The sequence below is a fragment of the Gossypium arboreum genome, chromosome 5 (assembly GCF_025698485.1).
Source record: "Gossypium arboreum isolate Shixiya-1 chromosome 5, ASM2569848v2, whole genome shotgun sequence".
Taxonomy (NCBI): domain Eukaryota; kingdom Viridiplantae; phylum Streptophyta; class Magnoliopsida; order Malvales; family Malvaceae; genus Gossypium; species Gossypium arboreum.
In genome coordinates this window covers 14451973-14514577 of record NC_069074.1, presented here as the reverse complement: position 1 = coordinate 14514577, position 62605 = coordinate 14451973, and the positions used below count along the sequence as shown (strand labels likewise).

The 62605-nt window shown below is 34.2% G+C and overlaps 3 protein-coding genes and 1 long non-coding RNA gene across 4 annotated transcripts; 2 read left to right on the top strand and 2 right to left on the bottom strand.

The window, feature by feature from the left end:
• The first annotated feature begins 23263 nt into the window (after positions 1-23263).
• On the top strand, positions 23264-26709 carry LOC108450329 (vesicle-associated protein 4-2-like). Its single transcript, XM_017747894.2, has 7 exons — positions 23264-23848; positions 24299-24369; positions 24574-24655; positions 24808-24926; positions 25793-25870; positions 26098-26217; positions 26318-26709. Exons 1-7 carry the CDS (start codon positions 23587-23589, stop codon positions 26375-26377), a joined length of 792 nt encoding a protein of 263 aa, XP_017603383.1. The 5' UTR covers positions 23264-23586; the 3' UTR covers positions 26378-26709.
• Positions 26710-30071: 3362 nt separating this feature from the next.
• On the bottom strand, positions 30072-33149 carry LOC108449956 (sugar carrier protein C). Its single transcript, XM_017747354.2, has 4 exons — positions 32817-33149; positions 32394-32716; positions 30777-31406; positions 30072-30690 (listed from the first exon to the last, which is right to left on the bottom strand). The coding sequence occupies exons 1-4, from the start codon at positions 32956-32958 to the stop codon at positions 30211-30213; spliced, it is 1575 nt and encodes a 524-aa protein (XP_017602843.2). The 5' UTR covers positions 32959-33149; the 3' UTR covers positions 30072-30210.
• Positions 33150-37765: 4616 nt separating this feature from the next.
• Positions 37766-38767, top strand: LOC128292965 (uncharacterized). The gene is made up of 2 exons (XR_008282965.1): positions 37766-37907; positions 38601-38767. It is a non-coding gene; the product is annotated as an uncharacterized LOC128292965 (long non-coding RNA).
• Positions 38768-56865: 18098 nt separating this feature from the next.
• LOC108453700 (vacuolar protein 8) lies at positions 56866-59165 on the bottom strand. The gene has a single exon (XM_017751967.2). The coding sequence runs from the start codon at positions 58813-58815 to the stop codon at positions 57088-57090; it is 1728 nt and encodes a 575-aa protein (XP_017607456.1). The 5' UTR covers positions 58816-59165; the 3' UTR covers positions 56866-57087.
• Positions 59166-62605: the final 3440 nt, after the last annotated feature.

The following is a 62605-nucleotide window of genomic DNA, read 5'->3' as shown; positions in this document are numbered from 1 at the left end:
GTGTAAATGAAATTGAAATTAGAAAAAGTAAAATAATACCCTATTAACTTGTCGGACTAGATTCGATACAAATGGCATGCCATTGGATTTGTCTTTGTGATGAAGAGATTGTAGTTCGCCGAGAAGATGTTTCTGTTATTATATACTTCGGTTTATCTGAATAGGCATTTAATGCCTTATTGGTGTGTTTGGGAGGATATATTATACCGGTGTGTTATGGAGGATTTACAATATTCCGGGTGTGTTTGGGTTGGATATTCTGGTGTGTTTGGGTGGAAATCCGCGTATCTGTCATAGTCCGAGCTTTGTTAATAGGGTAAATAATTGAAATGAAATTTTGAAAATGAGATTATTTGTTTTAGTACTATTGAAAAGTACGAGAAAAAAGCATGAACTAAATTATGAATTGAGTTAGTATGAGAAAAATAAATTATGAATTTAAGATTTATGAAGTAAAATAATTTTATATAAAAGTAGTTTAAATAATTATAAAATTTATGGTTGATGTTTGTAATTTATTAATGTTAAATAGTCTTGATTTATAGTAATACCATTGAGTATATCCATACTCAATGCAGATTGTTGATTCCGCATGAGTTAGTAGAAGTCAAGTGTCTCGCTCAAAGATCCGAACAATCTCGACTCCAACACAAACTTGGTGATGTATATTTTCTTTTGGGTAAAGGTGGCATGTACATAGGTGTTATTTAGTCACTTGAATATGTATATTGTTTTGAGTAGTGAAGGATGAATTATAAGATTTAGATGGTTAAAATGAAATGGTAAGGAAAGTACATGATATTTTGATACATGAATATTAAGTTGTTAAATGAATGAAGTTTATAATCAATTTTGAATGATGCTATGATAGTTATTAAGTTAAAATTATGTTAATGATATAAATATTAGTTATATGAATGTGAAATATTGGTGTTGGCTGTTTTGGTTTGAATTTGCGGAGGTTTAGGTAAAAATAAGCGAAATCTTGAAATTTTTATAAAAAAAATTGGAATACTCGAACAAGTCCCGTTCTACTTTTAATCGTGTTTGAACTTCGAGAGTTCAAGATAGGGACTTAATTATTATATTATACTATGAAAGTTATATTAATTGTAAATTATTCGTAAGTTGTCCGATATGTCGGTAATGCCTTATAACCTCGTTCGAGTAGAACGGTTTGGGGTTAGGGGTGTTACAATTTTGGTATCGAGCTATCGAGTTTAGCCGATTCTCGGGCTAAATTGGGCTCGAAGTGAGTTTAGAAGTACATGCCACCGTCGAGTCGAAATTGAGTCGGGATTTTGGATGCTAATGTATTTATTTGATTTTGTTTTATAGATAAAATGTCGATGAAAGAATGGATAATGTTGAACAGAAATGTATCTTCGAAGTCGAGAATTAGAAGAAGCGAATCTGTTACACCGGTGTGAATCTGTTAAATAATCAATCTCCTAACGTAGGAGAGAAAGAAATACCTCACAAGTGTTAAGAGATATAGCTGATGCATTACAAAGATATAGTGAGAGCTATACCGCTACTACATCTATACCCACCGTCGATGTGCCCTAATTAAAGAGCTACGAAAATATGGTGCCACGGAATTTCAGGGATTAAAAGGAGCTGATCCATCCGTTGCTGAAAATTGGATAGAAACAACAAAAAGAGTTTTGCAACAATTAGACTGCACCCCCCGAGAGAGTCTGATATGTGCTGTATCACTGTTACAAGGAGAAGCTTATCTCTGGTGGGAATCTGTGGTGATCAGGTAACTTGGGACTTGTTTCAAAAAGAATTTCAGAAGAAGTATATTGGGGAATTGTACATCGAAGAGAAAAAGCAAGAGTTTTTAGTGTTGAAACAGGGAATATGTCAAGATCTTGGATTATGAGCGAGAGTTCTCTAGATTGAGCGGTATGCTTTAGAATATGTTCCAATCGAGGTGATAGTTGTAAACGATTTCTACGGGATGCGAGATGAAATCAAGATTCAATTGGTAAGTCTCAGAATTACTGAACTTGTTGATCTGGTTGAGCGAGCAAAAATGATAGAACAAGTACTGGGTCTGGATAAAAAATTAGAAATTGGTAAATCAGCTGGGAAACGTATGGGAACTACTAGTTTTAATCCATTACCGAAAAGATTCAAAGAATCAAGAAGTGACTGGAGATCCAGTTTTAGTTCAGATAGAGGTGGTAGAAGTAGAGGTAAACAGATGACAGTATCTACTAGTAGTGTGAGAGGTCCATCCCGAAGTATAGAAATTCCAGACTGTGAGCACTGCGGAAAGAAACATTTAGGTGAATGTTGGAGGATAACTCGACGATGTTTTCGATGTGGGGCTACAGATCATTTTATTCGAGATTGTCCGAAAGGTGAAAGTGCCACACCTGCAACATCTCAAAGATCAGTACCTACTGTTCGTGGCAGAGGATCTAGTAGGGGTGGTTCGGGTTCTGTGTCTAGAGGTGGAGGTGTCAGAAGAAATAGCGATATAGTTACACAACAGTCAGAGGCCAGAGCGCCAACCAGAGCGTACGTAGTCCGGACCCGTGAGGAGGGCGATGCACATGATGTTGTTACAGGTATATTTCTATTGTATTCTGAGCCTATTTATGCTTTAATTGATCCGGGTTCGTCACACTCTTATATAAATTCAAAACTAGTCGAATTGGGAAAATTAGAATCTGAAATGTCTAAAGTTTCTATAGAAGTGTCTAGCCCTTTGGGACAAACGGTGTTAGTAGATAGAGTATGTCGGAGGTGCCCGTTAATAATACATGATAAAATGTTTCTTGTGGACTTGTTGATCATGCATTTTGGTGATTTTGATATCATTTTGGGTATGGACTGGCTATATGAACATGGGGTAGTTTTGGATTGCTACAAAAAGAGGTTTAGTATTCAGACAGAAAATGGGAATAGAATTGAAGTGAATGGCATTCGTACCAGTGGTTCGACACGCATTATTTTAGCGATGAAGGCTAATAAATTACTGCGCAGAGGTTGTCCAAAGATACTTGGCATATGTTATTAATTCGATTCGGTTGGGAGTCAGTGCAGTCAGATTAGGATCATGTACGTGAGTTTCTAGATGTATTCCCAGAAGAATTACCGGGCTTACCACCTGACAGAGAGGTTGAATTTGCTATTGAGGTGTATCCAGGTACAACACCAATTTCTATACCTCCGTATCGAATGTCGCCTAATCGAGTTGAAAGAGTTGAAGGTGCGATTACAAGATTTACTAGATCATGGATTTATTAGACCAAGCATTTCACCCGGGAGCTCCAAGATTGTTTGTTAAAAAGAAAGATGGCTCTATGCGACTTTGTATTGATTACCGACAGTTGAACAAGGTAACAATTAAAAATAAGTACCCGTTGCCTCGCATTGATGATTTATTTGATCAGTTGAGAGGAGCTTCTGTGTTTTCGAAGATTGACTTAAGGTCGGGTTACTATCAGTTGAAGGTAAAAGAAAGTGATGTACCGAAAACAGCTTTTCGTACGAGGTATGGCCATCATGAGTTCTTGGTAATGCCATTTGGGTTAACAAATGCCCCACCGCTTTATGGATCTCATGAATCGTATCTTTCAGCCGTATTTAGATCAGTTTGTAGTGGTTTTCATTAATGATATATTGGTATATTCAAGACGAGGCGAACATGATCAGCATCTTCGAATAGTTCTACAAATTTTACGAGAGAAATAGCTATATGGAAAGCTCAGTAAATGTGAGTTCTGGTTATCAGAAGTGGTATTTCTGGGACATGTAGTATCTGCAGATGGAATCCGAGTTGATCCGAAAAAGATCGAAGCAACTATTCAGTGGAAGACGCCAAAGAATGTATCGGAGGTACGCAGTTTTCTTGGTTTAGCTGGGTATTACAGGAGGTTTGTAAATGGATTCTCGAAGATAGCACTACCAATGACTAAACTACTACAAAAGAATGTTCCTTTTATTTGGGATGATCAGTGTCAGAAAAGTTTTGAAACATTGAAGCGAATGTTAACCGAGGCACCAGTTTTGACATTGCCAGAATCGGGTAAAGATTTTGTACTGTATAGTGATGCTTCTTTGAGTGGTTTGGGTTGTGTATTAATGCAGGATGGGAAGGTAATAGCCTATGCATCTCGTCAATTGAAACCACATGAAATGAATTATCCCACTCATGATCTTGAGTTAGCAGCTGTGATTTTTGCATTGAAGATTTGGAGACATTATCTTTATGGTGAAAAATGCTACATCTATACTGATCATAAGAGTTTGAAGTATCTTCTTTCTCAGAAGGAATTGAATTTGAGACAAAGGCGTTGGATCGAGCTTCTAAAAGATTACAATTGTGTTATAGACTATCATCCGGGAAAAGCTAATGTTGTAGCTGATGCATTAAGCAGAAAAGTTGTAATTGAATTAAGAGCAATGTTTGTACGACTTAGTATCACTGATGATGGGAGTCTTTTGGCCGAATTGAGAGTAAAACCGGTAATGTTTGACCAGATTAGATCAGCTCAGTTGGAATATGACAAATTATTAAAGAAAAGAGAGATGGTACAGAATGGCACAGCAGAAAATTTTAGTATTGATGATTGTGGATGCTTGAGGTTTCGAAATCGGATTTGTATTCCAAATACTTCTGAGCTCAAAGAGTTAATTCTACGTGAAGCTCATGATAGTTCGTTTGCTATGCACCCCGGAGACACGAAAATGTATCGAGATTTAAGAGAATTATACTGGTGGCCAGGGATGAAAAGAGACATAGTAGAATTTGTAAGTAAATGTTTGACTTGCCAACGAGTAAAGGCAAAACATCAGGTTCCTACTGGATTGCTTCAGCCTATTAATATTCCTGAATGGAAATGGGATCGCATCACGATGGATTTTATTACGGGATTACCGTTGTCAGCAAGCAAAAAGAATGTTATTTGGGTGATAGTTGATAGACTTACCAAGTCAGCACATTTTATAGCAGCCAGGACTGATTGGTCGTTGCAGAAGCTTGCAGACGTGTATATTCGAGAAATTTTTAGACTACATGGCATTCTGATATCAATAATTTCAGATCGAGATCCTCGGTTCACATCGAGATTTTGGAGACAGTTACATGAGTCGTTGGGTACTAGACTTAGTTTCAGTACAGCTTTTCATCCCCAAACTGACGGACAGTCCGAACGGGTAATTCAGGTACGAGAAGATATGCTTCGAGCTTGTATTATTGAGTTTGAAGCAGGTTGGGAGCGATGTTTGCCACTAGCTGAGTTTGTCTATAATAATAGTTTCCAATCTAGTATTCAGATGGCTCCGTATGAAGCGTTATATGGTCGAAAATGTAGATCACCAGTATGTTGGACGGAGTTGAATGAAAGAAAAGTAATGGGCCGGAATTGATTCGTGAAACAGAAGAAACAGTTAAGAAAATTCAACAGAGATTAAAAGCAGCTTTTGACTGACAAAAATCTTATGCTGATCTCAAACGTCGGGACATTGAATATTCAGTTGGAGACAAAGTATTTCTAAAGGTTTCTCCTTGGAAAAAAGTTTTGAGATTTGGTCGGAAAGGTAAATTGACCCCACGTTTTATTGGACCGTATAAAATAGTGGAAAGAATTGGACCAGTTGCATATCGATTAGCTTTACCTTCTGAATTACAAAGGATTCATGATGTTTTTCATGTTTCGATGCTACGGAAATATAGATCGATCCTTCTCATATAATTTCTACAGAAGATATTGAAGTTCGATTCGATCTATCATATGAAGAAGAGCGGTTCAAATTTTAGCACGAGAAGTGAAAGAATTAAGAAATAAAAGGTTCCTTTAATGAAAGTCCTATGGAGAAATCATAATGTTGAAGAAGCGACTTGGGAACCAGAGGAAACTATGAGAGTACAATATCCTCATCTCTTCTCAGGTAAATTTCGAGGACGAAATTTATTAAGGGGGGGAGAAATGTAATGACCTGAAATTCACGGGCACCGGAAAAGTGAGTTATAGGGCCTCCGTCTTAGTGAAATAAGTTCGAAAATAATTATTAAAAATATTTATGAGCCTAGTGGTGTGTCTAATTAGGATCTAATTAAGTGAATTTAGCTTAATTTAGAGTAAGTAATAAAAAGGATTAAATTGAATAAAGGGTAAAAGTTTAATTATAAAGCAATAGAAAATAAAAAGGATTAAAATGGCAATTAAGCCATTGACTACAAATGAGGTGGAAAATTGGTGAAATAAAATCAAAGATTTTTTAGGTTTTATATGTTATAATGATTATTATTATGGTTTTATATTAAATTGTTATGATTATTTAATTGATAATATATTATAAATAAATTATATAGAAGACAATTGTATGGTAATAAAATATACATGTGTAAGAATTGTATGGGTACATTTGTAATTTAAATATTTAATTACTTATAATTTAAGTATAAAGATATTTGTTAATTAAATAATTAAATTATAAGATTTTTGGTATGAAAAACAAATTAAATAATGACATTTGTAATAATATGAATATATACATTTGTATTATAATTATGTATTTACTTAAATTTTAAGTTAAAGATATTTATTAATTAAATATTAATATTATAAGATTTTTATTTGTTAAATAAATAAAAGAAAGACAAATGGATGGTAATAATAGTGTACAAATGTACAAAGATACATGTATACAAATGTATTAATTATATTGTTATTAAATTAATAATAATAATATATATTAGTTAAATGATAAAATAAATAAGTAAAATAAATGAAATAATAAAAGAATAAAAGAAAGACAAAAGAAACAAAGAAGAAATAGAACAGAAGCATTTCGAAACAGGGAAAGAAAAAGAAAGAAAGAAAAGGGAAAGGAAAAACTAGGGTTTTAAGGTTTGAAGCTTTAAAAGGTAAGTCAATTAAGTCATTTTCTCTTAATTTTGATATTTTAGAAGCTTTGAAACAAGATTTTGATGAAATTAAGTTGATAGTTCAAGAGTTCATATGTTTCCAAGTAGGGTTCATGTTGGAAAAATTATGGAATTAGGGATTTAATTGAATGAATTCTAAGTTAGAATTGATTAAGGGATTAAACTGTAAACTAGGCTATAAGTTTTATGTTGTAGGGACTAAATTGAAGAAATTTCGAAATTAGGGAAATATGCTGGAAATTTTATAGTTAAATATAAGTTTAGAAAAATTTGAATAGAAAAGAGAGTGAATTGGATTAAGAAAATAATTAAGTTTAGTTAGGATTAAATTGGGAATAAGGTAGGAGTTGTTTAGAAATTTAATTATTTATTATAATTAGTGCTGTAAATAATAATGTAAATTACTATTATTTTCAGTAGCCAACAAAGAACCTCAAGCATCAAGATCGAAAGGAAAGGAGAAAGTCATCGAGGACTAAAACAGGAGAATTACGATGTGTATTACTATAATTCAAATTTTAATTATTATTGATTGCTGAAATTTTAATTGTTATGTATGGTAAATAAGACTTGAGGTAAGTATGTGAAATTGATATGAATATTGAGTGAAAATGAAAGTGATGTAAATTTGAATCAAATTGAATTGAATAAGTGAATTATGGAATGTGTGATTATTTGAAAAGTGTATTGATTGAAAATAAATAAATTGTGACAAATGTATGGTGTTGATGGTATACACTTGTGTGAAAATTAATTTGTATATGAATTAAGATAATAGATATTTGAATTTGAATGAGTATTGAAAAATTTTGTGTAAATTAAATTGAAATTAGAAAAAGTAAAATAATACCCTATTAACTTGTCGGACTAGATTCGATACAAATGGCATGCCATTGGATTTGTGCTGTGATGAAGAGATTGTAGTTCGGCCGAGAAGATGTTTCTGTTATTATATACTTCGGTTTATCTGAATAGGCATTTAATGCCTTATTGGTGTGTTTGGGAGGATATATTATACCGGTGTGTTATGGAGGATTTACAATATTCCGGGTGTGTTTGGGTTGGATATTCTGGTGTGTTTGGGTGGAAATCCGCGTATCTGTCATAGTCTGAGCTTTGTTAATAGGGTAAATAATTGAAATGAAATTTTGAAAATGAGATTATTTGTTTTAGTACTATTGAAAAGTATGAGAAAGAATGTATGAACTAAATTATGAATTGAGTTAGTATGAGAAAAATAAATTATGAATTTAAGATTTATGAAGTAAAATAATTTTATATAAAAGTAGTTTAAATAATTATAAAATTTATGGTTGATGTTTGTAATTTATTAATGTTAAATAGTCTTGATTTATAGTAATACCACTGAGTATATCCATACTCAGCGTACGGTTGATTCCGATGCGAGTTAGTAGAAGTCAAGTGTCCTACTCAAAGATCCGAACAATCGACTCCAACACAAACTTGGTGATGTATATTTTTCTTTTGGGTAAAGGTGGCATGTACATAGGTGTTATTTAGTCACTTGAATATGTATATTGTTTTGAGTAGTGAAGGATGAATTATAAGATTTAGATGGTTAAAATGAAATGGTAAGGAAAGTACATGATATTTTGATACATGAATATTAAGTTGTTAAATGAATGAGGTTTATAATCAATTTTGAATGATGCTATGATAGTTATTAAGTTAAAATTATGTTAATGATATAAATATTAGTTATATGAATGTGAAATATTGGTGTTGGCTGTTTTGGTTTGAATTTGCAGGAGGTTTAGGTAAAAATAAGCAGAAATGTTGCCGAAATTTTTATAAAAAAAAAAATTGGAATACTCGAACAAGTCCCGTTCTACTTTTAATACGTGTTTGAACTTCGAGAGTTCAAGATAGGGACTTAATTATTATATTATACTATGAAAGTTATATTAATTGTAAATTATTCGTAAGTTGTCTGATATGTTCGGTAATGCCTCATAACCTCGTTCCGATAACGGTTTGGGGTTAGGGGGTGTTACATTAAATACTTACCGATTCAATGTATCATATAAATAAATATATTACCATTCAATCAACAGTTTGACACTTGTATAAGCATCAAACAGCAACATTGTTAGTATGCTTGCACATATCTCATATAAATTCAACATTGATATATCTATTTTCTCGACATATCGCACTTGAGTTTAATAATAGTCTTAACTTACATAATTTCCTTGTATCAACATATCAAAGATAATCATATATGTACATGTCATGAAACATATCATGCTCTTACCGTTTCTTCATAAGCATATATCATTCATTTTATTATATCAATATTTCATGCTCCATCATTTCCATATATTTTATGTATATGTAGCACCCCAAACCCGGCTCAAAAGTTATGGCCGGATCCAGCATGCCACATCAAAAACGTTAAAAAAAAATTCCATTCTAAGTCCAGAAAATCGTACTTAATGTTCAAAAGATTAATTCATTAAGGGTTAAAGTGAATGGAAGCTGTGCACCAGGTAGGAAATCGGAAAAGAGGTGGTGAGTCCATCGGATTGCTTAATACCAAGCTCCTTCGGATCCAATCCTAGACATGCATACCGCCATTGCCACACCTTAACGTCATGGATATTTCTAGGAAACCGATTTGATTAAGTCATTTTTAGGAAAAGTGATTAATTGTGGAAAATACTTTCATTGTACATAATTCAAAATATGTTCTCGTTTATTTCATTTGAAACTAGACTCAACAAGCTTTAATTACATAATTTATTCACCTTCTAACTCATCTCCCACAATTTATGGTGATTTTCCAAAGTCACGTTATCTTTGTTGTCCCAAGCAGATTTATTACCAAATCACTCTTTCACACATAACTTGCATGCATGTTATTTAAACATGTATATCACCAATCAATCATCACATATCTATGATTTTACTTAAGTATAATCTCCATTTCATCATTTTAAAGCACAACATGTTAGCTGATTTTTCCCTTTAACATCTAAGGCACATGCATGTTCATTTGTTTGGCTCAACTTCACCTATCTTCCATTTTTCATCAAAAGAACATGAAACAACAACCATTTCCTTCATTTTAATTCATGACTAAATGCTCACAACACAACTAAAAATCAAAATATACTTCAAGAGTTAAGGTAGAGTCAAGAAGAACTCATGAACCTCAAAATAGAAGCAAGGTACCAAGAACTTACCTTCAATTTTTCTCCTCCTAATGACCGAATACTCAAGAGCTTTCTCCTCTCCTTTCTCTTCTCTAATTTTTAGCTATGATGAACAAAGATGGACAAAACTTTGTTCTTTTCACCCCTTTTTCTTTTAATAAAACTTCATATTTCATCCATTTAACTATTTAATACAAAAGACATGAAATTCTTATCATGAAACATTTACCTAACCCATTATCACGAAACATTTACCTAACCCATTATCATGGAACATTTACCTAACCTATTATCATGGAACATTTACCTAACCTATTATCAATTTGTATCAATTTGTACCATAAATTATGGATATCAAGTGTACATTTTGTCTACAATAACATGATGGCTAGCCACTTCATGTAAAATGGGAGGTTTGTCATGCAAATCCTCCTATTTTGCACTCTTATTTATTTGGCCACGTCAATTTAGCCTATAGCATTTTCAAACATTTTCACATAGGTCCTATTTCATAATTTCACTCACAAATGACAAAATCAAAGCATGAAATTTTGCCAACATTCACAGAATTTACGAAAATTGGGGCGTTACAACTCTACCCTCCTTATATAAATTTCGTCCTCGAAATTTACCTAATCCAAACAGATGAGGGTATTGCTGTTGCATCGTCTCTTCTGGCTCCCAAACTCAGAAGTTTCCCCTTCCTTAACTTGTTGAAAACGAGCGACCAAAGACTCATCGTTCAACTATTTTCCTTAATCGATCCACCCAGTTGGCCTCACTTGCAACTCACCAACAGACTTCCATCATCATATAGACTCGAGACGAGCAAACATTGCTCTCGGATCGATCTGACTCTACAACTTAGAGTATCGGCTACCACATTAGCCTTGCTTGGGTGATACTCGATCGAACAGTCATAATCCTTAAGCAACTCAATCCATCTCCTTTGCCTAAGGTTCACTCTTTCGAGTCAACAAATACTTAAGACTCTTATGGTCGTGTATATAATACACCTTTCTCCGCACAAGTAATATCTCCAAATCTTAAGTGCAAATATCATGCCGCCAACTCTAAATCATGAGTCAAATAGTTTCCCTCATGAGGCTTAAGCTATCGTGATGCATATGCAACCACCTTACCCTCTTGCATTAACACGCAGCCCAAACCCACGTGATGCGTCCTTCGCACACTGATAAAATCATTCCTGACTCCTTTGAATTAACACAAGTGCTTCATCAGAACTTTCTTCAACTTCTCAAAAGCTTTCTTGTTTCTTAGTCCATACAAACGGTACTCTCTTCCTTATGTGTTTTGTCGAGGTGCTGCCATCATAGAAAAAAACCTTCCACAAACCTTCAGTAGTATCCCCGCCATCCTAGAAAACTCCGTATTTCGACATTGACCTAGGCGGCTTCCACTCCAAAATCACTTCAATTTTCCGAGGGTCCACCTTAATCCCTCGCAGAGACCACATGTCCTAAGAAGGTTACCTCCTCAACCAAAGTTCGACTTCTTGAACTTCACAAAATTTCCTTCTTCTTTAACACTTACAGCACTATACGGAGATGCTCATCATGTTTCGTTTCAGTTTCAGAATATACCAGGATATCATCAATAAAGACGACTACAAACTGATCCAAAAATGGTTGGAACACACGATTCATCAGATCCATAAAGGCTGCAGGAGCGTTCGTTAGTCCAAATGGCATAACCAGAAACTCGTAATGACCATACCGAGTCCTGAATGTCGTCTTTTGGATGTCTGCCTCCTTGACCCTTAACTAATGATATCCAGATCGAAGGTCGATATTGGAAAATACAGAAGCTCCTCTAAGCTGGTCGAATAGATCGTCAATCCTTGGCAGTGGATACTTATTCTTAATTGTCAGTTTGTTCAACTGGCGATAATCAATGCACATCCGCATCGTACCATCCTTCTTTTTCACGAATAGCACTGGTGCTCCCCATGGAGACACGCTTGGCCTAATAAAGCCCCTATCCAACAACTCTTGAATTTGAGCATTTAACTCTACTAACTCCTTCGGTGCCATCCTATACGGTGCGATAGACACAGGCGCCATTCCAGGCAACAAGTCTATTCCAAACTCAACTTCTCGATTCGGAGGCAATCCTGGAAGCTCCTTAGGAAAAACATCTTGGAACTCCTTTACGGTCCTAACCTTATCCACTGTCAGTCCCTCCTCTTCCGACTGACTTACAAATACCAAATAGACCTCACAACCTTTCTGAATCCACTTTTCGGCCCTTAATGCCGACACCACATTGGACAAATAATCCCTTCGCTCACCTATCACCATAACCTCCTCATCCTTTGTGGTCCTTAACACCATTCGTTTAGCAGTACAATCCAGAGTCGCTTTATGCTTAACAAGCCAATCCATTCCCAAAATGAGATCAAACTCTCCGAATGGTAACTCCATCAGATCTCCAGGGAAAATCTTACCTTGAATTTCTAAGGGTACATTCCTATACATTTTGTCTACCCTAACCGAGTGACCCAAGGGACTTAGTACAGATACCCCACTCACAATCTCCTCAGAGCAGTCCAAGTCGTCCATAATCCGTTTTGTGGCCTCCAACCAATATTCCGCCACATTCGGGGCTATACCAGACACGCCCTTAAAGATCTCCGCTCCGTTGGCCTGGAGTCGTTCAGAAATAGATCCCCGAACTCCATTGTCCGTTCTTGCCCCGGCAACCCTTTTTAGAACACGAAGTATTGCCTGTGATAGGGCATCATCCTCGGCACCGCGATCATGAGACTCTACCTCTGTTGCCGGTGGTATCGGTGCATCCACCGTCGGCATATGTCCCGAAGACGAAGATCTCGCTCGAGCACTTCCTCGGCTCCGTCCACGGCCTCTTGTACTCATATCGTATTATCTTGATTACGAATTTTTATGCATTAACTTAGTATTCCAGTGATTATTACAGATGTTTTATGAATCAGACAGTAATTCAAAGTTTGTTTTCGCAGAATCGAAGTCTAGCTACAGTTTCAATCTCTTATCAGATTTTCCTATGGTTTCAGTATCATCCTATCTAGAGTGTCCTAGTAGGGTTTCAGTACAAACAGATAATTTAGGAAAATATTCAGAAAAGTTCAGAGTAATACTTACAGACTTGAGCCGGAGATTCGGAATGCCACATTCTAAAGATCTAAATTTTAAAAATCGAGCTTTTCGCATTCTTTATAAAATTTTCGTTTTCGAAAATCTTTGTTTTTGTAAACCCATTCCACAGCCGAGTTGTTGCAACCTAGGCTCTGATACCACTAAATGTAGCACCCCAAACCCGGCTCAGAAGTTATGGCCGGATCCGGCATGCCACATCAAAAACGTTAAAAAAAATTATATTCTAAGTCCAGAAAATCGTACTTAATGTTCAAAAGATTAATTCATTAAGGGTTAAAGTGAATAGAAGTTGTGCACCAGGTAGGAAATCGGAAAGAGGTGGTGAGTCCATCGGATCGCTAATACCAAGCTCCTTCGGATCCAATCCTGACATGCATATCGCCATTGCCACACCTTAACGTCATGGATATTTTTAGGAAACCGATTTGATTAAGTCATTTTAGGAAAAGTGATTAATTTTGGAAAATACTTTTATTGCGGAAGCTTTACTTGTTGTCGTGTTATTTTGAAATCAACTGTTGTTTTTGAAAACGCGCCCTAAAGCTATCCAATTTCAACAGTTAAAATAAGTATTACCTATCTTAGTAATACATATTAAAACCATCAAAAATAAATAAGCGGCCTTATTACATTTAAAAGCCCAAAACCTCAAACGTAATTAAAAGGATGTCTAGTTCACCGAAGAAAATCAAAATTTGAGAACGGTGGCCACTCCAATTCCCTCACGACTCCAAGCCCACTATGGTTAGGGATTTCTGCGTGGATGAAAATAAAAGGGGTGAGTTTGGGGAAACTCATGTGTAAGGAAAACCCATTCAAAGCCCAAGTCAGCTCAAGCCTATTGGGCCTAAGCCCATTCAGTAATAAAGTGGTCTTGGGCGAGCCCTTTCAGATTATAATAAACGGGCCTTAGCCCTTATTCAGATAACAAGATGGCCCATAGGCCCATTTCAAAATACATGCAACATCAAGAAACATATGCAAGCCCATTTGGGGAGACTACTCAACCCACCAACCACTACACTCCACCGTACCAGCCATACACTCCATGTGGGGAATAGCTCAACCCACCCAAATTTCAACACTCCACGGGCTGACCTTGCTCCGCTCGATTAACGATAGAATTGAGGTAAAGCCTCCAAGACGTGGACAAGCCACTTTCAGTACTTCCTCCGTCAATATCCCAGTCCATGCATCGATAATAACAACATGGCATGCAGTAAATAACAACAGTCAAACATGCATTTAGGTCAATTTAACCCTAGGGGTATTTCAATAATTTATCTCCTAGGGGTAAAATTGTAAATTTTCCACTTTTAAAGGTATTTCAATAATTTATCTATTTTAGGGTTTTTCATGCATATTTCTACCTTTCACGTACTAATAGAATCACTACCGAGGGTTCTTACCGAATTGGGCCGTTGGCCCATCATTCCAATTTTGGCCCATTAAGCCCAAAAATATCGAGACACGTAAATCATGCACTTTGCGGTCCAAGCATTGCACTTACCAAAAACATTAATCGATTTACCTCACGAGCATTCGCGACACTCGCAAATCTACAAAATACCGGTTTCGGCATTTCGGCATTTCGCTTTTGCCGATCCGACTAAGAAAGAGGGTGTTAGTTACACATCCATTTATGACGATATCTTGTGAGATCCACACACGAACTGCCTACAATTGGATTATTAACACGTTAATCTAACTATTCAAATACAAACTACGTATTAACCCCTTACAATATTCAGTCAACCACACCTACAGATCATAGTAAGCTTATAAGAAATCAATAAGCAACTCATTAACAAATTTTTGTCAATGTTTACCACATAATCATAATTTCACTGCAAGCTGTCTTTCTGAGCAATAGTCACTAAATCATTTATAACTGGAGCTACGAAACTCCAAATCAAGTGTCGTTAATTTTCCCTGAAAATAGACTCATATATCTTCTATCCATAAAATTTTCAGAATTTTTGGTTTGGCCAATCAATACCAGATTTTTCTTAAAGTTTCCCATGTTTCACTGTTTGACTAATCTGACCACTCTTAATTACGAATCAAATTTCTCATTGTACATAATTCAAAATATGTTCTCGTTTATTTCATTTGAAACTAGACTCAACAAGCTTTAATTACATAATTTATTCACCTTCTAACTCATCTCCCACAATTTATGGTGATTTTCCAAAGTCACGTTACTGCTGTTGTCCCAAGCAGATTTATTACCAAATCACTCTTTCACACATAACTTGCATGCATGTTATTTAAACATGTATATCACCAATCAATCATCACATATCTATGATTTTACTTAAGTATAATCTCCATTTCATCATTTTAAAGTACAACATGTTAGCTGATTTTTCCCTTTAACATCTAAGGCACATGCATGTTCATTTGTTTGGCTCAACTTCACCTATCTTCCATTTTTCAGCAAAAGAACATGAAACAACAACCATTTCCTTCATTTTAATTCATGACTAAATGCTCACAACACAACTAAAAATCAAAATATACTTCAAGAGTTAAGGTAGAATCAAGAAGAACTCATGAACCTCAAAATAAAAGCAAGGTACCAAGAACTTACCTTCAATTTTTCTCCTCCTAATGACCGAATACTCAAGAGCTTTCTCCTCTCCTTTCTCTTTTCTAATTTTCAGCTATGATGAACAAAGATGGACAAAACTTTGTTCTTTTCACCCCTTTTTCTTTTAATAAAACTTCATATTTCATCCATTTAATTATTTAATACAAAAGACATGAAATTCTTATCATGAAACATTTACCTAACCCATTATCACGAAAAGGCACATGCATGTTCATTTGTTTGGCTCAACTTCACCTATCTTCCATTTTTCATCAAAAGAACATGAAACAACAACCATTTCCTTCATTTTAATTCATGACTAAATGCTCACAACACAACTAAAAATCAAAATATACTTCAAGAGTTAAAGTAGAATCAAGAAGAACTCATGAACCTCAAAATAGAAGCAAGGTACCAAGAACTTGCCAACATTCACAGAATTCCCGAAAATTGGGGCGTTACAGTATATTTATTCCGATAATAGCTCATATCAAACTTAACATAAATTATATTCCATGTATTTATACTTATTTCGTTTATCTATCTTCATAATTATTTCATATAACCATTCGTCATCTGATACATATTACACGAATATCAATTGTTCAATGATGTTAGGCGTCTCCCATCCACGGTCTTATTTATCTTTGACATGATGCCATAGTGTCTTTCAACTATGGTCTTACTCATTTTCTGTCATGTTGCCATGGTATCTTTCAACCATGGTCTTGTTCATTTCATATCACGTTGCCATGGTATCTTTCAACCATGGTCTTACACATTTCATATCAGGTTGTCATGGTATCTTTCAACCATGGTCTTACACATTTCATATCAGGTTGCCATGGTATCCTTCAACCACGGTCTTACACATTTCATATCAGAGAGCACACTCCCGCGAACCTCATCCTTACAGTGGGATTACCAGTCCAGGCTAAATCCTCAGTAATATAAACTCATAGAGTATTGTCGGGATTACCGGTCGAGCTAAATTCTCGCAACGACAATTACTCTAATGAGCTTGGATCTGAATTACTATCCGAGCTAAATTCAGACCCTAATTCGGATTACCCATCCGGCTAAATCCATTTTACACGTATTCTTCGGGAGGGCTATATCAGAATAGGATCACCCGTCCGGGCTAGATCCTTTTTACCGTCAATTCCTTTTCAGAGATCCATCGAATTTTCCTTTCTTTCAACTGGGATTTGTTTTCAATTTATATCGAGTATTATCAATATTTCATCAAATATCATGAATTGAACATTCAAATCATATTTTCATCACATAACAACATATTTCAAGTATTTAAAATACAATTCAAGTTACACAAACTTACCTCATTGCTTGTTTGTGTTTATAATTTCATTAATCCGATATCTTTTCTTTTCCATGATCAAGTCTCATATTTGAGTAGTCTGGATCTTTATAAATAAATTTGATCATCATTTTCATTCATTTCATCTTCTAATGCATTTAATTAATGCTCTAGGAAAAATTATCATTTTGCCCCTAAACTTTTAATTAATGACGATTTCGTCCTTAGGGTCAGGAAAATAAAATTCTTGCAATTTAATCCTTATTTCCAGCTATTATTCTCATATATATTGATAACAGTCCATGAATTCTATAAAATATCAGAATTTTCCATAATTTCAACACTTTTCAATTTAATCCCTAAAACATGTTTTCCCCCGATCTTGAACTAAATTAATAATTTCATTCAATTTTGTAATTTAAATAATAAAATAATCCATTTCATGCAATTTGGTCATTTCTGACATTTTTACAAAATTACCTATAAAGTTTTACTTTTATTCAATTTAGTCCCTAAGCCTAAAATATGCAAATTAGCCATGCTTAATGAATATTCGTATATGTTTTCCTCCTCCTCCTCTCCATTCCACATCCTTGATGTATGTAGCACACTTGTAAGTAACATTATCTATAATCTTTATTATTTACTTTTATAAATATTCAAGCTGTCCATCTGTGTCATAGTCACTAAATTATTTATATCTGGAGATATAGGACTCAAAATTAAGATCCGCTAATTTTCCCTGAAACTAGACTCATATATCTTCTTACCATAAAATTTTCAGAATTTTTGGTTTAGTCAATAAGTACAGTTTATTCTTTAAAGTTACCCCTATTCTGCTGTCTGACAGTTGTGACCCTTCTTAACTAAAAATTAATTATCTCCTTATACAGAATTCGAATGATGTTCATATTTGTTTCTATTAAAAATAGACTCATTAAGGATTCTAAATATATAAATTTAAGTCCATAATTATTTTTATCCAATTTTTTTATGATTTTACAAATTCAGAACAGGGGAACCCGAAATCATTTTGACCTTGTCTCACAAAATTCATCATATCTCATGATTTAGAATTCCATTGCTTACATAATTTCTTCTATAAGAAACTAGACTTAATAAGATTTAATTTCATATTTTATTCATCCTATAATTAGATTTCTACAATTTTTGATTTTTTAAAAGTTAGACTACTGCTGCTGTCCAAAACTGTTTTAGTACAATATATTAATTACCATGTTATAACATCCTTATTTTCTTTTTCTACACCATTTCTCATCACTTTCTCTTATTTTTTCTTCACTAACATATCAAGAACATAGGACATTATGTAAGAAAACTCTACTATAACATTATTTCCATGCTTTATCAATAATAACAAACTTAAAAACATATTGAAATCTTGATGTACTTACCTTTTCTTATTGACTTCAATCTTTAACTTGATTTTTCTCTCTCCTCCAGCTTCGATTTCTTGAATCCAACTTGATATTCTTGCTCCCCATTATCTCCTTGCTATCTTTCTCTCTTGATGGCTATGGAAATTCTTTCAATTTTTAGGTGAAAATAATGAATTTTTAGTGGAAGGACTAAATTGTAAAGAAAATAAACTTCTTTTCTTCTTCTTATCTTACGTTAGTTTGCATGGGAAAGGAAATGTATTGATAATTCTTCATCTTTCCTTCCTTTTATACTAAATAAATAATAATATAGTAATAATAAACATCTCATAAAATATTAATAAAATAATATTTATCTAATTAATTAATTTAAAATATCATCAACATAATCATTACATTCTAGAATTCTCTCTCTTACTAATTGACCATTTTGCCCTTCATGATCTTTTAGAATTCCATCCTTGAGTCATCATTTAATTTGGTAAAATTGCGATTTAGTCCCTCATAATTTTTTACCTATTCAATTTGGTCATAATTCATCAATTTTTCTTGATTTCTAGATCATTCCACCCTTAAAATATTTGCACCATTAGTCCTTCAACTTTTTATATTTACACTTCAACCCCTTAAATTTTGAGTATTTACTCTTGTGCAACAAGACTTTTCTCATCTTTGCAATTTAGTCCTTTCTTGAATTAATATATCATAATATACTTCTCAATATTGACATCACTCAAAAATTCCCTTTTTGTCACTTTATTTCCTTATTTTACTATATCACGGATAATATTTTACTGTAAAAATTTTCGGAGTATTACAGTTTGAATAACAATATTAGGCACGAAAAATTGGCTTCGGCAAAAAAATTAGACCCGTTTAAAATATGGATTGGACTTGGGCTTGAGCATTCAAGACTTGAAGCTAACCTAGCCCGTCACATTTTTAAGTTTATAATACTTTATATTATATTATTTTTATACATTATGTAATTTAGAACACATTAAAAAAATAAACCTATACTAAATATATAATACTACTCTAATGTAAACATTAAAATAATGTTAAGATGATTATAAAAAATTCAATAAATAAAAAACATATAAAATTATTAAAAAAAAATAATATTAATATAGATGAATGCAATGCAGTATAATTTCATGTTAACTCCGCACAATATTAGGAAAGTACCATGCTAGCCCCATAGCACGAGTTAGGTTGCATTTTATCCCTCTAAAAAAAAGGGCAAACTAATATTTGTATGTTAAGTTAAAGAGGAAATTGGTCATTTTGTTAAAATTTTCATTTTTATTTATTGTTAAGCTTTGACGAAGCTAACGCAACAACAAGATAGTGATACTTGGTATGCCATGTATACCTCAAGTTAACATGGAGGGACTAATTCAAAAAAATAGAGGGAATTTTTAACTGAAAAAATGAATGAATTTTTTAATGAACAATGAAATAGATGAAAATTGTAATGTGGATAGACCAATTCAAGCAAGTAGACAATAATACATCATCACTTAAGAGTAGAAATAAATGTAATTTTTAATAGAAATACCAACTTGCCCTTTAAAATGCAAATTGACTTGTTTTTTTAATGTGATTTACCTTGATTTAACTTAATATCAAAGTTTATGTTTATTAACTTTTGGTTAGTATTTAATATACTAATAGGAAAGTTTTTAATTTCATAGACAGGTTTCAAACATTGTTATACATTATGTTTCTTAAAAATATATATATTTTTATCATTTTATTACATTTTAAAATGCTACGTGTCACATATTTAATTTTAAATGATTTAAATTTCATTGGCAGCGTAAAAAATAAATAAATCATGTCAATTATGCTGATTTGATTTAATTATTTAATTAAAAAGGTGGTTTTCAATGCATACATTACTTTTTTCTTTTTTTGAAAAATAATCATTAGATTTTATTCAAAACAGGGCGGAAAAACAAATCCAAAAGTAAATAAAACAGAAGATTAAAAAACAAGCCCAAAAACAAAACAGACTAAGAAAACCAAAATAAACGAAAACCCAAATGAAATCAACAATAATCCAAACCAAAACAAAAAAACTGCCCAAGAAAAGATCCAGCATATGTCAAAGGGGAGCTCTAGAGTCTTCTCACTCCAGTGTCATAAAAGTTATACATGTGCTATACTACTATTTGGACTAGACACATGACACATTTAGAGGTACTTAAGAACAATTCCTCACCTTCCATTCATTGAGTTGTCTTTGATTGTTCGACCTTCTGAATTAGTCACCCACCACAAAATTGTCCATAGACAGATGTAACATTCTCTTGTGTGCAACCACCCACTTACTATGGTCAAAAAACTCGTTTTTCAATGTGAACACTCCTTTAAGTGTGAATACTTTTTTGGGGACTATTGAGACGTAACAACTTTGTACTGCTTGAAAGAATAATAGAATAGGTCCCATTGTGCATGTTTTCATGTACTCCATAATGATAATTAACTCCTTATGTCATACAAACAAACAAGAGGTTCTCTCTTATAAACACCTTCCCAAACCATGAGAAAAGATCTTTCTCTCATTGAGCAATCCTTGAGTACTTTCTTTCTACAACCAAGCCTACCTTGCACCCATAATCTTCTCTTTGTTAGCTTGTCTTTCTTCAGCTCTCAAATTATTTAGGTGAATCGCCTTCTTCAATTCACCACAATCTCCTCTTCGTTCTTTTCCTTTACTGTACCTTGTATCAACAATATGCATGTTGGTAGGGTGAAATTATAAATTTTATATTAGGGGCTGGAATTGAATTCTTACTTTTTGGGAGTGCCAAAACACAATTTTTACTATTTTATTAACTAAAAGTTTACAAATTTTAAGGATTTGAAAGGTAATTTTACAAAACCAAGAAGGGTTGAGGCGTATGCTATCCTTAGTGACGCCTTTGCATGTTATGAGTTAAGCACAATTGATTTAATTTATTAATGATAAATATATAATTTAATAGAAACATTTATGAAATATGTTAAATTCGGTAGAATTTAATTCTACTTTATAAAATTAAAACTTATTCAATGAAGTAGTAAAAATTTGATTTTCTTTTTAAGTAAGTCTTGTAAAAAAAAAAAAATGTTAGAAGAGCTTTGCTCTTTGTTTAGAGATTCAGTTCGACTTTAATGTAGATTTAATTAAAACTTGTACGATTATTAGATATCAAAAAAAAAGAAAAATAATCAAAACTTGCCTTAATTTGTATAGAACAATTGTTAAAATTTTTATTAGACAATTAATATAAATTCAAACTGTGTGATCCTACGTCTCAATATCGTCTAAAAAAATCAAAACACTGTGGAGGAAAGTAGGATACATGGCTTTAGCCTATATCAATTGCCGGACCTATTGTTTTGTATCCCTATCCTCGGATAAAGCAATGACCATGATCCATCTGCATTTTATACGTACTTACGTTGTACAAGAGTCCATCAGAACTAGTTGCATCTCATAATATCAAGGCTTGCAAATACAATATAACTCTAGTCGTGATACTGCTTTGTTTGAAAATAGCCATAGAGTTTAGCTTCACACTTACCACTACATGTAAGCCTGTATCAAACCCTATTAATATCCAATCCTACAAAGTCTGAAGAAGAAGACAAAAGTCGAGTTTTGTTTCTTGAAGAAGCCTGTCTGGTTGAAATTCAACAAAGATTCCCTTTACATTCAATAATCACACCGTAATAAATATAGTTTAAAAATGAGAGTGTGATTCAAAAAAAAAAAATCAATTTGATTTATATTCCAAACAAAAACTTTATTTCTAAAAAAAAAAAAAAACAAGTCTTTATCTCTCAAGGAAAATTTTGAAGAATTTCGAAGTGACTCACTTTGTTTGAATTAAGGTAGAGTAAAATTCTTTTTGACCATCATTTTAATCCCCTTTATGCCAGTTGGGCATCGGATTCCCCAGTCTGCCTATATTGCGGTTGGGTTTCAATCAACATTGCACGATTGTATGTGGTCATCAAGCTCTATAAGGATTTCGTTTGAGTTTCGGTCTACCTTGATTTTGGCGGTATCAAAATTTTAGATGTGAATTTTCATTTCCATGTGTTACTTGTGTTTTTTATTTACTCTGCATAATGGATTAAGGGGGGTAGGTGGCCCAATCACGGCAAAGAACAGGGCCGTCACTAACTCAATTCGGGTCGCTAAGTCAACTCGCAAGTTGCATGTCGCATCGCAACCACCAAATTGAATCCCCGATCATTACACTATCTTTGTTCCTAATTTTTTAGGTTTACACAAAAAAAAAGAAAGGGGTGAATCAAATTAGTTATTAAAAAGAACCAATCCATCGATCATAACCACTGCATAATTAATTTTAATTATAGCTGGGTTCAGTCAGCCTCAGTTGTATCTCTCAAAAATCAAATCAATCAAAAGTGATGTATGCTAATCACTAAATAAATTTGTCATTAACCAAACTAATCCCATTTAACTATGACGTTAAACCAAATCCAAAATCTAAATGCGTCAATAAAAAAATCCCACCTGCCCCTTTTTTACTTGTCACCTCAGGTCAACTCACCCAAACTCCGTTTCTTACGTTGATCTAAAATAAATTAAAATTTGCCGCTGCTACCAGCCAAAAGATTAGAAAGAAAATTACTAAGAAGCAACGTTGTGGTTCTAAAAGCTTAAAAAGCGGTAAAAAGGAAACACAACCGTGAGAAACATGCGTTCAGGAGACGGTGTCGTTTTCTAAAAGCTTTATTGATCTTCCCCGACTCCCCGCTAATCATGCACCAAAAGGTAAAACTTCGTAAAGGTGAGAAAAAGGCAAAGATGGGGAAAACGGACTTCAAAAGCTTACAAATCAAATACAGTAAAATTCTTGCCCTGAAATCCGACGCGCTCTCTCTCTTTCTCTCTCTCTCTTCGTTTTCCTTTTCAAGAGTTCCTCGGTTCAAATTCCAGCAAAGGTTTTTCGGTTTTAGAATCTTCGCGACGCGGCACACAGTGCCGTACATGTGCTTGTGAGAGAGATGGCGATAGATACCGAGCAAAAGTCACCGTCCGATGGCAAAGTTTGGGGAATTTTTAAGCTGCCTTTTCGCCAAACCGGGAATAATACCAGAACGACGCCGTCTTCTTCCTCAGCGTCTAATCTGTACGTTCAAACTCAACCTCATGTCGAAGGATCGAATCATCACGGCTCTGCCATTTCGGTTTCCTCCGTTGCAAAGTCGCTTTTGCCGACTCGGCGTCGGCTCAAACTTGATCCAGCTAATAAGCTATATTTTCCATGTATGTACTTCCCTTTTAAAAAATTATCTTTCCAGACCTTTAAAAATTATATCTTATCAGATTTTGGATTTTCCATTTGTTTGATCAAAAAGCTAAAGCAAAAACTATGATCCTTATTTTAGGAAATTGACAGTGAAGTCAACTAAAATTTAAGATTGTTAATTAAAGTAGCTGATAAAAGGCAGAGTATAATTTTGAAGTTTTGCTTCAGTTTTTTTCACCCCTTTTACTTGTAACTAAGCAAATTTAACTTTGAAATGAGAACCACTAAAAATAAGGATATTTTGACTTAATTTGGGAATTTTTCTTTTTGATTTATTTCTAAAGAAGTGCATCCGAATTTGAAGATTGTGAATTTAAAAGCCATTATTATATACTATTTAAAATTTTAACCCATTCAGATTACAATTTTCTTATTCTTAATTGTGTATTTTGGTTTGTTTTTCCAAGATGAACCTGGCAAACAGGTGAGGAGCGCAGTCAGGATAAAAAACACAAGCAAGTCATATACAGCTTTCAAGGTACACGTTATTATACTTTTGAAAGATTTCTGATTCCCTTTGTTGTTTTTGTTTTCATCACTGTCCTTATTTGGTATGTTAGTGATTTGTAAGTTAGAGACAGAACTGAAAACAACGAGCAAGTATATTTTTGTTAAATGTTTTATACTATACCCACTGCTTTGATGAATTTCATAATGAGTCCTTTTGTTTTTGTTGGTTTAGTTTCAAACAACTGCACCAAAGAGCTGTTTCATGCGCCCTCCGGGTGCCATTCTAGCCCCCGGCGAGAGCATCATAGCAACGGGTAAATGTTTTTTTGCACGCTTATGCATACCCTTCACTTCTGGTTTTTATCATGCTTTGGCACTTGGCAGACATATTTGTTTTGGTTATTTTTCTTTATCTTTTGAAACATTCTTATGAATTTCTATTTCTGTTTTTGAATGGATTTACTAGTCTTCAAGTTCGTGGAGCCTCCTGAGAACAATGAAAAACAGATGGATCAAAAGAGCAGGGTTAAGTTTAAAATCATGAGTCTTAAGGTGAAAGGTCCAATGGACTACATACCTGAGCTGGTTAGTAGAACTCCCATAAAACTGCATTTTTGTGTGGTTCACATGGATAATAAAAATTAAGACTTTATAATTTGAGGATGTTTAGATGTTGGTGAGTTTATGATGAAAAAATGAAGTAATATTCTGTATTGTTGATGCAAATAATATTTAGTTTATGTGGTTGATACTTAAATTTCTCTCAGATAAGTAGCTTATGTCCTCACAAATATTGCAGTACTATAGATTGGATTCTTTTATTTCCAAAGCTTTATAATTTGAAGCATAAAATGTCATTCTGGAACAAATTTCTATACCCATTGTTCTTTTATTGACTTGGGGTTAAGATCTCCTCTATTAGTATTTTTGTCCATTACTTTCCAATTGAACTTTTTAACCACTTTTCATAAGTATGCCTTTCACCCTTCAGAGGCAGATCCTATACATGTAAATGGTGCTCGTGTGTTGAAAATTAATGGACAAATAAGTAATGGAAGGGAGTCCCACCCCTGGATATGTGCCTGCTGCATAAAGAAACTACTGCACTTTGGGGCACTTTGGAGCCAGATTTTTTCTTTTTTTCATTTTTGTCATCAAGATGGCCTGGTGTTGCTGTAAATGGCCTTTTGAAGGCTGCTTATGTGCATGCTTGATGGGATGAGAATTTTTTTTTTCCTCCAAGCTGATCTTGGGCCAATTTTGAAAGAGGCATGCACGGTTTTTCAATAATATTTTGGGTTGTCTTTCTGCCATTGCGTGATGCACAATTGTAAATTTCACCATCTATACTATTGATCGATTGCTTCTCTACCTATCTGTATTCCTTCCTCTTGTGGTTGGATATTTTTAATTTTGTCGAGTAATTAATCTTAGGTGCCTGGTTTTTGCAGTTTGATGAGCAGAAGGATCAAGTTGCAATAGAACAAATACTACGGGTTGTTTTCCTAGATCCTGAGCGTCCTTGTCCTGTAAGTACCATTAGCTTGTTACTCCCGTTTCCACAAACTATATCTGCCTTCATTCACTTTTGCTTCTGCTTTTAGACATTTGCATATCAACAATTTCCACAATGCTGATGCTTAAAATCTTTACAAAAGTATCAATACTGTAGGAAACTAATAGCCCTCCAAAAAAAAAAAAAAAACTGAAGAACACATAATTAGCGAAATATTTATGGGTTTGTGCCTCGTGACAGGCTCTGGAAAAATTGAAGTGTCAATTAGATGAGGCTGATGCTGCGCTGGAGGCACGCAAAAAGCCTCCAGAGGATTCAGGTCCAAGGATCATTGGGGAAGGACTCGTCATAGATGAATGGGTAATAGTTTTCTTATAACCATCTGATGTCAATTATGCTTATAGATGATTTACTTGTGTGACATGCATTACTTAAAAGACTGTCAATTTCTATTTTGTAGAAAGAACGAAGGGAGAGATACCTAGCTCGACAGCAGGTTGAAGGAGTAGACTCAGCTTAAAGTGGCAATTCTCATAATTTGCTTTATATCATGTGATTGAAATCTGATATAATGATCATCTCGTGCATATATACCCGTTAAATCTTTTAATGTTAACCTTAAAAGGGTGTCATCTTGGTACTTAGGATGAATGATGAGGAAACTCGTAATCTATTGTTGTACAAACGTGAGCTTGACTTTTCTGTAATTGGAAACTCAGCTAGTTACCATCTGCTTTGTAGATAAATGTGATTTTGTCGCCCCCCCTAAGGGAATAAAACTCGTGTTCATGGGATGTAATACGCTAAAAGGATCTCCAAGTGTTATATAATGTTCGCATAATTTGTCTTCAAGTTTTTTTTTTTTTTTTTTTTTTTTTTAACATTTTGTGAAATGGGTGGCTTCATCTAACTATATGTCTGATGATGTTGATCGAAGATGAACACTTTTGGTTTATGGACATATTTAGATAATCGTTTTTTAGTTATTACAGAAGGTTTCTATTATTGGGACCGATCCCAGCTGTCCCTGGTACTGTATGGTAGGGTTGGGCCAAGGCGCCCACAACTTGAAACCTCGAAGGGGAATGATAAACTGTTGGCTTTCCATTGGCTTGGATCGGCAGAACACGCCAAGCCTGTGATGGTTTAAAGGGGATTCATAAATTCTACATCAACTGTATACTGGTCTTGTAGTATAAAGGTTGAAGCTGACAATTTTGGTTTGTTATGTAGATGGTGACGATTGACATTAAAATATGGTTAGGTTTATTGGAGTGGGTGGATGTTACTTTGTTATAGAAAGCCATGAATCTCCCATCAACTGTATTATAATTGATTTTGGAATATAAATAATGTTCACCACCGCAAAGTACAAAAGGTGATGGCGTCTCCTTTGCTGCTGTTTCTTGCCCTTTTCGTTATTGCTTATAAAAGTGGCGTTGGTTGGGCTTCATCAGAATCAGGAAATTTTGTTTGTCATGGTCCTATTAGCGGCCATTCGGCCCTATCTTCCCTTCCATTTTCAGTTACTTTCTCCAACGTTTTCTCCAACGTTCATTACCTGGTTTTACAGTATACGAAGGTTGAATATAAGGTGAGGACAGAGAGGCCGATCTTCATAAATAAAATACTTTTGTTTCATCAATTGTACTTCACAAGGTCGATCGAGCATTACCTGCTCCGCTCAGGGGCTGCCACGTTTCTCACAAAAAATTATAATATAAAATAAAAACAAATTCCGACAAATTCCTTTTGAGTTGGATGACCCCAATCAATAATTAGAAAAAAAAGATGTTTCCGCCAGTGGTAAAGCCCAGAAACCATGGTTGCCACTTTTGCCACATGCGGTTTTGATAATGACAGGATCCTCGAAACCACCATCCTCGCCAACTGATAATTTTCCATTGATTTCTATATATAATGGAGGGCTCCCCCATCTTTGCTTTTCAACACACTTGCAAGAATCAAGGATAAGCTACAAATCCAGAGAAAACTAGTAAAAGATGAGTTATTTGAGTAGAGTTTGCATGGCAGCAAGTGTAGCTGCAGTGGAAGGCCGCAGAGATTGCAGCTCCAAATGGAGTTCCAGTCTACAGCCTATTAACGCCAGCAAGGGAAACCATTTCCCCACCGCTGCTTCATCAGATGATAGACAATACATCAAGGCCAAATCCAATGAAAACAATAAAAATCAAAGCGAAGAGTCTCTTCAGAGAGTGATGTACTTGAATTGCTGGACCCAAAGCTAACCTCTGTACTGCCGGGATATCAACCAGTTTTACATCTTATAGCTTGGCAATCCCAACAGTCTTTGCCGTCCATGCCCCATGGCATAGTTGATGTGGTCTGAAACGATGAAATCCAAAGACACGACCGCTTTCTTAATTGTGATTCTTAACGATTCCACTGCCAAAGTTTTGGTTTGTAAAAAAAAAAAAACAATATATGATGTATACTTTTTTCAGTGAAACCGATGAAGAAATTCTTATATGTCAAGTTTTTTAGCTCTTTCCTTATTCTGTATGTTACGAAGATGGATTTTGCTTCAAGTCTTTAATCCAGGAAATTGATTTACCCAAGAGCAGAACAGGTTTACAAAGCTCAGGGCAAAAATTAATAATAGAAAGAACAAAATTGCACTTGATTGTTGTTCTTTTGATGAAAGTTGAGAAATTGGGGAGTAAGTCTGAAACCATAATCTGAAAAACAAAGTTGGAATGTTTTCATTTATGTTTAATATTATTAAACTGAATCAAATGTATAGAAATGTAGGTGATTCAATGAATAGAGCGTGATTCACTCTTTTGTCAGTCAATGGCTTTGTGTTGCTGCAAAAGCATAATCAATCAGCTGATTCAACCAGAAGATCGTCTCTGTCGTCCTTAATTTGTATTTTTTGAAATTTTGTTGTTTTTTCTTTAATTTGTTTTCCATATTAAGCAAAACCTTTTGTTTGCAATGTGTGGAACAGATTGGTAGTTTTTTAAGTTTAGGATTAGGACATTAGTGAACGTTTCCAATTAGGAACATCTATTCGGGCCCAACATAGCATAAGGCTGATTCCAAGACCCATAATCAACATCAAATGAAACAGGCTATCCCCAAAATATTGATACTTGAGAGGGACAAGTAACCAAAAGAATTAAATCCCATCTTATCCAAAAAATTGTGTATTGAAAAGGTAAGGTTTTGGGTGTTTAACTGGGGGAAACAAAATTGCCCAATGCTCACCACGACGTAATCATGTGATTCTCCTTTCCTATCTTCCCTTTTCATTTCTTCAATACCATTTTAGCTTCAATACGTTACTTTCCTTTTACATATCTCACGGACAGCTTACACTAAATTTGTCACAAAATGCAAGTGTATTTTTCTTTCACTGAATACAAGGTTTATTGTCATGTTATCTTCGATGCGAAATTAGCAAAACAACTCTATGGCTTTTTTTTTTAAAGGGTGACTTTTATTTTTCTCATATTATATTTTAATTATTTGTGTTTGAAATATTATGTAATGTTACGAAGTGTTTATTCTACCGATGATTCTATGTAGCAATTCAAATAGATTTTAAATGTTAAATTGAATATTTAGTTGTTGGGATGAAAATATGTTTTTAATTAAATAAATTTAATTTGTATTACCATGTAGGAATAGGATATCCAAGTTAGTATTTAAAATCTATTTGGAGGGTCATCTTAACAGTAAAGCGACCACTTAGTAATAAAATAATAGCGTAAATAATTAAAACGTAACATTTTAAACAAAAGTGATTATTTAAAAAAAAAAAAACTTAGAATTTAAAAAGAAAAAGGTTATCTTAAGATCAGGTGAAATCTTTAAGATACAAAATAAGTAGAGAAATGGAGAAATAATTCACTAACTAAAATGTGTGTTAAAGATTCCTGGTTATCAACAGAGGGAATCCATTATCCATTTTTAAATTAAATAAAAAAATGGATCAGGTTGTGGTGTAATTTTGGTGATGGTTGAATCACCTTGGTTTTGGTTTTATCATGTGTCATAAATTCAGAGGAACAATGCTACCTTTCATTCCGTCATCGGGTTACATAGTGCATGAACCTGCAAATTATTTATTTTGTATTTTAATTAAAATCCAAATCCATTGCCAGATAGAGATTCCTAATCAAATATCTCAAACCATTTGTGGAGATTCCTGTTTTTCAATTACAGGTTGAAATCAATGCACAAGACACTTGTATGATTGAAATTTATATATATATATATATTTGATCCAATAACATTAAAAACCAATAGTATATACTAATGTCAAAACCTAAAAATGAAAACGAGGAGAAAAGTAAATAACTAATCCATAGTTTGGTGGAGTGAAGTCTACACATTCTTTGGACCATGGTTTCCCTTGCTCATTTCCATACCTCCATTAGAGTAATCAGCTTCTTCGACGAATCGGGACCAATACCAGTGAGATCTCCAGACTTGGTTCATCTCTTCGATTGGAATACCCTTGGTCTCGGGCAAGAAGTAGTACACAAAGATCGACATCACCACCACAAAGAAGGCGAAGAACAGGAATAGCCCGAATTTCAAGTGGCAAAGCATGGATAAGAACACTTGTGCCACAGCGAATGTGAAGATCATGTTCACCGACACGTTCACACTTTGTGCGGCTGATCGGATTTCCAATGGGAAAATTTCACTAGGCACCAACCATCCGAGGGGTCCCCAAGACCAGGCGAACCCGGCCACGTAAATGCAGATGAAAAGTACCACAGCAATGGCGTACCATTTGGGAAGGTCACCTGGGTTCCCGCTAACCCCAAACTTTGCACCGATGCATGCCGCCACAACAGCCTGCAAAAAGCATAAAAAAATTTAGTACCACCAACTTAATTTAGTTGACGATGTGTAAAATTTCATGTGAAAAAAAATCCAAGTACCTGGCAAATCAACATTTGAACTCCACCCTCTAGGAAAAGGAACCTCCTTCCCCACTTATCAACACCATAGATTGAAACCAATGTCGCACCTACGTTAACAATACCGGTGATCACTGCGGACATGAGGGAAGCATCGTCCCCGAAACCAATTGTGTTGAACAATACAGGTGCATAAAACATAATGACATTAATGCCGGTTAGTTGTTGGAAGAAAGGAATTAAGATGGCCATGGTTAGATGAGGCCTGTATTTCCTCTGCAACAAGTTGGTCCAAGGGTGATCAACAAGCTTCGAGGCATCACTGGCAGCGACTAGGTCCTTAAACTCCTCATCAACATCATCAACCCCTCGGATTTTCTTGAGTTTGGCTCTGGCTTCCTCGGTTTGACCACGTTCGATCATGGAGTTTGGTGTGTCAGGTAGAACTAGGGATCCAACGGTGATGATAAGGGCAGGGACCATTGCGCCACCCAAACTCAGGCGCCATCCCCACCCTCCTTTGATCTTAGCAAAGAAATAATTCAGCACGTTGGCAATTAGGATACCAACTGTAATTGACAATTGGAACCCAATGTTCAATGCTCCTCTATATTTGTAGGGTGCCATTTCTGAGAGGTAGAGGGGCACTGACTGTAAAAATCAGACCCAAAGAAAAGAGTTAGTCGAAATTAAACTTATAATATTACGAATAGTTTAGAAAATTAAACGTTAGGCAAGGAAGTAATGTAGAAATTGTCATTCTCGGGGACCACATAGCTTTGTCAAGTTGTCAATGTGAATATATTGGATTAAAAAAAAAAGTTATAACTTGATTTCTTTTCAACACATCGAAGTCACGCTTGTAGAAAGAAGGCAACCACCATTTTTATTAAATTATAATAAGGACGTATTGTTTCAATTTTCAAGTTGGACTAAACTTTAGCGGAAAAAGAAGATGTCAGACAAGGAAACACCGGACACGTTTGACCGAGGAAAAATAAAAGAGAACAGTAATAATAAAACACAAACAAACACTGTTTTCAAGAGTAACTCCATTTATTGTATTTCATTATTAACGACAAACTGGTGAGTTATTGCTGACATTCAGATCTCAAGGGATGAAAGCTTGAAGAAGATTGGTCAGTTTTAGGTAGAAAAAGAATAGAGGGTTTTTTTTTTACGGTGAAAAGGAATAGAGAAGCTCATATCTGGATCTGAAACAAGCATTGTGAAGGCATGGTTTCTTGTCATTTTCGAAACCAAATATTTGTCTGATCTTTTAATACTCAGAACAATCTCAAAAGACAAAGGAAAAAAAAACACAGATCTGGAAAAAAAAAAGTTCAGGTTTCAAGGAACAGGAACACAAAGGGACACGTTACACGACAAAAAAACCCTGCAAAATTCTAAATTTAAAAAAATGAACTTTTTGTCACTCTTTACAAAGAGCACTTTCTTTTTTTGTTCTCTACGAACAACTTGCAATGAAACAAAACAAAAACTCAAACTTAGGGGAACAAGTAAGAATTAAGAACCCAATAAGCATACGAATCTCTGACCGAGAACAGGAGAGAAAAACAAATCCATACATAAGATCGAAATCAAAAGTTTTTTTGGAGTAGATAATGGTTAAATTACCTGATTGGCGAATCCGACACCGAAACCAAGCAACATTCTACCAACAATCAACATCCAAACAGCTTTGGCAAATCCATTGATAAGAGCTCCGGCGAAGAAAAGTAGACCACCAAAGAGCATGGACAATTTCCTTCCAAGCCTCCGGGTGACGGTGGAGGCTACCAAGGAAGACAAAAGGGCGGCCAAATACAGCGACGATGTGAACATCGTCAGGGTTTGGCTATCGTATTGACAATATTGGTTAGTCGACTTATCAGCTTCCTTCTTCTCCCACACTTTTCGGAAGAACTTTTGAAGGAATGGCGTCATAGTCGTCACCCCACCTGTCAAAACCCCACATTGAACAAAAAGAAAACATTAGTTTCTATTTCAAGAACCAATCCAAGAAACAAGAAAAACAAATCATAATCTTTGAAACATTACCAGAAATCCCAATATCATAACCGAAAATCAGACCCCCCATGGCTGCAACAATACATGTTATAGTGACGTAAGGAGTAAGGTTCCCCGGGTACGGCTTCCTGCTGTCGCCGCCGCCGACGCCAATTACTCCTCCACCCGCCATTATCGATCTTTCTTTACTTCAATCGTAAACTAAAAAGCAGGAATGAAGAGAGAAATATAAAGATGGGGAAAGACGATGAATAGAAATAAAAAGATGAAGCGAATACTACAATCCAAGCGAAAGAAGATAGAGGAGTTAGAAGAGGAGAGGGGTTTATATAGAGAGAAGAATAAATTTTCACGATACTTGAGGAAAAAAGGTTGAGCTGTCATAAAGATAAGATATTATTTTTTTAATTAAAATTTATTCGATAATGGTTTTTATTTAAGTGTAAGATGGAAATTAATTAAATTTAGTTTGCCTTTGATGATGTTTGGTTTTGGGACTCTTCCATATGTTTTTTGATCTCCAAAAGAGTAGTCATGTTTTATTAGGTTTCGTGCATGAGATATGGCTTTGCTAAAATCTTTCTTTAATTAATATTAGTAATAGTTAAATGTGGCAGTAAAGATAGAAATTTATTTTTCACGGAAATAAAGTAATTTTATATTATAATATTCTCTTTGAAATAAAGTCTCCTTTAATGTCCACCGTTTGATGGCCCTACAAAACAACTTTATTAATCAAACTTGATATGGTAGGTGATGTCACTCCGCATTCAGATACGTCCATATCACTGTAGCTTAAACAAAGTTTAGGTGTTGGTAACAAAATCCCACCACAATTAAGATTGTGTTCAAGAGGAGGAGTCGGTGGCATACAGTTGGGAAAAGATTAAACTGAAATCAACACGTCAAATATTATTCAATCTGAGTTGGCCAAAAACATTAGCCTCTCCACCTATATTTATTTATCCAACTTCGGATAATGTTAGATATGTCACGTCGGACTAAAGTCATAAAGCGGATAAAACGTGAGCTTAAACATCTTTACAGCCAACTTTTTTATATTCCATGTGAATACCCCAAATATACGAGTAAATTCTTCTTTCTTTATTAGAACCTACGAGTATAGATGATGCATGTATATATAATTTCTAGCATATATATCAGATTTCCTCTATTTATTGTATTTAATATAATGCTAATCTTGTAACAAGTATTTTAGAATCTCTTCCTATAAAACTTTAATTTCTTCTCCTTTTATGTTGATTGTAATTAAGGAAAAAATTCAATGAATATTTAATATCTTTTTTGAATAATTTCATTATAATTTCTAATTATATCTACTTTTGTTAACACAATGACTAAAACTATTTATAGCTCCTCCTCAACGCATAAATAGGGTGATAATGCACTTCAACGGACTCAAGCTATATCCTCTTGCATTGGCAACAATATCCATACCAATCAAGTTAAAGACTCAATCGACATAATATTGATAGAAGTGATTATGGTAATAAATAAATTAGAAGTGATTAACTTGTATTAGTTAGCATAAAATTAAATTAGTTTTATATATTTTTCTTACTTTTTATTTTATTTTATTTGTATTGTTAAATTTATCAATATAATTATATATCTTATGAATATAAAGTTTTGAAGCAATTTGATATCTTTAACATAATGATTGAAAATAACATTTTTATCCAGTTGGACTTTTTTATGCAATGCCTAAAATATTTATAACTCGTATCCTCTTATTTGTTGTTGAAGTAATAATATAAATCGAGCTAAAGCTTAATTGACATGGTGAAACATATTTCGCATCAATTAAATAGTTGTATTTTTAATTATTAATATAAAATTAAAATGGTAAATTTTTGGATCTGATCATTTATAAAAATAAATTTAAAATAAAAAAAAAAATGCAAAATCGATTTTTTACCATAATGAATCGATATTATCCCATGCATGAATCTTATTTCTTATCTTTTTAACCATGCATGGAAAGAGCAAAGGAGCGGTGATTTCGCAATTATTGAGGGAAGTTCGGTTGGAGAAGATTTTGAGATGACGTTGGAGGAGATTTGTTCATTGTTGTGTTCGAAAGACTTTTGCTGTGAGTGTCGTTTCCCCTGAAGTCATGGAGATAAGATTAGACACACTGTAAAGCTCCCAAAACGGAGTATCTTCTTCAACTCAACTCAACTGAACTAGTTTTGTTTTGTTTTTCTTACCACAGTAGGACATATGTAATAAAACGAAACTCACTTGTTTTAGTTTTGCTTTGATTGTTCGATTATAAATTTCCCAAGATTAGACTGTTTGATTTGGGTGGTCCAATTGCATTGACATCAAACTCTATTACGTTGAATATGCATGTTACAGTGTAAGATGTGGAATATTTGCTTGGGGCTCACCTAATTTCACTTCTAGAAGCATTTGACCGTGATGTTTCAATGAATAATACATCCAAGAGTTGATTATTTGAAAATTATATTTGGGTATATGGAGGCTCATGGAAATTTATCATTTTGAGCAGAGGTGAAATAACGTACTTGGATACATCTTAAATAAATATATTCTCAAGTACTCTTCTTTATTCTTTGCTCTTTTTTGCTCTGGATAGAGGAGGAAAAAAGAATGAAACGACAAATTAGCAGGAATATTATGTGTATGATTATGTTTTTAAATAATTATTTTACAAAAGGAATCATCACCCGTGTACTAATCATTTTAGCGAGAATAATGAAATATTTTAAGATCTTTAAAGTGAGAAGAACAACTAATCAATAATTAGGGTTTAGTCATTATTTTTTGAAAAATAAAAAAAACCCTTGGAAATCATATATTTTGTACCAAAACAAAGTTAAATGGCATATAAATGGGGTTTTTACTATGAGTGCTTTTTACAAAAGTGAAGAATAGAAGGTTCTCTTTGGAAACATCCTAGAAGCACAGAAATCAGTAAAAGAGAAAAAGAAGGTACAAAATAAAGGAAAAGAAAAAAAGTGTGAAAACAAGGCTTCCTGTTGCAGATTCTCAAAGTAAATCAAATCCCATTAGCATAAAAGTTGTGGTGAAAGTAACATTTTTTTTTTCCCACCAATGGAGGTGCCCTTTTGCAGGTTTCATCGTTTCTCACTTTCGATTTTTCTTTTGCAGAGGGAGTTTTGTTTTTAGCAATGGTTGACGTCAAACGCATCAAAACAGCCGACGTGACCCAAACATTGGATTGCCAAAACTGGCAACTGGAGAGCTAAAGTGCTGTACTTTGTTAACAATACAGCATATTGGCTTGCACGCACCGTCCGTTGGCTCTGTTACCGCTAAGTTGTAAACCATGAACCATATCCTTTTGGTTTGGTGGGGGCATTCAAAGATGGGTGGCTTGACCCAAATAGAGTAGAATGGAAGGAATCAATGCAAAAACAGAAACTGAGGAAGAGTCAAGTGGTGCAAATAGGAAGCTGGGGACCTCATGCCTTGGTTACTTCTTACTGGTTAGTAGCCACTATCCAAAAGGTTACTACCGTAATATCTTGGGTGACTTTTTCTTCCATGGAATGATTGGGTAGAGGAGTGGGGTATAGGGGTAGTTCAATGGTTAACCGATCACCGATCCTAATTATCATTAATTAAATTAATCAGCTCTTTTAAACTCTTAACCGTTAATCAAATCGAAATTTTTTTAAAAAAATTAACCGAACCGAATTTTTTCGGTTAATTCGGTTGGTTAACCGAATTAACTGAAATATATATATATTATATTTGGTTAAAACAAGTATAAAATATATAAAAAATTAACCAACTAAACCGACCTATTAATTTATATTTTCAAAAAATTAGTCGAACTGACCGAATACTTATATATTATAACATTATTTATTAAATTTGGTTAATTCGGTTAATCGGCCGATTTTGAACCGAATTAACCGTTAACCAAACTTTTAAAAAATTATTAACTGACCCTGACTGTAACGGCCTAATTTTCAGTGGTGTCGGAAATGGTGATTTGAGATCACTAAATTCGACAAATAAGATTGAACAAGATAGTAATTTAATATTTATGAGTCAAGTAAGAATTTAGAAGAATTTGTGAAATGGTGAAATTAGTGAATTAAAAGAATTTATTAGGTCAAACGGGTCAAAAATGAGGTATCGAGACCTCAAAGTTGAAAATCGAGCTATAAATATTTTTATAAATATTTATGGAGTGTCATTGAGTTAGTATTAAAGTTTAGTTAGAAAATTTTAACGTTTGGATGGCTAATTAATTAAAAGGACTAAATTGAAAATAGCGCAAAATTTGTTAAATTTTGAGTAAATAGCTTAAGTATTTAAAAGATGGATTTAAAGAGCAATTAGACCCAAAGGTTAATGTCTGGACGGTTTGGGTATGAAATAAGCAAGAAAACAATGTGAACAAGGGCAAAATTGAAAATAGCATAAAAGTTAATAGTTAAATAATGATGTAATTGAAAAATCTAGACATTTCTTCATATTTTCTCAGCTAAAACGCCATAGAAGGTCTGGAGAAAGCTGGTTTTCATATTTTACATCATGTGAGTTTAATTCTTACTTTTCTTGATAATTTTTATGTTTTTATGACTTTTACAATTAGGTCCACTTGTAGAATTCATTAGTTTTTGATTTTATGGGTGAAATTGGAAGTTACCCTGGATGGATAAGGGAATTTTATGATGAATTATTATGAAATTTAAGTTCTAATTTTATATTAAGGTGGTTTTATTAAGTGATTTTGATAGGAAATGATATTTAGGACCTAATTGTGAAAAAGTTGTGAATTGAAGGTTTCTGTTGAAATTAAGAATATAAAAGGTTTTGAAATAGTTTATAATGATAAAATAAAGTGTTAATTGAGAAAAATTAGTTCAATTGATGGGTGAATTGAGAAGGGACTAAATTGTGAAAATTGTAAGTTTTGGGGTAAAAGTGCAATTTCGAAATTTGAACAGCATAAATTGTGAAGTGAAATAGAATTGAAATGGATGCTAATGAAGGAATGATTTTATAATTATAGATCAAGAAAACGAACTGAATCGTGGAAAGGAGAAAATTCAAGAATAGTCCCTGAATTTCTACGACTTTTACAAATTAGTCCAGGTAAGTTCATATGGCAAAGTTCAATGTTTTGATATGAAAATATTATGATTATTAAAGTATTTTATTGTTGATGAATACTATCAATTTGCATTAACTAATGAATAATGTGTAACTAAAAGTACAAATTAGTGGGAACAATGGATTTGAGTGCTTCTATTCGTGACCACGATGAGTTGACGAAACATATGTGACAAGTGTGCCCGTTTAAGACCATAGCTGGGCTATGGCATCGGTGCAATGTGATAATGTGACTCCGTATAAGACCATAGCTGGGCTATGGCATCGGTATAATGTGATAATGTGATTCCGTATAAGACCATGTCTGGGATATGGCTTCGGTATGATATGTGAACCGTGTAAGACCATGGCAAGGCTATGGCTTCGTGTGTGATGCGTATCAATGTGAAAGTCCATGGTTTACTATGGCAATGTGATAATGAAGCACTCAATTCCTTATTGTTCCCTAATTTGACAATGAAGTAAATGAGAAATGGGCCTAAGGGAGTTAAATTGTGAGTTGCCATATGGAAATTATTCCAATGAGTTATTAATGAAATTGTGATTTGGAGGATGAAATAGTTAAACTAATAGATATATGATTGTGTACGATATTTGATATGATTTGTGTTTATATGCCTATGAGCTTACTAAGCTTCAATAAGCTTACTTGTGTGTGTTTAATATTTTATGTAGATTGACTTGAAGTGAAGTGGGTAGATCGGATCAACACAACAGGGCACACTATTCAGATCAATTCCGGTAGTTTTTGTTTTATGTTTAAAGATTTATATGGCATGTATAGAGTTTGAATGAATTGAAGTAAAGATGTTATAAACTAGTTAACAATATTTGTACTAAAACAGTTTTCGGTAAGTAGCAGTAGTTTGACTTTGAAAATCATTAAAATAGTATAAATGAAATTAAATAATGAATAAATTATGGAATCGAATCTTGATGAGTCTATTTTCATATGGAAGAAGCAAAACAGGTATATGAGCTATATTTTATGAGATGTTTAAATTTTTGTGAAACAGGGCCAGAGCGATTTCTGGATCCCCTGTTCTGACTTTGGAAATTCACCATAAATTTTACAAAGATAATTAGAAGTCATACTTTATATGTACAGATTCCTTATTGAGTCTAGTTTTATTAGAGACAAACGGCATAGTCATTGAAGCTCTGTACAGAGAGATATCTGATTCGTAATACACAAAGGTCAGAGTAGTCAAACCCTGAAACAGGGAGATTTTAAATAATAAACTGTAGTAATTGGCTTGACCAAAATTCTAGAAAAAATTGGTAAGTAGATATATGAGTATAAATTCAGAAAAATTTACGGATTTGGATTTCGAGTTTTATAACTCGAGATATGAATTATTTAGCAACTATGACACAGTTGGACAGCTTGTCTGAAAAGTATTATATAAATTATCTAAATTTGGTTAAGTGCTCAAATAAGTTTAGTAGTGCCTTGTGCTCGACTCCGGCAACGGTCTCGGGTAAGGGGCGTTACATTTATTGGTATCAGAGCTTCGGTTTAGCCGATTCTCGGAATATGTATAATGTGAAAAGTGTCTAGAATTACATGCCATATAAATCTGTGATAGTGTGCTGTGTATGATCCGATCTAATCCTTGTTTTTATTATAGATTATCTTCGATTTGAAAAGATGTCGATAGACCGAACAAACCGAGCAAGAAGAAGTTAATAGCAGAGTACAAATCTCGAACAAGGAACAAGTAGTGAAGCTCTGATTTCATTGATGCGAGAACAAGAACTCAAAAATATGATTTATGGATTCATGAATCGGTGGTATAATGAGAATGTGCGAGAAAGAAATCGACTCGCAACCTCCTCCCCTATCTCAACATCTGTAGTACCCGGTTGCTCCTCCACCTCCTCCGACAACTGAATCGCAAACGTTCTCCATTTGAAAAGCTCGAAAACATGGGGTGAAGAATTTGGGGAAGAAATGACGATGACCCCGTTAAAGTGAATATTGGTTACAAAGTATAATGAGGGTTTTAAGCAAATGGCGTGCTCACCAGATGATTACTTAATATATGCCGTGTCATTATTGAAAGAAGAAGCTTATAACGGTGGGAAACAATAGAAGTGTTATGTAAATTTGAGAAGATCACTTGGGAATTTTTCAAAATGAATTTAAGAAGAAATATGTCGGTAGAAGATATCCGGATAAGAAGAAAGAGAATTTCTCGACTTTGACAGGAAACAAGTCGGTGGCTGAATATGAAAGAGAATTTGTTTATCGAGCAAATATGCTCGAGATATAGTACCCATGAAGAAGAAATGTATCGATTTGAAGAAGGGCTTAATGATGAGATTAAAATGATGATAGGGGCATTGAGATACGAGAATTTGTTGTTCTATCGGATCGTGCTCGAAGCTTGAAGAAGTATATAATAAAAAGATGCAACGAGATAGAAGAAGTAAAGAATCTTTCAAAAGAAGTGCATCTAAGTCATTTTCGACTTTACCGGTGAAGAAATCTAAAGAGGAATTGATGAGCCACTTGAGACCGAAAGATCAGGAAAAAGTAGGCCAAGACAATCGATTACAAAGCATCCGACAGACCTTTGTTAGTGTGGGTAGTGTCTGAATACCCAAAGGCCCAAGTGTCAATTTTGTGGAAGAAGTCACCGGTGAATGTAGAAGTAAATTAGGGCTTGTTATAAATGTGGGGCCACTTGATCACTTTATTCGTGATTGTCCCCAATTACAAGTAGAAGAAGTGGAAGCAGAGGAGAAACGAAAATTCTTCCTCAAAAGGAAGACGCCTCGTCGAGTAGTGCTCTGGGGCTACTCGTTCGGTATGAAAGATCTTGCTAGCCGATCGAAGTTAGGGCTCTGCTCGTACTTATGCCATTCGGCGAGAGAAGAAGCAACACTCCGGATGTAATTGCTGGTACTTTCTATCTTTATGATGTTCCTGTATGCTTTAATAGACCACAGGTCTACTCATTCATATATTTGCACTATGTTAGCATCTGAAAAGAACTTATTTGTTGAGCCTCACGATTATGATGTACAAGTTACAAATCCGTTAGGTCAAAGTGTGGTAGTTAATTTAATATGTCATAACCGTCACTTTGAAAGTTAAGGGTCGTGATTTCCCCGATTTGATCTTTGCTACCCTTTCGGAATTTGATGTTATCTTGGGCATGGGTGGTTAATGAAACATGATGCAATAGTGAATTGTCGAGAAAACGAATTAGTTTGAAATGTCAAAAGAAGACATTATTTTGGTTGAGTCTGGAAATTTGGATGACATGGTTAGAATGATTTCCTTTATGTCCGCTTTCGTAAATTGTTGCGTAAAGGAAATGAGGCTTATTTAGCCTATATTCTTGATACTCAAGTTCGAATCAAAGTTAGAGCAACTATCTATTGTAAATGAATTCATGGATGTATTTCGAAGAATTACCGTGGTTACCACCGATAGAGAAGTTGAGTTCGTGATAGATGTGCTTAGGAACAGCCCATATCGGTGACACCGTATAGAATGGCTCCAGCAGAATTAAGAGAGTTAAAACGCAGTTGCAAGAGCTGTTAGACAAAGGGTTTATCGATCGAGTATGTCGTAGTGGGTGCACTGTCTTATTTGTGAAAAAGAAGGATGGTTCATTGAGGTCGTGCATAGATTACGAGCAAATTGAATAAGGTAACAATTAAAAATAAATATACTTTGCCTCGTATTGATGATTTATTCGATCAGCTTAAAGATGCTACAGTGTTTTCAAAAATAGATCTCAGATCTGGGTATTATCAGTTAAAGGTAAAGGAATGTGATGTACCGAAAATAACTTTTAGAACTCGGTATGGTCATTATGAGTTCTTAGTTATGCCATTCGGTTTGACAAATGCTCCTACTGCTTTTATGGATTTAATGAATCGAATTTTCCAGTCTTACCTAGATAGATTTGTGGTTGTGTTTATTGACGATATACTGATCTATTCAAAGACAGAATCCGAGCATGCTCAGCACTTGAGAATTGTACTACAGATATTAAGGGAAAACAGTTATATGCAAAATTTAGTAAATGTGAATTTTGGCTTCATGAAGTGGGATTCTTGGGTCACATTGTGTCGAGTTGATGGTATACGGTAGATCCGAGTAAGGTGTCAACGGTGATTAATTGGAAAACTCCAAAGAATGTTACTGAAGTGCGAAGTTTCCTTGGATTAGTGGTTACTATCGTTGATTTGTGAAAGATTTTTCACCGATTGCTTCACCGATAACTAAATTATTACGAGAAGAATGTTGAGTTTGTATGGTCGATGAGTGCCAACAAAGTTTTGATCAATTAAAGAAAATGTTGACAGAGGCTCTTGTTAACTCGGCTGAATCAGTGTGCCATATGTAGTATATAGTGATCGTCTCTGAATGGTTTAGGTTGTGTATTGATGCGATCAGAAAAGTTGTAGCATATGCTTCTCGAGTTGAAACCACATGAGAGGAACTACCCTACACATGATCTTGAGTTAGTGACATAGTATTTGCTTTAAAAATTTGGAGACACTACCTATATGGAGAGAAATGTTATGTGTATCTGAGACCATAAAAGTTTGAAATATTTAATGCCGCAGAAAGAGTGAATTTGAGACAGAGGCGATGGTTAGAGCTGTTGAAAGATTACGATCTTATCATTGATTATCATCCGGGTAAGGCAAATGTAGTGGCAGATGCACTTAGTCGGAAATCATCATTATTTGCTCTTGGGCGTTAAATGCTCATTTGTCTTGTTAATGAAAATGGTTCTATATTAGTTGAATTAAAGACAAAACCAGATTCTTTCAACGAATTCGGAATTGCAAGATAAAGATCCGAAGTTGGTGTTGAAATGACAAATGGTTCGGGATAATTTGAACTTAGATTACTCTATTGATAATAGTGGTATGTTATACCATCGTAATAGAATTTGTGTCCCGAATAATCTAGAATTGAAGGATATCTTATCAGAGGCTCATAGTAGTATGTACTCGATTCATCCAGGTAGTACGAAGATGTATTGTGATTTGAAAAAAATGTATTGGTGGCTTGGTATGAAACGGAAATTTGTGAATTTGTGGCAAAATGTTTAATCATCAACAGGTAAAAGTGAACATCAAGTGCCTCTGGGTTTGTTACAACCCGTAATGATTCCGAATGGAAGTGGGAACATGTGACGATGGATTTTGTATCTGGATTGCCGGTGACTCAAGAAAAAGATTCGATTTGGGTGATAGTAGATGATTAACTAAATCGGCGCATTTTATTCCGGTCGAGCAGATTTTTCACTTGATAAGTTAGCGAATTATATGTGTCAAAATTGTGAGATTACATGGGTGCCGACATCAATTATTTCGATCGAGATCCGAGGTTTACTTGAGATTTTGGAATAAACTACAGGAAGCTTTAGGTACTAAGTTAAAATTTAGTATGACTTTTCACCCTCGACGGATGGACAATCGAGCGAGTGATTGATTTTGGAAGATATGTTAAGGTGTTGTATACTCGAGTTCGATGGCATTGGAAAGGTACTTACCTTTAGTGAATTTGCTTATAATAACAGTTATCAAGCTAGTATCAAAATGGCACCGTTTGAAGCTCAGTATGGAAGGAAGTGCAGAACCCGTTGTATTGGTCGTAATTAAGTGAATCGAAATTAGTCGGAGTGGATTTAATTCGGAAACTAAAGAGAAAGTTCAGATTATTCGGAAAGTTTGAAAGTCGCTTCCGATCGTCAAAAGTCGTATCTGATTTGAAAAGAAGAGATATAGAGTTCAATGTGGGTGATCGTGTGTTCTTGAAAGTTTCTCCGTGGAAGAAAGTTTTACGGTTTGGTAGAAAAGGAAAGCTTAGTCCACGATTTATCGGACCGTCTGAAATCATTGAGAGGATCGGTCCGGTAGCTTATAGATTGGCCTTGCCTCCGAACTTGAGAAGATCCATAATGTATTTCATGTATCTATGTTGAGACGATATAGATCGGACCCTTCACATGTGATTCCTCATCGAGATAGAGCTACAATCGATATGACTTATTCGGAGGAACCGGTGAAAGTATTAGCTCGGGAAGTTAAAGAACTACGGAATAAACGAGTACCATTAGTAAAAGTGTTATGGCATCGACATGGATTGGAGGAGGCAACCTGGGAAATAGAGGAGTCAATGAGATCACAATATCCAAATCATTTTGGGTAACAAATTTCGAGGACGAAATTTTAAAGGGAGAGAGTTATGTGACCTAATTTTCAGTGGTGTCGGAAATGGTGATTTGAGATCACTAAATTCGACAAATAAGATTGAACAAGATAGTAATTTAATATTTATGAGTCAAGTAAGAATTTAGAAGAATTTGTGAAATGGTGAAATTAGTGAATTGAAAGAATTTATTAGGTCAAACGAGTCAAAAATGAGGTATCGAGACCTCAAAGTTGAAAATCGAGCTATAAATATTTTTATAAATATTTATGGAGTGTCATTGAGTTATTATTAAAGTTTCGTTAGAAAATTTTAACGTTTGGATGGCTAATTAATTAAAAATGACTAAATTGAAAATAACGCAAAATTTGTTAAATTGTGAGTAAATAGCTTAAGTATTTAAAAGATGGATTTAAAGAGCAATTAGACCCAAAGGTTAATGGCTGGACGGTTTGGGTATGAAATAAGCAAGAAAACAATGTGAACAAGGGCAAAATTGGAAATAGCATAAAAGTTAATAGTTAAATAATGATGTAATTGAAAAATCTAGACATTTCTTCATATTTTCTCAGCTAAAACGCCATAGAAGGTCTGGAGAAAGCTGGTTTTCATTTTTACATCATGTGAGTTTAATTCTTACTTTTCTTGATAATTTTATGTTTTTATGACTTTTACAATTAGGTCCACTTGTAGAATTCATTAGTTTTTGATTTTATGGGTGAAATTGGAAGTTACCCTGGATGGATAAGGGAATTTTATGATGAATTATTATGAAATTTAAGTTCTAATTTTATATTAAGGTGGTTTTATTAAGTGATTTTGATAGGAAATGATATTTAGGACCTAATTGTGAAAAAGTTGTGAATTGAAGGTTTCTGTTGAAATTAAGAATATAAAAGGTTTTGAAATAGTTTATAATGATAAAATAAAGTGTTAATTGAGAAAATTAGTTCAATTGATGGGTGAATTGAGAAGGGACTAAATTGTGAAAATTGTAAATTTTGGGGTAAAAGTGCAATTTCAAAATTTGAACAGCATAAATTGTGAAGTGAAATAGAATTGAAATGGATGCTAATGAAGGAATGATTTTATAATTATAGATCAAGAAAACGAATCTGAATCGTGGAAAGGAGAAAATTCAAGAATAGTCCCCAATTTCTACAACTTTTACAAATTAGTCCGGTAAGTTCATATGGCAAAGTTCAATGTTTTGATATGAAAATATTATGATTGTTAAAGTATTTTATTGTTGATGAATACTATCAATTTGCATTAACTAATGAATAATGTGTAACTAAAAGTACAAATTAGTGGGAACAATGGATTTGAGTGCTTCTATTCGTGACCACGATGAGTTGATGAAACATATGTGACAAGTGTGCCCGTTTAAGACCATAGCTGGGCTATGGCATCGGTGCAATGTGATAATGTGACTCAGTATAAGACCATAGTGGGCTATGGCATCGGTATAATGTGATAATGTGATTAGTATAAGACCATGTCCGGGATATGGCTTCGGTATGATATGTGAACCGTGTAAGACCATGGCAAGGCTATGGCTTGTGTGTGATGCGTATCAATGTGAAAGTCCATGGTTTACTATGGCAATGTGATAATGAAGCACTCAATTCCTTATTGTTCCCTAATTTGACAATGAAGTAAATGAGAAATGGGCCTAAGGGAGTTAAATTGTGAGTTGCCATATGGAAATTATTCCAATGAGTTATTAATGAAATTGTGATTTGGAGGATGAAATAGTTAAACTAATAGATATATGATTGTGTACGATATTTGATATGATTTGTGTTTATATGCCTATGAGCTTACTAAGCTTCAATAAGCTTACTTGTGTGTGTTTAATATTTTATGTAGATTGACTTGAAGTGAAGTGGGTAGATCGGATCAACACAACAGGGCACACTATTAAGATCAATTCGGTAGTTTTGTTTTATGTTTAAAGATTTATATGGCATGTATAGAGTTTGAATGAATTGAAGTAAAGATGTTATAAACTAGTTAACAATATTTGTACTAAAACAGTTTTCGGTAAGTAGCAGTAGTTTGACTTTGAAAAATCATTAAAAATAGTAGAAATGGAATTAAATAATGAATAAATTATGGAATCGAATCTTGATGAGTCTATTTTCATATGGAAGAAGCAAAATAGGTATATGAGCTATATTTTATGAGATGTTTAAATTTTTACGAAACAGGGCTAGAGAGATTTCTGGATCCCCTGTTCTGACTTTGGAAATTCACCATAAATTTTACAAAGATAATTAGAAGTCATACTTTATATGTACAGATTCCTTATTGAGTCTAGTTTTATTAGAGACAAACGTCATAGTCATTGAAGCTCTGTACAGAGAGATATCTGATTCGTAATACAAAAAAGTCAGAGTAGTCAAACCCTGAAACAGGGGAGATTTTAAATAATAAACTGTACTAATTGGTTTGACCAAAAATTCTAGAAAAAAATTGGTAAGTAGATATATGAGTATAAATTCAGAGAAAATTTACGGATTTGGATTTCGAGTTTTATAACTCGAGATATGAATTATTTAGCAACTATGACACAGTTGGACAGCTTGTCTGAAAAGTATTATATAAATTATCTAAATTTGGTTAAGTGCTCAAATAAGTTTAGTAGTGCCTTGTGCTCGACTCCGGCAACGGTCTCGGGTAAGGGGTGTTACACTGACCGAATTAATTCGGTTAACCAACTGATTAATCGAATTTAGTCGGTTAACCGAATTAATTCTGACCCGAAATTTGCACACCCCTAGTGGGGGTAGGACTGAGATTCCCTCCTTAAAGCATTTTTTTTTTTGAGATTTGTAGTTTCTTCTTTAATAATATTGTGTTCAAAGTTTAAATTTTTATCTTTTCAAAATCTCAATGGAGAGTACTGTGAAAAATAAAATAGAATAAAATAAATAAAAATAAAGAACACATAAATTTTACGTGGAAACCCTTTCGGAAAAAAAAACCACGGGCAGAGGAGAAGAAAATTCACTATGTCGAAAAATTTTTTTCTCTAATACAAGAGGAATAGACTATGTCTATTTATAGGCTTGCAAAGCCATATTCTAGTAGGATTGAAACACCTTATCCTAATCAATATAAAATAGATGGAGTTTAATAAGGTTTAAAACCTTATTCTAAAATAAAATAAAAGAAGTCTAGTTCTATATGGATTTTATTTTTATTTTATTTTCCATCGTATTTTATTTAAATAAGAATTTGGGTCACTTAATTCTAACAATCTCCACCTTGACACAAATTCTCAATGAACAAGTTCTTCATCGCGAACTTTCAATAAACAAGTTCTTCACCTCTTCCAAAAACCCCTTAAGGGTTTAACTTCAACAATGAACACCAACCAAGTCTAAGCAATGCTCAAACTTGGTTATAGGAAGTGACTTAGTCATCATATCTGCAGGATTTTCATGAGTGCTAATTTTGCTCACAACAATATCACCACGAGCAATAATATCACGAACAAAATGATACCGAATATCAATGTGTTTTGTTCTCTCATGAAACATTTGATCTTTTGTAAGAAAGATGGCACTGATTGTCACAAAATCTTGTCTGATTTGAAGGTCTTCATTGAGTTCACTAAATAGTCCCTTCAACCAAATAGCTTCTTTACAAGCCTCAGTAATCACCATGTACTCAGCTTCAGTGGTAGACAAAGCGACTGTAGTTTGCAAAGTGGCTTTCCAACTAATTGCACAACCTCCGATTGTAAAGACGTAACTCGTGAGAGATCTTCTTCTATCAAGGTCTCCAGCAAAATCAGCATCAACATACCCTATAACTCCATCTTTAGTTCTTCCAAACTGTAAGCAAACATTAGTAGTGCCTCGTAAGTATCTTAAAATCCACCGAATCGCTTTCCGGTGTTCTTTACCGAGATTCGCCATGTATCGCTAACCTGACCGCATATGATAAATCGGACGTGAACAAACCATAGCATACATGAGAGATCCTCTGCACTAGAGTATGGAACATGTGACATGTACTCAATCTCATTATCGATTGAGGAGATAAGGCCGATGAAAGTCTGAAATGGAATTGCTAAAGGAGTACTAACGAGCTTAGCACTCTGCATATTGAACTCGCAAAGAACTTTCTCAATGTACCCCTTCCGACTTAGGTACAATTTACTTGCTTTTCTATCTCGAGAATCTCCATACCAAGTATCTTCTTTGCTGGTCCTAAATCTTTCATCTCAAATTCTTCACTTAGTTGGGCTTTAACCTTTCTTATCTCTCTTTTATCTTTTCTTTGCTATTAACATGTCATCAACATAAAGAAGTAGATACACAAAAGAACCATCACTTGTTTTTCTTAAAATAGACACAACTGTCAAAACTACTTCTTTTGAAATCATGAGAAGTCATAAAGGAATCAAACCTCTTGTACCCTTGTCTTGGTGATTGTTTCAAACCGTAAAGGGACTTTTTCAAAGAAGCAAACATAGTCCTCTTTTTCGAGACTATAAAACCCTCTGGTTGTTGCATGTAAATATCTTCCTCAAGTTCTCCATGCAAAAATGCGTTTTACATCTAACGCTCAAGCTCCAAATCATGCATGGCCACAATACCAAGCAAAGCTCGAATCGAACTATGCTTAACAACTGGAGAGAACACATCTGTGAAGTCCACTCGAATTTGATTGTAACCCTTTGCAACAAGCCTTGCTTTATATCCGGGTTCTTCAACTCTGGAGTCCTTCTTTCTTTTTAAACACCCATTTACAACGAATGACCTTTTTACCTTTAGGAAGTTTTACAAGATCCCATGTTCATTTTTGTGGAGTGATTCCATCTCCTCTTGCATAGCAAACATCCACTTTTTCGAGTCTTCACACTAATCGCCTCGAATAATTAAATGGCTCTTGATTCACATCTATATCTTCACCACATTTAAAGCATAAGCAACTAGATCAACCTCGGCATACTTCTTTGGAGGTTTAATTTCTCTTCTTGTCCTGTTTTTGGCGATAGAGTATTGCGGTGAAGAAGCAACTCTATCTCAATTTTGTCTTGGCTTGAGGAGTTGATTCGTATTAATCGATGCTCCACCGCTTTTGGTTTTCTTTATTGGAAGAGTCTTTAAGAGATAAGTTAGGTAGCATAGCAGTTTCATCAAAAACAACATCTCTGCTAATCACAACTTTTCTATTTTCAGGACACCATAACTTATAGCCTTTTACACCACTTTATAACCAAGAAAACGCATTTAATGGATCTCGGTTCCAATTTTCCATTATCAACATGAGCATACGCAGGACACCCAAAAATCTTTAAATCGAATAATTAGCGGGATTACCGACCATACCTCTTGTGGAGTCTTTTCTCAATGGCAGCGGATGGAGATCGGTTGATCAAAAAACATGCGATGAGGTCGCTACACCCCAAAATGACTTGGTAAGTTGGCATTTGACAACATACATCGAACCTTCTCCATGATCGTTCGTTCATTCGCTCGCAACGCCGTTTTCTTTGTGGAGTATGACGAATCGTCAAGTGTCTCATGATCCCTTCGACTTGCACAATCTATTAAACTCATCGAGCGTAATTCTAAGCCATTGTGCATGCGGAGGTATTTTATCTGCTTTTCCGTCTGTTTTTCAATCATAATTTTCCAAGACTTAAATGTGGAAAACACATCGCTTTTCGCTTGGGAAGAACGCCCAAACTTTTCCGGAAAAATCATCAATAAAGGTTAGCATATAATTAGCTCCACCTCTCGAAGGCACTCGACGGCCCCCACAGATCGAATGGATATACTCCAACGTTTCCTTCGTGTTATGGATTCCTCTAGTGAATCGAACTCTCTTTGCTTCCCAAAACACAGTGCTCACAGAAATTCGGTTTGCAAATTCCTTGCCCATTAAGAAGTCCTCTTTTGCTTAATTACGCCATGCCATTCTCACTCATATGCCCTAGGCGCATATGCCAAAGTTTAGTAATATCATCATCGACAAGGAAGAGGAAGCGGCAATTGCATCACCGATATGATAGAACCACAGTAAAACATATAACTTGGCAATCTTTCTTTGCCCTTTCATCACAACAAGGACCCTTTGAAATCTTTAAAACCCCACTTTCATTGTGTATCTGCTGCCCTTTTGAATCAAGAGTACTCAACGAAATTAAATTTCTTTTCAATTCGGAACATGCCGCACGTCACTAAGTGTTCGACAACTCCATCAAACATCTTAACTTTAATTGTTCCAACACCGCGATTTTACATGAAGCATTATTTCCCATCAAAACAACACCTTGAGATCATTGTTTCATAAGTTGTAAACCAATCCCGATTGGGACTCATGTGGAAGGTGCGACTGAATCAAGTATCCACTCGCTTACTTTAGAATCATTGTCGAAGCAACTAGAAGTTCACCATCGCTGTAGTCTTCTACAACATCAACTTCATCGAATTTTCATTTGTTTTCCTTTTGATTCGCAGCCTCCTTTTAATCTTATTTTGTAGCTTATAGCACTCAGATTTAATGTGCCCTTTCTTCTTGCGAAGTTGCAAGTTTTACCTCTGTTTGAAGATTTCGATCTACCCTTAGATTTACCACGAGGATTCCGTTCTGTGTTCTACCACGATCATCATCAACATTCCGGTCTTGTCTCCCACGAACAATGAGACCCTCTCCCGAGAGTTGGGTTTAACCACAAGATGCTTCATCTTATCATACGAGGTTAAAGAATCATAAACCTCATCAACCGTGAGAGACTCATGCTATATAAAATCGTGTCTCTAAAGGTTGAATAAGACGGAACAACGAACAAAGTAGAATCAACCCTAGATCTTCCTTATCATCTTGAACCTCCATGGCCTCCAAGTTTGAGAGAATTTCTTTAAACACCTTTGTTAAGTGTTAGGTGTCTGACGCACCTTCCTCCAAACGATGAGCATAAAGACGCCGCTTCATATGCAACTTGCTTGTTAGAGTTTTCGACATACATATTTGTTCTAGCCTCTTCCATAATGAGCAGCGGTTTTCTCTTTCATCACATCCTGTAAAATTTCGTTGGACAAATGAGATGTAATTGTGTTAATGCCTTTCGATCCTTACGCTTCTTCTCTTCATCTGTTAATGTCGAAGGCATCTTATCTATCCTAGCGGGGCATCCTCTAGATCCATCGTGCAAGAAGCGCTTGCATCTTAATTTGCCACAACGCAAATCGGTGTTGCGATCCAACAATGAATTTCATACTTCAAAGACGCCATTACCGTGATCGAGATGAATAACCCTAAGCTCGATACCAATTTGTGAAAAATAAAATAGAATAAAATAAATAAAAATAAAGAACACATAAATTTTACGTGGAAACCCTTTGAAAAAAAAAAAACCACAGGCGAGGAGAAGAAAATTCACTATGTCGAAAAATTTTTTCTCTAATACAAGAGGAATAGACTATGTCTATTTATAGGTTTACAAAGCCATATTCTAGTAGGATTGAAACACCTTATCCTAATCAATATAAAATAGATGGAGTTTAATAAGGTTTAAAACCTTATTCTAAAATAAAATAAAAGAAGTCTAGTTCTATATGGATTTTACTTTTATTTTATTTTCCATCGTATTTTATTTAACTAAGAATTTGGGTCACTTAATTCTAACAAGTACAATATAATTTATAATTACACCAAATGTATATATTGATTTTTAGTTTAATATTTTAAAATTTATAATTTATTTTTAATATAAATATATTCACATGTACATAACTTTAAAATACATAGTAAATATCTTAAAGGCATCAAAATGACACTCAAATAATAATTATAATTTTGTTTCATAAGTTACAAGTATATTAGTAGTTTAAATTGGATATATTAAATAATCAATTTTGTAATTAACCATAAACAAAATAAATCTAGTAGGTTTATATAGGATAACTCAAATTTTTTAAAGATTCAGTTGATCGGGCTAAACACTTAATTCACTTACGTGAGGGTGAAGTAAAATGAGACCATTATTTACTAAAATTACCGCTACATATAAAAACAAAAAAAGCTCGCACACGCGCACACACACGCACCTGTTCAAAATGAATCCTTGAAGCCGGTTGGACTTTTGATGTTTGAGAGCCCAATGAAGCAATGACTTGTGTTCACACGTGCGTAGTTTGCCAACTATTTCTGCAGTGTAGTGTTCGGTTCCCTTGAGTTTGATTTTCTATCTAGACTTGCTTTAAGCAAATATATATACTTTATGTTTTAAATATTAAAGATGAGAGATTTTTAAGTTAATTTGGGGAGTAAAGTATATATACGATTGAAACTAAAATGCAAGTCAATTTGTATTCTGGAAAACACAATTATAAGGTCGAAATGAAGTAAAGTTTGGATGAAATGTTGTGTGTTTAAATTCTTGAAGCCCAATAATGCAGCATTGTCGAACTCAACCAATAAAGCTCTTTTCTTTTAAAAAAAGGTTTCAAAAGTTAATTAAGTAGATTCAATTCCAAAGTGCCCTACTTCTTGATTTGGGTTTTCATTTGTATTCTTAATTACAGCATTTTCCAGTTGGGTGAAATAGGGTCAAACACAGCCAACCTTTCCTTTATTAACTTAAGATAAGTATAAGAAGACTATTATTACTACCATTATTCGGCCATCAAAGGGATAAGCATAGATAGAGAAGAAAAGAGAGCTCCAAATGCAATATCTAAGTCAACCCAATACTCGTCAGAATCATTACGGGAATATGAAGAAAAGAAAAGCAGATGAGTATGAAAATTGGGTTCTGTTTTTTTGGTTATAATTTGAAGTCTTACTTTGCTGGTTTATGCTTATCTGAAAATAATGCAAACTAACGTAACGGCCATGCTAGTTATGACAAATTGACCAAGGGCATATGAATAAGATAGCCGTTGCTTAGCAATAGCAAATATTGTTTTTAGGTTCACATGATCTCAGCTGTCAATTTGCTTTAATAATAATAATTTCGACGACTTGGGTTGCGGTGTTCATGGTTTTCTCGGCTTCAAATGAATAGATGGTGCTGCTCCTTCAAAGCCAACCAATATCACATCTTTAAAATTTAATTACTACCATGTTGGCCCATTTGCTCTCTCTCTCACTCTCTCTTTCTTTTCTAATTTAAAATACACATTTTATTTCAAGTGGATATTTTTCAATTTTCAAGGGTAAATAATTTTATTTTACTAAAGTGAGAGCTTGAATATCTTTTTCTTAAAAAAAAAAAACGAAGTTAATCATTAAAATACCACGATTTGACTTCCTCATAAAAAAAACTAAAATAAAATCAATAAACCCCTTTTTCCTGAATTTTGTAGTTTTTGAGGATGCTTTCAGAGAAAAATAGATTTGAAGGGAAAAAAAATATATTAGTATTTTTACTGGAATTGTCAGCTAACGTTCACATTCTGCAAGTAGACGGTTCATCTCATTCTTTTAGCACGAGATTGCTTTAGTTGTTTATTATCATTTTTATAATTACTATAATTAATTGTATATCCTTGTCATTGCTTCCAACATTTAAATTAATTTATTGCAATTTTTCTACTAATCTACCTGTTTTATGTAAAGACAAAAGAACATGCCAACACATGTTTAATCACCCATTTTAATATTGTTTTCTTCTCAAGGGACTTTAATAATAATAATAATAATTGTTATACCCTCCATCCTAGGACATATGGCAAATATGTCTCTCTATTTTGTATCTAACGGTTAGTCACTAAAAAAATAATAATCTAAAAGATTTGATTCTAATCAACTTTTCATTTTCTCTAAAATGATATTTACTCTTCTATTTAAAATATGACTCCTTAAGCCAACAAACCTCACTTGAACCTAACTATTTTACACCATAACTCAAAGAGAATTATACAATATGTCTCCTCACAAATATTCTTCCTATGCATTCCACAATGATAATCTGATAGCAGGTTTATCATGACAATACCACCAAACAGGAAACCTCCACTATATATACTTGATGAAAAAATGATCAAATCCTCAAGCATTATAGCCTCCATATTGTCCTCAAAATCCTCCTTTGCTTCCTTAACTTCCTAGCTCACTCCTCTCATCCGACTCTTCACCCTGCAGAGTGAATCAACTTTTCTCAACATCACCATACCCTCTTCCATGTCTCCTTATGGCTATCCAACAACAATAATAATAATACAACAACATATTTGTATACTTTAAAATTACAACAGATTTGTTTACCCATTTCGACTTCACTTTTACTTGCATTAAACCTTGACTAGCCAATGGTAAAGTTGCATCATTTACCACTGCAGTGCATATTATATAGCCAAAATGAAAGTAAATTGAGAAGTAGATGGACAATGGTCAATAGGGGCTTGCAATTTGCATACCCTTTTTCCTGACTACGACCGCGTTCTATATAATAAAAATGAAGGATTTGACCCTAAAATTGACTATTCGTAAGAAGAAAACTCTACCAGGAAGTAAGCTTGATAAGTCTCTGCCACAATACATAAAATGTCGGTATTAATGAAGTGGACCAATACTTTTGATTTGGAGGTAGATATTAAATCTTTAATTTCACCCCTTCCAACATAACCACTCTACGTTTACATTGACAGCCAATACTGTCGGTTAAATTTGAGCTTTGCTCCCTAAATGATCAAGTTGTTCTCCGGCTACCCAATCAAGATTCCATCATAGTAACAAAGGATAAGAATTTTTTTTTTTTAATCAGACATTGAATATTAAAACAACTCTACTCCAGTCTCCATAATATTCAAATATATTAAATTAAAAATACTCGCATGCTACACTCTAAATCAGATTACATAGATGAGCAAAGCATGACAGCAGAGATTAAACGCAGGACAGCAAAAATTTGCATATCGATGAAAATGACAGTTTAAGAGTGAAGGGCTGGCTTTGAATTTTCAATTCCATGCCCAAATTTGCACATGTTACCGGATACTTTGATTGGTTCTTCGAAAAGGATAACTAAAAACTAATAGTGGTCCATCACCACCAGCATTTCTTTTTTCTGATGCTGTCGCCTTAGTTATTTTATTCACCAAATTTCCCAAGCAGAACAAGTAAAATTAATTGGATTTGGATAAATATATTTTTTATTTGATTTAAATTGACAGCTTAGTGACTGATGGTGCATAGAAATCATGGACCACCAAGAGTTGGAAGTATGATATTTCAGGGAGAATAATTCAGCCTACAATTCCTCATTCAACATGGAATAACAATCAATTTGTTCACCGGCATACATGGTTCATGGAAAACAGTCTTTATGACTTGGGTACTTACTAAACCATGTTCGGTAGCCATGGAAAATGACGAATCAATGTTAGGACTCGGGTACACTTATCAAATGAAACAAAAATGCAGCACAAACTAAAGCTTGAAAAGATTTTCTAGATTTGCCTCATCTGAGATAGGATCCAATACTTTTGGGCCGATAGTTTTACTTGTCTTTTGATGGTTTGTTTAAAGGGCTCTTCCAATTCAATTCCCAATCGACAACATGGCCCAAATTATATCCCTATATGTTAGCAAAGGCAAGTGAAATCAGATCTTGTCCAGTGCTAAAAACTATGTGGCAGTAAATGAGAATTTTGCTTGTAATAATTAAAAGCAGCAAGCAACTTGTGGTGTACGCCGCACCAGAACAGAAAGTCTGATGCCCTGCTTCTCAATCACCTAAATGCTAATAAATACTTACCCGCTCCTAACCGCGTCATATTTACTGGTATATAGTAACTAGGTATTTCATTTATCAACCTTTCTTTTAGCATGGACACTATGTGTATTTGCAGTAGCTACATGGCTTGATCATTAATGTTGAGAAGTTCATCATCCCATATGGTTCCCTAGAATATTTTGTATGTCCCAACTTCTAAATCAAGTAGTCTTGTTGATTGGGATTTTTCCTCCTTTTTTTTTTTTTTGTTTAAATAAATTTAACCAGCATTTGTTGATTTCTTTTGGTTTGCCAACGAGGCTGGTTTCCATTGAAATGAAAGCAGTCAAATCTTGAGCAAGGTGTCATTTGGCATTGGATTCTGGTGGGTATCATTGCTCATTGATTCAACTTCTCACAGCAATTGAAATCATCTCTCAGAACCACAAAAAGAAACATTTAACTTGCCAGCAGCAGTCTAAGTGAAACATATGGGTCTCATCTTCCAGTTTCGATTCATAACATGGTCCACACTCCACACCCCTAATTAAACCAAGTCGGCTAACTTATTACCATTAAATTCGTGTACTCTACAAATGGTTAGATCCTCAACATTAGGCCATCAAAACCTCTTTCAATTGACTCAAACAGTTGTCTCTCAATTATCATGCTTCTATATCCTATATCTCAATCCTCAAGCTAATAATAAACTGATGCCTGGCGATCTAAGCCTATGCTTTTATATCAGAATATTAAGTGGTTTTAATGAATTAGAAAAATCATGATAAGATGAAGAAGATAATGCTGGCAATAACACAAACAGATAGAGAAGGAACTTTCATCAATCACTATCCCTTCTGTCCCATGATGGCAGCTGACAAGACCTTGATTGCCACTGTTCACATGCCAATTCTGGATTTTCATGCCTTTCCCATGTGCAAGCACCTCAATTGCTTTCCACCATTTCTACACCATATATTAACTAATAAAACTGCAATTGCATAATATTTTAATATATATATGTATATATGTATGAAACTGTAATTCCCAAACAAGAATGCCACAGTATCTTTACAGAATCTATAAGAACAGCTTTTATTTGATTACTAATGATTACAAGTAAAACAAAAAGCTGTTCAAAAGCTGTTTTTCCTTTTCTTTTTCTTTTTTACCAAGGAGAAGGATTTAGGATACAGTGACATTAAAAGATTTGTAAAAACAAGTTAATGAGACTTGCATAACGCTTATGCAGAGATATACAGTAAGCAAAAACAAAAACAAAAATATTACATTCAAGAATGCCAAAATCCACTTAGAATACTACGAAATCTGTTGGTAGACAACTTCCTGACAAGTTTTTTGGCATCATAAACTTCAGCTTCAGCGAGCTTTTCTATGTTCTTTAGATATCCGGAACTGGCAATTTTTCTTCTCCCACTGTTGCAATTTGTCAATGACATTAATATAGAGAGTAAGAGCTTTTTGTTACCTGATATGCCATCCTCTTGATCAAGCAACTGGAGAAGAAAGCCTACGTTCCGATCATCTTGAACGAATCGTTTTCGATTTTTTGGGACCGATACCAAGCTAGAGAGTGCCTCGGTTGCCATTTCACGCACTTCATATGACTTTGCATCGAGCAATTTGAGAAGTTCAGGCATGAAACCGGCATCTCCCATTGCCTTTTTAGCCTCTTCTGATGCGCTACACAACCTAAACGTTACCTTCAGTGCCAATTCTTGAACCGAAGCCTCACCGTTGCGTAGCAAGAAGAACAGTTGATTGATAAACCCGAAATTCATCAACATGTTTATGCAACTCTGTGAAGAGAAACATAGATTCTCAATTGCCCTCAATGCTACCTCTCTTGTCTTTGAAGAGGTCGATGATTTCGGATCCAAAACGCGTACTAATGCACGGATCCCTCCTTCTCTAACAACCATTTGACGAACTGAGTCATCTCCGGAAGCCATATTCTGAAGGAACTCCATTGAATTTATCTGCACGATTTCATCTCTTGATCTTGCAAACTTGATGAACGTTGAAATGGCACCTTCTTCAACAATAAACCTCTTTATCTCGTCAACCCCAACAAGATTTCTCAACAACGCACAAGCAAGACCAATCAGTTCCCCTCCAAACTCACCGCTTGAACATATTTTCAAAAGGGCAGTCACCCCACCATGAGCCGACACTGACCATGCGTTGTCTGAATTAACAGTCAATCTCTGAAGACACCTAGCGGCTCCTTCTTTACCCAACCCACTGCCATTTTCCAGAACCCGAACCAAAGGCCCAATAATCCCAGCTCCAACCAAAACCCCCTTGTACAAATCGAACCCTGATAGTAAAGATACAATCTTTGAAGCCTCCTCTTGAATCTCCATCTCAGGTGAATCAAGAAAGCCTACTAACACATTCACAACGTCACCAACCTCCACTACGAGTTTAGCATACCTCTCATCTTCATCCACAACTTGATATAAATTAACCAAGGCTTGCCTTTTCATTTCTATGTCGCCTATCTTCATTCTTGTCAGCAAATCTCTTATGTAAAACCTCATGTCGTCTTTACCAGCACCAAGGCCAGGCCTTGAAACCACAATGGCAAACCCATGGCTCAGAATCCCAGCACTGTAAATCCCAGAGAGATTCTTTACATGGCTGTCAAATCTTGCAATCATCACATCAAGGTCGCTTTGCATCAAGAGCTTGCCACTGTAGGAAAGATCCGCACAGCTTCTTGCAAGATTATGACACTCATTTGCAGTGACCAAAACGGAAGGGATCAAGCCAGAAAAGACTTGTGTGTTTTGGCTTGAATCACAGTTTTCAGCGGCCATTAAGCCTGAATTTAACTCTTCAAGCTTCTGTCGGATAAGCTGCCATTTAACGCTGAAAACTTTGATAGAATGAGAAAGGAAAATCAAAGAAGATATAACCTCAATGGCCTGCCTGAGACCAGCTTTCATTGCCATGAAAGATTCTGTCGAGTTTTGGTGTTGCTCTTCTTCTCCCATTATTGCTGTCTTCTTTAATCTTTTATCACGAATTTTGAAGCAAACCCATTTTATTTTTCTTTTACAAAAGGAATCTAAGGAAGAAATAGGTGATCTTATCAGAAGACGAGAGAGAGAGAAAGAAGAGGCAGTGACTCCCTATCCATATTCAAAGTTATCTCTATGTTTGCAGCCGAAACAAATTTGAGACTTTATTGTACATTTACAGGGCTGACATTTTGGAACTTTATATAATAGTGACAAGTCAGTAGGATGAAGCCAAGGGTATTTCTGTCATAATAACCATGGTTAAAAAAAAGGGGCTGAAACTCAAGACTGTTGGGAGTTGGAAACATGTTTAAAGATCAGAGTAAGTGATGTGATTCAGATTAGAAGATGCATGTTTAAAAGGACATGTGTGTCTGATGAAGGACACGACACAACAGTGTATTTTATCTGTTCTGATGATTGTATATGAATGGATTTACCTTGGGTAGCTCTAGCTCTGGGTTTTAGCTGTTTGAGAATAAAAATCTAGGTAGCAAAAAATCTGGATGCAGCCATCACAAGTGGGCAGTAAATAATTTGTAGGAGGAGGAATTTATTCCCCAAATACAGCCTCTTTTCTTTTTGGGAATATAACTTTAATGAAATCTACCTGCAAATGAGATTAGCAGGTAACTAAAATCACGTTTCAGAGCAGCAGAACATCATATGGTGCAGTAATTACTACTCAATTTAACTGTTGACGTATTAGGTAACCGTTACTTTCAATACATACACATCTACCTTGCGCGCCTTTTAACACATGGGATCAAAGTTGATGTTTTGAGATTTTAATGGTTGGTTGAATATGATTTTGTATTTTTAATTTTATAAGATTATTCATATTTTAGTCAATTCATAATTTTATATTTTAATTAGTACCAAAATGTCTGAATGTACAATCTATTCTTTAATTTATTTTAGTTTATGAGCATACTCTTATTTAATTTAAATATTTAAGGTTGTCATAATTATGATTTATAAATTTATTTCAATATCATATATTCACTTAATAAAAATAAAAATTATTATAATTTTATACAAATTAAGATTAGAATATATTAAAGAAATTAAACTTGTTAAAATAAATAAATTTTATAATAAAGATTCTTTTTAACTAGTTTTTTTCCATCAACTAAACATCGATCTTTCCTTCTAACCAAATAGATCAAACGGGCAACGAAACATACTTAACATTCTACCCGTATAAGACTATAACCTTACATTCATATAATGTTATTACCGAATTTAATTTTACATTCATTGAACCAAATGTTCCAAAAATGTTTAGGTTCGAGTTTCACCTGTATAAACTACATGAAAATAAATTAAGTTGAGTTGAGTTAGTTATTTAATTTATTACTTAAATTGTCAGTTCCATATATAATTTGATATACCTCAGTTTTAGTACTTAAATCTCAGGTGATAAGTTTATATAATTAAAACGAGGAGTTTAAGACGAAAAAGGCGAGAATTGAGTGAGAGAGGCTTCAGCTTAGATGTTTGGAAGTTTGTAAGATGAGTACAACAATGGCTATAACTTAGTTAATTATTATATAATATTAGTTGAAATGTAGTTCAGTTAACTAATTTTAATATCCGACTTAAAGACTTGGGTTAACAGAACCACTAAAATATAAAACATTGCGTCTAATGCACGAGATGGTTTGTTTAAGGTTGGTAACATTCTCAACTTTACTTAATTATATTAATATTTAATTCCTTCCATCCTTAACTAATTACGCCTCTCTCTTTACCAAATTATTCGTCCATGTAAAATATACGTAAAAAATTGATAGACAACAATCTTAAAATCAGGAAATGAAGTGTCTCAACCACCGTGTATGTATATTATCTTATTATATTAAATTTTTATGATTAATATTTTAATATTAATATAGTAGAGATATCGATTAAAATTTTTATACACATTATAATGACAATTATATCAATCGTTAATATATTAAACTATAAACAAAAATTACAAACTTTCCCACTTTGAACTTTGAAAAAATGCAAATGATAAGCATGATTGTTAAAGAGATTTATGAACAAATTTAGACAACTAGTTTTAGGGAGTAAGTAGAAAAGGGTGAGTATAGTGAGGAATATGATGTGAAAATTGTGTTTGTGATTTCTTTACTGATTCACATACTCCACGAAAGCATATAATCCTTAAGCTTCTCTATAAAACTTACTTTACTTTATCTCTTTAACAAGTAAATGAATAAAGTATACTAATTAAGAATCACATGAAAATCAAAAGGAAATGTTTTAGAAAATCGTAGCTTTCACGAAATATTGTCTTTTAAGGCTTTTATTAAAATGATTGTATGAATGAATATTAAAAATAAAAAAGTTATTGGGACAATTGGTTACTAAAACCCACAAATTAGCCAATAAGTAAGATGTAAATGAAGGCCATAATAGAGACAAAGCTGCAGGATTAAGGCTTTGAGACAAAACAAACAAATAAAGGCAAAGCCTTTATGGACCACCCAATTTCTAAGGACACCCTTTCCATTTGGTGAAAAAAGAGAAAAAAAAATCCCCAAAAAAAACAAAAAAAGGAAGTAGCTTTCAATATTCTCAGCATGGAAAAAAAAAAAGAAGAAAAGAGAAGAAAAAAGCCCTCCACCACTTCAAAACCATGTGAAGCCCCTTTGTTAGATGCCTTGAAGTAGCAGTCACATATATAGTTTTCTTTTTCTATCCTTATTTTAGGCTTGGTGAGGTTTAGGGTTATGAGAGAAGCTGAAGAAAAAGCCAAAGAGCTGTGTTCTTGTCAAAGCGAATATATTATGCTAAAAGATAACATAAAGGGAATTGATCCCAGTCATTAAAATTAATGAAAGTTTCTAGAGGAAAAGATGATGAGGAATTTAGGGTATCTGTTCCTTACACAAAAAAGAGGAGGCACAAAGGAAACAAAAAATATCAACCCTTAGAAGAAGACAAACGAAATGTTTTTAAAAAAATGAATGACCCATGAACTAAACATGACATGATTAGATGTCTAGTTCCATGCTACAACTGTCGTATTCCTAGACAAAGTGCCCCATTATTGTGCGAGTCACGGATGAATGTTTTTCATAACATCTTTACACAATAACTAAGTCTTTACAAACCTTTAAGATGGATTTTATTAATCAAAAATTTAAACTCTATATTTGTAGAACTGATTAAAGAAAAGATATGGGTTTTTCTTTAAGAAGCAAAGGGAGTCGGCAAATTCCATTAAAACCTGAATGTTTCACCTAAACAGTGTTGGATGATTCTTCATCCTCTTTTAACAGCATAATTGGGCAAGCACATGGCCTCAACCCATCACCTTTGGGGGGACCGAATGCTTGTCAAATCCGTCGAGTACTTGCATATTCACCAGCCTTATCAGTAGTGGGGACTTGGTTTATTTTTATTTTTTTATCTTGTCTACATCTCATCATTATCATACAAGATCCAATAAGTAAACTCAGTTAGAATGAGATAAGAGTTCCTTAAGCTTCTTCTTACGATTTAGTTTCAACCAGTTTTCAAAAGCTTTGATTGTTTTGTTGTCACCATTGTTATGTGATATGTAATGTTTTTGTTCATTAGTTTCGTGTGTTAGTTGTAAAGTTATTTTTCTTTATTCCATTATTGGAGATAGAGCTGTTTGTGGAGCTACACTGTGTAAAAAGACGTAGAATGAATCCTCTGTACTGTTTTTGTTGTTTAATGCCAAAGGAGGCGTTAGGTACGTTATATTAATTGTGCGCTAAAGCAG

What these genes read in the sequence shown, in the direction of transcription:
- LOC108450329 (XM_017747894.2), top strand. Translation starts at nt 23,587, where the DNA reads ATGGCGATAGATACCGAGCAAAAGTCACCGTCCGATGGCAAAGTTTGG. An exon ending in TAATAAGCTATATTTTCCAT is followed by an intron (nt 23,849 to 24,298) that starts GTATGTACTTCC and finishes TGTTTTTCCAAG; the next exon opens with ATGAACCTGGCAAACAGGTG. An exon ending in TGGACTACATACCTGAGCTG is followed by an intron (nt 24,927 to 25,792) that starts GTTAGTAGAACT and finishes TGGTTTTTGCAG; the next exon opens with TTTGATGAGCAGAAGGATCA.
- LOC108449956 (XM_017747354.2), bottom strand. Translation starts at nt 32,958, where the DNA reads ATGGCGGGTGGAGGAGTAATTGGCGTCGGCGGCGGCGACAGCAGGAAG. An exon ending in TTATGATATTGGGATTTCTG is followed by an intron (nt 32,717 to 32,816) that starts GTAATGTTTCAA and finishes GGGTTTTGACAG; the next exon opens with GTGGGGTGACGACTATGACG. An exon ending in TTCAAATGTTGATTTGCCAG is followed by an intron (nt 30,691 to 30,776) that starts GTACTTGGATTT and finishes TGCTTTTTGCAG; the next exon opens with GCTGTTGTGGCGGCATGCAT.
- LOC108453700 (XM_017751967.2), bottom strand. Translation starts at nt 58,815, where the DNA reads ATGGGAGAAGAAGAGCAACACCAAAACTCGACAGAATCTTTCATGGCA.